We start from the raw sequence: 72089 nt of genomic DNA, 5'->3' as shown, positions 1-72089 counted from the left end.
TGAATCGATTTGAAAAAACAATTTAATCGAATTTATTAGTAGTTTTTATCATTTAAATTTTATTATAGAATATAAATAAAATATATGTATAAAACAAATTATAGGGAAAACAGAAGATGTGAGAAAAATATAAAGAAATAGATGATATTAATAACTAGCCTTTATCGACCACCACTTAAATTTACTATTTTAACTAATAGAAGAGATTTAGAAGAAAGGGGGAAAATTAAAACTACAACTTAACTTAGAATAAAGGCTTAATTAGAAAATAAATGCCTAGATTATACATTTTTCTTAAATATTTGTCTAAACTTTTTTCGATTCATCAAGGTGCCTAATATTACGAATGTTACTACTTTAGGTTCTCGAGTCGTAACAGCCATTAAATTATTTTGTTAAAGAACAATTGTCACCTTTATAAAATTTTCAAAATTTTATTTAAATTAAAAACTTAAAAATATTATTATATTTAACAAAAAAATATTTTTCTCTAAAATACAAACAAATATTAAATCCCTAACCCTAACCCTTATTTCTCCATACTACCGTCAGTCACCACCACTGCTGCCACCGTCGACCAATCACTCACCCATTATCCTCGTCCTTGTTGTCACCACGTTCGCCAAACAAAACCCTTTAAATCGCCAAACACCAAAACCTTTTTAAATTGCCAAATACCTTGTTGTCATTGTCGCTCTCCCTATAAATCGAGATTCAATGGTTGTTCGTCGCGTGGGTAGTTTTCCGGTGGAGGTAATGTCGAGGGTAGGTTCAATAGATGACGACTGAAAGGGAGGCGACGACGTGGATATAAAGATTAGATTTAGGATTTTCAAAGTTTGAGATTCTTTTTAAGATTTTTGAAAATTTTGGGACATTTATTAAAAAAATATAAATTTAAGGTTTTTTAAATAACATTTTCAAAATTACCTAAACATGACACGTGTCATTTAACAAGAAACTTAACCGTTACGGCTCAGGCACCTAAAATGGTATCGTTTGTAACGTTAGACACCTAGATGAATTGGCAAAAGGTTTGGGCACCTATTTGAGAAAAACATTAATTTGAGCACTTTATTTTATAATTGAGCCTAATATAAAATTGGCAGGGTTTCGAAGTCTTGCAAAATAAAATTGATTTTATTAAATTAACTTGTAGTAATAGTGAGATCGGATCGAATCTCAAGAGAGCTGAAATTATTATCTCAATGTTAAAGCAATAAAAGTAAAATGGAGAGTTTTGGTTTATGAAACTAAAATCAAGAAATAAAACTAAAAATAAAAATAACGAAAATCAATTCTTACCAAACTTCCAATTCAAAGATGTGTCATTCATCCAACTGTAATTTTGATTATAGGCATAAAAGATCGATTTTCAATATCAAGTAATCAATCACTTGGTTGGAACCGTAACAAGTATGGTTCCCCTTTTATAATTGATTAGCCTACTCATTTGTAACAAGGATTCAAATCAAATCTTATTATTAATGATAGCATTAAGGATCGTGAGAATGACTAAAATAAAATCAATTAATTTCGTACCTTTATTTTCCCATAGACTATCATGTGTGATGCGAAGTTCGGATAATAAACTGTAAGTCTATAACGAACATAAATCATGAGACTTACCCCTTGCTATTTATGAATAGCGTATATAGAAAACTCAATATCGAGTTAAGTCATCAATTCAATCAATATCAAGAATTCATAAAAATAAGAACAAGAAATAAAGATTACTTGGATTAAAGAAGAAATACTAGTTTAGCACAACCCTCACAAAATTACAGCGAATTGTTTCACCCTTGAAACGAAAATAAAAACTTAGTCACTCATGGTGGAATAGAAACACAAGAGAAAAGAAGAAGAAGTTGTGCTGTTGAGAGATATATCTAAAGGGGACTGGGCTTTTTATGTAGAGAGCCAAAACCCTAAAAAAAGTAAATTTCCTTTAAATGAGTCTAAATCAAACAACGAAAAAACTAAAATAAATATAACTCAAAATAAATAAAGTCTTAATAGAAAAGAGATTGATTCTTGATCAGATACTTTCAAAATAATGGAAATATCCATAAAAAATGAGTTTCATCCTGGAGTTGACTCCCAAAAGTCAGATTCTTCATATCAGATATCAATCGCGTGTAAATCAGAAGGCATGGTCACGTCTTATCGAAGATAGTCTTCTATTCAATTCTACATTCTTTCAAAAGACTTGATTCTCACATATAAGTCTAACAACATGTTTTTTGAGCAAAATTTCATCATTGCATCCATATTTCACCTCCTAAATCAAAACAAAAATAATTTTCACAATTAAACTCAAATTCTAATAAGGATACAGAGGAATTAAACATAAAAAATTGTATACAATTATAACTTATCAAAAATAAAATAATAATGATAATTTAATAATAAATTGATATTAATACAATTCAGTTATAACTTAATTTTGATAAAATAATTATTTTTTTGGGGGGATGTGAATATTTTAATAAAATAAAAGGAAACTTGGAAGTTTTAGTAACTAAATGCGTATATGATACTTGGAGCATTGACATTTTATCCCAACAAGTCGACATTTTGATTTGTTTAATGTAGTGTGAACTTTAGGTTTTCAAAACTTATTATCAACAACCAACTTAATTAATTGAAAACCGAATCTAAAATAATGTTAATTACCTTGTTATTTCAAACGGCCATATCTGCTTGGTTCAAATAATGTGAACATTAAGGTATTTGTATTATGCTCACGTCATCTTTTGTTTTAATTATTATTATTTTGTTATTTTCTTTTGGTGTCTTGTCCGCTGTCTCATATTTTTTATAGTTTGCTATTTTTTTTTTTTGGTTACAAGATTAAAAGAGCTAATTGCTATTTAGGTTCTAACTCCTGACTGCATCTTGCCTTGGATTAGCGAGGTAATGACCTCCGGTGGATTCCCCCATTCTGAGAGACCACCTTGCAACGTGTAGCCATAACAAGCTAGACTGTCCACCACCCTAGTAGCTTCCCGGGGAATGAGCTTAAGCTGAATATTCCAGTTTTTCCGCAGAAACTCTCGGATTCTCCAGATTAACGTCAGCTCATTTCATTGGCTTTGAGCGGTAACCAGTCTGATTGCTTCCGCATTATCCATTTCCACCGTGAGTCGATCCGCTCCTTGCTTCCAAGCCAAGTACAATCCATCCAGAAGGCCCCAAAGTTCCGCATGAAGGACCGAACAGATTCCAATGTGACAGCTATAGCTCATGATACAGTCTCCGGTCTGGTTACGGCTGATTCCTCCACTAGCTGCGCCCATTGTACTTTGGTTTATTGCGCCATCAGTGTTGAGTTTTAGAACGCCTGGTTCTGGGGGGGTTCCAGGTTTGATTCCTCCATGGCCGAGCGATACTTGAAACGCGATGCATCAATCTTGCAGCGATGGACACAGCCCAAGCTCAAGCGCTCTGTATGATCGCCTCCGTCAACCAGCTATCTCCATTGAATATAAAAGCACAACGTTGTTTCCATATCTTCCAGCCACCAGGTCATTATCCTGAACATGTGATTCCACTTGTAGGCTGAAGCATCGGAACAAGCATTATCTTTTAGGTTACAATTCAGCCAATCAAAGAGATTAAAAGTGAAGAAACTCCCTGCATTTTATCATGGAAGGATTTGCAACCAGATGTTCCTGGTGTTTGAACAATCCCGGAAGGCGTGGAGAATACTCATGCCTACCGCAAATCTGACAGGAGGGATCCAGTGATATATACCACGTCTGGTTCTCTCAACGTTAGTTAATAGTCTTTTCCTCAAAATGAGCCAAATGAAATTTCTGAAGCGTTGGGGGCCTTCAAACTGCCAAGCCAGGTTCCACGTGGTGTTTCTAGGCTCCCAGACATCTTGGTGGAGCGCTTGGTATGCGGTTTTGACCGAGCAAATCCCTGCCGGATTCCAAAGCCAAGTCAGGTGGTCTGCTTCCTCATTGTTGGTTAGAGGGGGAATAGCAGTAATATCTCGTATAATGTCCTCCTCCACTACTAACTTAAGCTTATCCAAATTCCACGTACCATTAGCAGTAATGAAATCGCTCACCATTACATCCAGGTTGTTTACCTGAGCACCAAGGCTCCTCTCCAAAATCGGGCGTCTACATGGAATCCTAGCATCTCTCCAAAAGTTAGTGTTATGACCACTTCCGATCGACCAGCAGGTATTGTTGCGCATGAAGCACCAAACTTTGGAGAGGGGCCGCCAAATGAAAGAGCAATTCGTGGAATTGATTTGAAGGGGAATTGATCTGAAGGCTTCATTTCTAAAAATTGAGAGGCCGATACCAAGACCCCCATCAGCAGTTGGTTGACAGCATGAATCCCAGTTGACAAAAGGGCCATCTTAGGATGATCATTCGATCCACCCTAAATAAATTGACCGGCAATCATTTCGATTTTTTCACACACTCCGTCACAGTCTGCATGAAGAAATTAGGGATAGCAAGCAAAGTAGATTTAAGTAATTCGACCAGCCAGAGAAAATTGCGTAGCCGTCCAGTTGTTCAACTTATCTTGAACTTTGTCCACGATGAATTGAAAAGTACTTTTAGTCACTTTGCTATGGAAAAGAGGTATGCCTAAATATGTGCCAAGATTGGAAGAGCGATGAAACCATAAATTAGCACAGACATCAAGTTGCTCCGGCACATTATCAGAAAAAATGATTTTGGTCTTATTGTTGTTGACCTTGTGCCCCGAGAATCTGCTAAACTGGTCGAGGATCGCCCGGATGAGAGAGGTTTGATTGCTATTCGCTTTACAGACTACAAGGAGGTCGTCAGTGAAAAAATGTGTGAAAGCTTAGGGCCTCCCCAAGAAAGAACCATGGAATACTAAAGATCAACATTTTTTTCTGAAGCAATCATCAATCTAAAAACAGAATGGGATAGATAGAAAGGACATGAGAACAGTTGTATTCTTAATTTTTTGATTTTTTATATAATTTAAATCCTTTTTTTTATATATACAATCTAATTTTATTTTTCCTAAATTCAATTAAAACATATCTGTATTCAATTCAATTACCCATTTTTAAATTGAATTAAACCGACCTCCGTCCATTGTTTGACTTGGAAATTTTTCGTTTTAATTAAAAAATGTAAATTAGAATCTATCAATCGAGCTAAATGATAAAATAGAATATTGTTCTTCCTAAAGATTCTAAGTTATAACTTCGTTTATAGAGTTTGAGTTGTCAATAAGACAGTAAAATTCTAAATAAATACTACTTTATAATCACATATATTATTAGAAAAATAATATATTTAAAAGATAATTTAATGTTTTATATTTTTGGCAAAAGAGTATATGAGGCCCCTGTACTCTTTGGGGGGACCAATGTGGCCCTCGAATATTTTTTGTATGACCCTCGAACTTAGAAAAAGAATTCAATGTGATCATTTGACAAACGACTTCCGTCGTTGACCGTTACAATATTGATGTGACACTTCATGGTGATAACATGGCAATCTACGATAGTTGGTGACGTAGTTGATGGTGTGACAAATGAATTAAATTGATTTATTTTCAAGTGAGCCAAATTGATTTTTTTAAGTTTAATGGTTTATTTTATTTTAAAAAATACAAATATTTTAATTTAAAATTTCACAAATATATGTTAAACCCTTTAGTCCTTTGATTTTATTTCAGCTCATCTTAAAATTTGATTCTTTCACTTAAGCATTTTGTTCTCATCATTGTTGGTATTAGTGTCATTATGTTAGAACACATAATAATGTTAGGAAACATGGTAAAGCGTAGATATTTTAAAGTTAGTTGCAAATTTTGATATATCTAAAGAAAATTTTAGTATTAGTATGTTATGATATTAAAAAGATATTTATGAATTAATAAATATATGATTAAAATAATATAAATTTGATTAAATAGAATTATTTGTAATGCAATATAAATAATTGTTGAGACTCATTTCATCCCTATTAGTATAGAAATTTTACTCTTATTATTTTTAAATGATGTGTTCTTTTCTTGTATACTTGATATTTTATTTTTTTTTCTTTTTATTCATGTTTAAATTTTCTTAAATTTATATTAAAATTTTATTGATTTTAATATTTTTATTTAATAAATAATATTAATAAATTAATGGTATTTTTATATTTAAATTTTTAATATTTTTATGTTTAAATTTAAAATATTTGTATTTATTTTTAAAAAAATTAAATAAGCCCTTAAACTTTTTTAAAAAATCAATTTGACCTTCGAACTTGAAAAAAAATCAATTTAGCTTATTTACCACATCACCAGCCACCATGGATGTCACGTTAGTATGTGGACCGTTACATCAGTATTGTGAAGTGCACGTCAGCGTCGTGATAGTCAATGATGGAAACTGTTGGTCAAATGGCCACATTGGATTCTTTTTCTATGTTCGAGATAAGTGCAAAAAAGATAAAGGGCCACATTGATTTTTTTTAAATACAAGAGCCTCAGGTACCTTTTTGCCTGTATTTTTTCTATTCAAAACCTTAGTGGGTCAATTAACAAATTTAGGCCCAAAGACCTTATATTCAAAGGTAGCCCTCAAGATTTTACAAAGTATATTTCGTTCCCCTGCTAATGCGTTTGATTCAACCATTAGTGTAAGAATTTTGTTCTAATTCAAAGAACATGTTAAATCCTCTTTTAACAAATAAGATAAGTGTTGAAAACATGATCTGATTCATTAAGATTGAGATTGCTTAAAATGATATTATGTATATTTTGAAAATTAGTTAGTGGGTCAAAATAAATGTGTGAAGAGAAGAATTATTTTACTTTATTTAGTTATTTAATCATGGAAGAAGAGCTAACTCTAATTTACATCAAAGTTCATCAGTCAATCAAATGATTAATTTGACAACTATATAAATTTTTGTAGATTCCAGCAACTATCCTCCTGCAGAAACTCCAGCAACAGATGGAGCAACAGATGGAGGGAAATGGGGTGTAGAGATCATGGATCAGAGGTGGCTGAAGCAGGGACTAGTTACACATGCTCTGACTTTACAGAAGATACCGGAGGGAACTCTACAATACCACCAAAAGATGAAATAAGGGGCTGCATTCAGAATGTCCCCGCTCCCGGGCCCATTGTTCCAGAAAGTTACGAGGAGCAGATGATGCTGGCAATGGCTGTACCTCTGGCCCAACCTAGAGCTATGACAAGCGGTCCCGGAGTTTCATGGCAATAGTTATATGGACAAGCTTCCACTGATCTTGCTTCTCCAACAAATGATACTGGCAATGGCTGTTAACTAGCCGGGTCCCGACTCTCGACCTCATGCAACTAGTTTATAGGTCAAGGTAGTGATGATCCTTTCTCTACCAAACACTATTATCATTCCACGTATATACATGTAGATAGATAGATAGATATTAGAAAGTAAAGATATGATTGTAGCAAATGAAAGGTAGTTTTACATCCTATGGATCCCCATTGCCTGATTGATTTCGTTCATTAACATCTTCATATTTGTTTCATATTTTAGTAGAAACCACTAGTCTTATTAAAATGTGAAAAATATCCACAATTACAATAAGGTTTACAATTAAATTCGTAAACTAAATACGTAATTTGGACATTTTATTATAACATTGAAACATAAACTAAACTTTAGGTTTCCTTGATTTCGTTACATTTCCTTGTGTTGCTGTTGCTACTGTGAAGTTAATCTGAAGCAGTCTGCTGTGAATCGGATTTTTGATCCAATCCCAGATGTCTTCCTGTTTTGATAATGCTGATTCAGTGGCCTTCTTTGCAGGTGAGCAGTTTCCATTGGTCTGCTCGATTTTTGAAGGAGTCTAGGGTTTCGCGTGTGCCTGTTAGTTTTTGGCTTTCGTTTACTGCTCATCGTTTACGTGATCTGGTCCTTGATGGTTTGAATATTGAGCCAATGATTTAAATAGTATTCGTGGTCATATTTTCGGTCGTATAACATTTATTGTGGTTGCGTACATAACGGATGTCATTGCGGTTATTGCGAGTGTCCCGGTCGTGAATTTTTTTAAAATTTTGCACAACTTATCCTAAAACATAATAATTATAATTATAAAGAGTCATTTTTAATGATTTTTAGAATGTTTTCTAAGTGAAAATGACATATATATAATATAATTTAATCAAATAGAAGACTTTAAAAATCTAGTGATATGATAAGATAATTAATTAATGATTACATTTAAATACATTGTTATTTAAAAGAAATAAGACTATCAACATACGGAAAACTAAAAGAAATTAAAATGCATAAAAATAAATTTTGTTATAACTATGAGACAAGAGATTCTTTACCGATTTAATTAAAGAGTTATCATTCACTGAAAAACTCAAGAATAATATATATATATGAACAATGTATATCTCAAATGTAAGTAAGAAAAACAACACATGCCTCATGCAATAATTAAAGAAAAAAACATACCAATCACAAAATTACCAAAAGAAAACAATCTTCGTTAAAGAAAAAACAAAAAGTATGACGTACAATAATTAAAATAGTGCATACCTCATGTAACCTAACTATGTTAAGATGTTCAACAATATTCATTATGAATGTCTCTCTTTTAATCTAAAATCAATCGAACAAAGTAAATTAAAATGTAAAAAAATGTTAACTAACAAATAGCATAGAGAAATAGTTTCTTTTGATAGGAATAACATACCTTATAAATGTCTAGTAGCAGTTTCACCATTAGTGGAATGATGGGGAAGATCAGATCCTTCACCTTCATTTTGAGAGTGCTCTTCACTTGGTCGTGGTCTTTGTCCAAAAATATATAAAAAAATGTAACATTTTCACATTGATTTGATTTTGAAATATGACCCCAACTATAAGATGATTTATTAAATATTTTACAAATGATTTATGATATAAAAAATTATTTTTTATTAAATATTTTTAGTATTTTTATTTAATTTTTTAAATAATTATGACGTCGTCGGTTCTTCGACCGGTTCGACCGGTTGAACCAGTGAACCGATAGCATGGCCGGTTCGCTAACCGGTCCGATTCTGAAAACCATGCCTGATATGGATTACTTTTTAATAAAAATGTATTTTTATATAAATTTGACAATGTTTTATACTTTAATACATCAAGTTCATTTCCTCTCAATATTTTTTTTATTTTTTTCTTAAGTTGAATCTTTTTATTTTTAAAGGCTTTTTGTTTGATCTTTTATTTGTATCTAGTCTCAATGCTCTTGTTTTCCTGTTGGGTTTTGATTGACTTAAAGCTTTAAGGTCAAAAAATTGAGTTTTGACCCAAAGTTTTAATGTCGTTGACGGTTTAATTAGCAAGAAAATTTGAGATTTCTAGAAAGAAGAAGAGAAAATCAAGATAAAAGTATAGGGTTACGTCGGAGTTGAATATGTCTTTAATTTTTTGTTTCAGGGTTTAACCGTTTATTTTATATAATAAATTAAAGTTATTTTAAAATTTGGAACATCAATTGATTTGCAATAAATTTTTGGACAGGAACTAGACATTAGTTAAGATATTTTTTTTATATATTGATTGTCTTTCATTTACTTTTCCAACACATTTTAAAACTTTTAAATATTTAATAAAATGATCCCAATTATAAGATGATTTATTAAGTCGTTCGATTATTAAAAGTTATAAAATAGTCATTTAATTATAGAAAATTATTTTATTGAGTCTCCTGACTGTTAAAAGTTATAAAATGGTCATCCGACTATTCATATGTTCCAAACTCATTCTTTTCCGTAGAAAAATTAACTGCAGTCTGAGCTGGACGTTAACATGTTGACTGAGATATGATAAAATCTGATCACAGAATCTCAAAAGACTATCATATCTTAGCCAGCAAGTTAACGTCCAGCTCAAACGAACATTAATTTTTAACAAAATAGATAACGAGTTTGATACATATGAAAAGTCAGATTATCATTTTATAGCTTTTAATAGTCGAGAGACTCAACAAAGCAACACACTATAATTGAGGATCATTTTATTTCTTTTAATACTCACATGACTCAATAAAAAAATATCCTATAATCAAGGGACCGTTTGTATATTTCACCTTATTTTTTATTAATAATCCTTTTTCACCTGGTATTTTATAGTTCTTATTCGTTCTGAAATTTTAAAAATTCATCTATTAGCATAAAATCTTAAGTCGGTCTGTGTCTCAAGTTTAATAAATTTTATTTCTTCCGACACTTTCAAGTTTTATCTTTTTAAACAGAAAAAAAAAAACTTTCAAGTTTCATCTTCTACAAAATTAGATCTAAGGATTTTTTTTACCTTCTCAAATGGAAGCCCGTTGGACATTAGTCATTATTACTCAAGTTCTTCACCGGCGACGAAGCTTTGACAGACACACGCAAGATTTCTCCCAAAACAGCTTTGATTTGCCGACTTCTCCTCTTCCCGATTTAATTTTTAGTGAGAGAGTCTTACTCTTGAATCCTTGATATGCTCTGTTTTTTATTTTAAAGTTCAAACTTTGAATTTTCGATTGGTCTCTCACTCTTTTTTTTGTACTGAAGTAATGGAATTGGGCAAATTTCTTTGACTTTTTAGCTTTTTTTAAACTAGTTTTTTCTAAATTTTTTTTTACATTTGTAGAATAATATATTCCTTTCTTTTCACGGGTCATAATTTTAGCTTTTCTGATTTTTTTTTTTGCGTCACAAAAGTTGTTGTAACGGTAATAGTATTCCGTTATCGGCGCTATTCATTGATACCCATTAATTTACGGGCGTGACATATCGTTATTGTTGTGAATCTAATACCCACTGTTAATTTTATTAATCTCGATTTCGGACGGCGACGCTATTGCGAAAGAGCGATCGTTATTGCATTTTTGTCCCGTTATTGGAATCCCTGTATTGAGCTGGTGTTTAGGCTATTTTTTTAATAAGTTTGTGTTGCCCATGGCTAGGGATGGATGCATACTTTTATGTTAGGGGGCGAAATTGAATTTATAAAATTTTAGGGAGAAAAAACAATTTTTCAATAAAAAATACATAAATAAAATCTAAAATATATGATAATTTTAAATTTTTAGGGGTCGACCTCCCCCTCCTATGCCCACCCTACCTATGGCTATGTTTTTATTGATTTGTTTGGAGTTTTGAAGTTGTTAGTCGTGTTTTTTTGGCTATCTGAGTGAGGGTTGTATTTTGGTGATTAGGTTGGTTGTATTTTGATATTTACATGGCGCACTCTTTTTTGTCCATTAGAATTAAGGAGGGTTTTAATGAAGTCCATGTTTTTGTTTGTTTTGTATGGTTTACTTCGATTATATCATACAAAACGACCCCTTTCAACAACAAAAAAGAAGAAGAAACTTGTCACTTTAGATCATATAAGGATCATCCATGTAAAAGATTAAAAACTCAACCAAAAGACTCGAACGATAAATAGATACGAACAAATCTGACTGCATCGGTAAATGAATCATAAAAGGAGATTAAACTATTGAAAGATCACTGAGAACTGCAAATCAGAACCGAGTGTCATGATAAACTATCCAAAAACGCGAAATTGTGTATCTTAATTTAATCTGAGGATCCATAGTAGGGAAAATCAACAAAATTACAAGTAAGCATCATTTTTATCACTCGTGGCGTCGTCAAAGCCAACCCTAAAAAATAAAATAAAAAGAATGATTAAATAATCGAGAAAAAAGACGAAAAATGTGTCACAAAAGTAAAATCATTTTTATTAAAAAAACTAAAATAAATGATACATACAAAAATTACACTGTTATTATTATTATTATAGCTTGGGACCAACTATTAATTTCATTTTATATGCATTCTTATTTTCATTAATTTTGAGCTTATAAATCGGTGAATGTTGATATAAAACAAGCTTAATTCCATTATTCATGTAATTTATTGGGGTTTAATGACAGATACATACACATGAATTGAACACATTGAAAAGATTAGGGTAGAAATTAGGAGACAAAAAAAAGTTGGATTTGAAAGATTAAAGGTGCCACATCTCTACACGCGGTTTTCAGTTGGGCCTATTGGAATACCTACCCTCCGTTTCCAGCTTGCTCCTTTTTCAAACTCGGTGGTCCCAATTTAATAATATATTAAAGTAAATGTACCAAAAAATAATAAAACAAAATAAAAGGGGCAACTTTCCTTTATTTATTTATTTATTCAATCAATCGATTCATTTCAAAATTATATTAAGCATAATAAATAAATATTCAGTCATTAATTCTTTAATTAAAATGGTCCAAGCTTCAAATTCGTTATGTATAATATTTTAAATTTTTAAACAATTATTTTAGAAAAAAGTTAGGCTCAATTCAATATTCAACTAAATCATTTTAATCAAATCCAACTTGTTAGTTTTTAACTTTGAACTCTGATACTTACTGCTAACGTACAATAAATTTATCATTCAAGCTATAACACGTGTTCCTAGTTTTAAGTAATTAGAATTAATAAATCACAAATGTTAAATTAAATCTAATTCTTAGTCATTGAGAAAAAAAATCTTGATCGTTACAATTTTTTTTTGAAAAATGATAATGGAGATGGGGACTTCAATTTAGGGGTGTTCAAATGGTTAATTCACTTATCTAATTGAGTCGAATTATCCAAATTTCATTAGTTGAATTTTTTTCCTATTAACCGTTAAACGAATCTAACTAAGTTCGGTTAATTGATTGATTAACTGAATTAATCGAAATTTATAAATAATATATATTAAATATGAAATATTTTTGGTTTATTCAATTAATTCAGTCGGTTCATTCACTTAAAACCGAAGTTTAAACACTCTTAAAGCTAAATAATATATTAAATAATTAATAATTTCGTTAATTCAGTTAATTAACCGATTTCAAACCAAACTAACTGAAACCAAAGTTTGAAAAAAACTATTAATCGTTAACCAATCGAACTCAAAATTAACCGACCGAAATTTCGGTTTAGTCGATTATTTCAGTTTTAACCGAATTATGAACACTCCTACTTAAACTATAGTCTTTGGTAATACCATGGTTATCAAAACCGGACCGACCGGTTCAAGCGGTTGAACCGGGAACCAGTTGCCTGTCCAGTCCGGTCAGCTTCCAAAACCAATTCTGCAATGAACCGGTTGGGAACCAGTAGAATCGGTGTGAACTAGCTGGGAACCGGCAAAATCGGTTTGAACCGTCGGCTCTGTTTTAACTATTATTTTACTCCTTCTAATGATTTTTTCACTTTTTTCCCCTATTTTTTTATTTTAATCAAAATGTGGGATCAACTGGTCTCTTTAGAACCTTGTTGGTCAGTAGTGCACTGGTGCTTGCGTCTAAAAGATCTGACATGGTTCGAGCTTCGAGGGCTGGTGAAGAAACCAAACTATGCAAAATTCGGGACAAGCGTGATATTAGGGTGTGAGTTCCAACAATTATTTTAGGTATTTTTTATATTTTAAAATAAAAAATTTGTGGGTTTTAATAAATAAAAAATTAAATCGGTCGGGTTTTTTAATTGTCTATCGGGTCAGGTGAAATTATAATTTCGTCAGGTCGGATTGGGTTACAGGTGGAGTACCCTTTCTTCTCGGGTCGGGTCGGGTGGTCCAAAAACCCGACTCAACCCGACCTATGTACATCCCTACTTGTGATATTTTATACCTTTTAATATTGTAAACTTAAAAAAATATATATATATATATATTAATATTGCTTTGAATATTATATAAAATTTTAAAAAATATTATTTTATATAAATTGGTTCAACCCGGTTGAATCACGTTTGAACCAGTGAACCAGTACCTTCACCGGTTTAAAGTCCGATCCGATTTTAAAAACATTGGGTAATACTAACATATAATAATGTTAAGTGAAATTATATGTCAAAACTCTCTATTATAGAGGTGTTTATGGATTAAATCAGATTAGGTTTGTACATAAGTATGTATAATAATTTTATTTGAAATAATAATAATTTTAATAATATGAAGTGATTATAATATAGTATTTGTTTAAAATTTTTAGCCGAATAACAATGTATACACATCTTACAGACGTAATTACTTAAAACCATATTATATAAAAAGAATAATGTTTCATTCTACCATTGAGACTATTAAACGAGTTTAAAATAAGAATAATTAATATATAAAAATTTGATTTTACATATTTTATATCTTATAAAATTAAATTAAATCAATCCATTTAATAGTAGATGGATTAATTTAAACCGGTTTTTATAATAAATAAAAAAGCAAATACGATCTCTTTAATAGAGGGATGTAACAGTACTTTCATTATTAGAATATGATTGGGTAGACACCAACTATTATTTTGATAATTTCTTTCTTTTCAACCCTTGAGTCAAATAACTATTGTTTTCTCTTGACTTGAGCTAGTAAGACCATTTTCATTTTGGGTACTCGAGGAATAATTTGCACGTAGTTTGAATAATTTAATCTCAATGTCTGATATAAAAAAATAATACATCGACATGTTTTTATGTCGTGTCATGTGATTATTTTATATAATTGACGGTGTATAAAAATACAGTTCCCTTTGTATTATTTTTAACCCAGTTGTAGTTGGAAGTAGGAGCAAGAATCTTCAATTATGGTTTTTGTTGGGAAACCCTAATAAAATATTGTATACCTTTACCACCCAGTTTTGGATGCTGCCTTGTAACTAATATTCCTCTTATGTGCTATGGTTTATTTCAATGTTTTTAAAATCGGACCGGATCTTAAATCGGTGAATGTATTAATTTACTGGTTCAACCGAGGTTCAATTAGGTTGAATTGGTTTATATAAAATAATATTTTTTTTAAATTTTACATAATATTCAAAGCAATATTAATAAATATATATATATAACACTTTTTTTAAGTTTACAATATTAAAAGGTATAAAATATCACAAGTAGGGATGAACATGGGTCGGGTCGGGTTGGATTTTTAGACCACCCAACCCGAGAAGAAAGGGTACTCCACCCGTAACCCGACCCGACTGAAGGAATTATAATTTCACCCGACCCGACCCGACCCTATAGATAATTAAAAAACCCGATTTAATTTTTTATTTATTAAAACCCACAAATTTTTTATTTTAAAATATAAAAAATACCTAAAATAATTGTTGGAACTCACACCCTAATATCACGCTTGTCCCGCATTTTGCATCGTTTGGTTTCTTCACCGACCCTCGAAGCTCGAACCATGTCAGATCTTTTAGACGCAAACACAAGTGCACCAATCACCAACCAGGTCCAAAAGAGACCAGTTGATCCCACATTTTGATTAAAATAAAAAAGGAAAAAAGCGTGAAAAAATCATTAAAAAGAGTTAAAAATAGTTAAAATAATAGTTAAAATAGAACCGTCGGTTCTCAATCGGTTCCCAGCCGGTTCATTGCAGAACTGATTTTGGAAGCTGACCGGGCAGACAATTGATTGCCGGTTCAATCGGTCGAACCAGTCGGTCTGGTCCGATTTTGATAACCATGATTTATTTATATATGTATGTATGTATTTTATTGTCCATACAAAGTGATTGTCATCATTTTAATTTTATTTTATAACTTAAGTTATACAATACATCACCTTATTGGTTTGCTTTATTTATTGAAAGTGGTTGATGATAATGATGGGAATGAAAATTCTACTGTATTAACAAGAAAGATAGTTACATTCACTAAAATAAGCCCCATTAAAGTAAAAAAAAAAAACTAAAAATTACACAGTTTCTCCTCCCCAGTGTAAGAAAATTTGATCCTAAAGAGCTTTCTACTTCTATTTTTTTCTTCCTTTATCTAAAAAAAAAAGTAAAAATAATGAAAGATTAAGAGGCAGCAATTTTCTCAAAGTGCATGAGCCTGTTATCGGCCAATCTAGAAGTGTAAGCAGATGTTTTGTACTCGAACCATGTAAATTCTTTGTACAAGCTTTGTTGATCTCCTCTCATCAAAGATGGCAATGGTGCAATTTTCTCACTCAATGGTGGTCCACAGAAATAAATCATCGATAACCTTGATTTCACACTGTTGGCCACCACCCTATGCTTCACACTTTTGAACCTTCCATTCGTCATTACCTGATGAAATCCATTTCCAATCATTTAAAAAAATGAATTTTCTTGGTTTAATCTGTTTGGATTGAAAGTTTTTTTCCCCTTTACCTGTAAGGAGTCACCAACATTGATGAAAAATGAGTGGTGGTCAGGTGGGACTGAAATCCAAGAGCCGTCTCTAAGGGAGATTTGAAGGCCGGAAGTGTTGTTTGATCTTAGGACCGAGATGATTTGTGGGTCAGTGTGTTCTCCAAATCCAATCACATTGGCCTTCAGAGACTGAACAACATCTGGGCATGGAGGGTAATGGTTCAGCCTGAAAACAGAGTCACTCCGCTCATCCGTCATCAGCTTACTCAGCACATTCCTCGGTTGAATCTTTAGCCCATCCGCCACCATCTCCAGTATCTCGCACGCCATTTTCTTCACAGCCGCCATATAATTATTCAAAGCAACCCTGGAAACAAACAACAAAACACAGTTTCAAAAGCCAGTAACAAAACATAACAGATACCCTGTCTCTGGTAAGAAAAAAGTACCTGAAACTTCTGGGTTTTGAGTTGCGATGTTGGGGTCCTGGTTGGTCATGAGGAGGAGATATTCGACCCAACCAACATCGCCATTGGGACCGATCATTTTGTTGCCATATCCATAAGGTTTGGGCTGCCCTGTTCTCTCTTTCTCGCATAGGGGTAAAGAGAAGAAGTCGGTGGCTTCAGATTCCAGCCTGGAAATGAATTCCATGGGAACCCCATGGTTGACCACCTTGAAGAATCCGAATTCTTCACAGGCTTTGACTATCTGGTGTTTGGAATCCGATTCCGAGAGGTCCACGATAGGTATAAGAGGAGGGAACAATGCGGCAGAGGGCTGCTTGTTTCTGATATAAGACAAGTGTTCAATCGCTGGTTTTGATAATATCAACATTGTGTACCGCTTGCTCTGTCAGTTATCTTTTCGATAGGAGGAGGAAAGAAGAGAGAAGATGAACAAGATTGGATCTTGTTGGTGATGAAGATGTATGGTTTTTGGGTTTGAAGCAGATTTGGATAGCGGGGGGCAAATGAACAAATGGCTTTGGGTTTTGCTTCGCTATTTATAGGAAGAGAAAGAGAGAGAGGAAGTTTTTTCTAATATACAATATTTTTTTAACTAAGAAATAAACTTCCTTCGTTTATTTATTTATTTTACATGAGAGAGAGAGAGAGAGAGATGATAAGTAATTTTTAATCCAGGCAGGTTGAGCCGGCCGTCAGAACCTTTTAGAAAAGTAACCAAGTCAACACTCAACACCAATCCCCCGTTATTAATAATAGAAGTAGTTAATTATTCTAATAATTTTATTTTAATTACTTAATTATTTTTAAATCATATTTTTATTTTATTTTGATCACTTTGTTAAAATAAATAAAATTATCAGTATGATTTTATTTTATTTTATCTAGTAATAATATGACATTACTATCAATATTATCATTAACTTTTAAGGTGGATGATTAAAAAAACAAAAATAAATAAATTTAGATATAATTTAAAAATTAATTAGATTATCAAAACAAAACCATAAAATTAATCAAATGAATGAATATGTAGTTTACATTGCATAGTCCTCATAATTTTAATAATATGATTTTTCTATAGCCGAAATTTTAAAATATTTCAAATTTCCATCATTCGTTCATTTGGAGAATGAGAGCCTCTTTCATTTCGATTTGTCTTCTTGGAATAAGATGTCTTTGATTTGCATGCACTTAGGGGTCTACAACAAACTAGTCATCATAAATTGATTCTTTTAATATATATTAATTGAACCCACATACAACATAGCATAATCTCTCTAAATATATTACATGATATAAATATATAATAAGATAATTCAACTCTAATGGGTTAAAGTTCAATCGAACATAAGTATTTTTCAAAACAATTACTATTAATATTTTTATTGATACTTTAAAAATTAAAATATAAATTCCAATGTTACCATTTTTAAAATCAGATTTATAAATTGAGCGAGTTAGAGAGTGAAAGCTGATAAAAGCATAATTGATGAAAGCATAATAAAGAAAGATGGTTGGGGAAGGCAAACCTTGATACTATAACTTCCACACCATCTTTAAAACGGTGTGGGCATTAAACATAGCTAATAATATTCAATAGCATGAACCAATTTATTTCGGTGGTTAAAAATATTGTTGTTTTTTCTTGAGATTATAGGCTCTAACACCAACAACTGTAACAGAATGATTGAACGTTCACTGTCAAATAATTAAAAATATTTAAAACGAGTAATATTTTATAATCACTCTAACTTAATAAAAAACTAATAATATTCAAAACCCATGGGTTTTGACTAACAACAGTGTTTCTATTTTAATTTTATTGAGAATCTAACTTGCTTTGTGTTTACTGTAAAGTCAAGAGCCCTCTCAACTTTTCAACTTTGGTGTTCTCAGGCAATACTTTTTCCAGTTTATGTCTTTGATGTATTATATTATATTATACGGTAAAATATATAAATGATCATTGACTATAAAATATTATTTTATTGAATTTATCGATTATAAAAAATTATAAAATGGTCATTTGATTATTCATTGTGTTTTAAACTCATTCTTTTTCATTAAAAGTAGCGATTTGAGCTCGACGTTAACCTGTTGATTATGATTTGATAATTACTTGAGATCTTGAGATCATATTATATCATATATCAATCTGCATGGTAACTTTTAACTCAAATTGTCATCATTCTTAAAAAAAAAGGACAAGTTTTAAATAAAATAAATAGTTGAGTGAATATTTTATAATTTTTTTATTAGTGAGAGGATTTAAAAAAGTAACAATAGTCGGAAAATCTTTTATAACTTTTATGTAATTTACTTTATATTATATTAGTTAATAAAACCATCAATTACACGCGACACTGTTTAATACATAAATAATTCCTTTTCCGTACTATACCTTTGATATAAATATAATAGTGGTTTAAACCATCAATTATATGAGCCATTTATAAAGATTAATATTATCTGGACAAAATACTTTCTAGATTAATAAAATATGAGTACAATTTTACTTTAATTAATAAGTTTGAAATCTTATTAATTAGATCATTATTTTTTTCATTTAATTTCAGTCAAATTATTTATTTATTAAATTTCTGTTTGTTACTAATATAATTGATGACATAATACATTCTTAATTGAGATAATAACATATTAAATCTTCGTTACTTATATTTTCATCAAATTAATCTTAATTTTAATTAAAAATAATTTATTCAATAAAAAAGTGACACATATCATCACTATATTAATAAAAGATTACGTACTAACATTAAAGTGATAAACTTAAGATTTTTCTGAAAATTAACGGTTAACCGATACATCAAGCTAAGTATTTGTTTCATGATTAACCAAAGTTATATTTGAACTAAACTCTAGGCGATGCAAGATATTATATGAAAATAAGAACTGTATTTGGAAAAGGGAATATACTTGAGACCCTAATTGTATTTTATTAAACCGAAGAGATTATAAGATAATATATGTTTTAAAGATTCTAAATCATTTGATAATGAATGTTCAAACACTTCTAACACTTCTATAAGTGTTGATGTTCGAACCTGAAACATTTAAAGATAGCAATCATCCCTTCAACCAATGAGGCAAACTTAAATTAACATTTAGCACCCTATCGAAATAAATAACTATTATATAGTTGGCATAAGTTATAGGGTAAACTATCAAATTGATACTTTTCTTTTATATTTGTTTATTTTTGCTCATCGATTGTTGTCACTTACGTCATCGATTGTTGTATTTTGTTCACTAAGTCATTAATGCATGTTAGTTTGATGACATGACACACTAGTCAAAAGAGATTATTTTTTAACTCGACCCTTTAACTTTAAATATAATATGATTTTAACCCTTGGTTTTAGATATAAAATCATTTTGACCATTAAACTTTTGATAAATTATCAATTTGACCGAAATCTTGTTGAAAAAACAGCATCAAGTGGCCAAATTGAAGGCAAACTTTCAGTGGAAAGTTAAAAAAATATTAAATTTGTCAACAATTGGGGGCATCGAAAGTTGGCCTGATTTTGTTGAAAATTTACTAATGAGAAAGTTGCACATTTAGTCCTTGTACTTTAGGGTATTTACAAGATTAGTCCTTAAGCTTCAACTATAAATACTCTAACCCATTTAGCTTCAAAATCATCCCAAATCATTCTAGCTTTCTCCCAATACTAGAGAAATTAGAGAGTTTTCTTGAGAGTTGTTTTCTCCTTTTTTATCAAGAGAGAATTGTTATTGTTTTCTCCTTGTTAGTTCGAGAGAAGTTGTAATTCCTATTTTCTCATAGTGAAATTCTTCTACTGCTGCCCGTTGTTTTTACCCTATATTATTTAGGGGGTTTTCACATAAAATTTGTGTCTTCTTTATCTTCATTTTTATTTTCTCAAATTATCAGTTGCGATTTTGCTCTATCCGATAGCCGTATTTCGCAACAATTGGTATTAATAGCCATATTTGAGTGTGTAATATCTACTTATTGTCTTTGTGGTTGCCACCAAAAGGTGGGTCCTCCAACATAAGAAAGTAAGAAGGTATTACACAAATCTTTGAAGGTTCCAGAGAACTATTCATGATAGTGAAATAGCGGGAGCTATCCTTAATAGAAGCTATGGCAACAAAATTTGATATTGAAAAGTTCAATGGAAGAAATTTCTAATTGTGGAAATTGAAGATAAAGATCATCCTGAGGAAAGACGTTTGTCTAGCAGCTATCAGTGAAAGGCCGATAGATTTCACAGATGATAATAAATGGATCAAAATGGACGGGAATACTATGGCAAACTTTCGTCTGCTAATTTTCATATAGCATTAGCAGATGAAGTATTGTCAAGCATCGAGAAGAAGAAGACAACTAAGGAGATATGAGATCATATCACCAAACTATACGAGGCCACATCGTTGCACAATAAATTTTTCCTTAAGAGGAAATTGTACACTCTCCGGATGTCAGAATCTACTTCAGTGACGGAGCACTTAAACACGCTGAACACTTTATTTTCTCAGCTTACATCCTTAAGATGTACAATAGGAGAACAAGAACGTCTTGAACTTCTACTTCAAAGTCTACCTGATTCGTATGATCAACTCATCATCAACTTGACAAACAGTAATGTCACCAGTATAGTCTTCGATGACATTGCAGCTGTTATTCTATAATAAGAAAATCGGCCCAAGAACAAGGAAGACAGACAAGTAAATCTGCAACAAGAAGAAGCGTTGACAACGATGAGAGGAAGATCAACAGAACGTGGCTAAAGCAGCAGTCACAAACATGGTAGATCAAAGTCGAGAAGTAAAAAGAATTTAAAATGCTACAACTTTGGAAAGAATGGTCACTTGAAGAAGGATTGTTGGAGTCTAAATAAAAACTCCAATCCACAAGGCAATACCACAAACACTTCAGATGATGGAGATGCTCTATGTTGTGAAGCGTCAACCACCGTGGAAGGTAGAAAAAGATTTGTAGATATATGGCTCATTGATTCGGGAGCAACATATCACATGACCTCAAGAAGAGAATGGTTACATCATTATGAACCTGTCTCAGGAGGATCTGTGTATAGTTGCAATGATCATGCCTTAGAGATCGTTGGCGTTGGAACCATCAAATTGAAGATGTATGATGGAACAATTAAAGTTGTTCGAGATGTGCGACACGTGAAAGGCCTGAAAAAAATTTATTATCCGACGGATTGTTGGATAATAATGCAAGCAATATTGAAGCACGGAAAGGAACCATGAAGGTGTTCCGTGGAGCGCTTGTGGTGATGAAAGGTGAAAAGATAGCATCAAACTTGTACATGCTGAAGGGAGAGACTTTGTTAGAAGCAGAAGCCTATGTTGCCTCATGTAGTTCAGATTCTACAATGCTATGTCATCAGAAACTTGGTCACATGTCAGAACAAGGAATGAAAGTCCTTGTGGGGCAAAAACTACTTCCAGGCTTAACAAAAGTATCACTTACTTTGTGTGAGCATTGTATAACAAGTAAACATCACTGGTTGAAATTCAAGACGTTAAATTCTAGAGGCAAAAGTGTTCTAGAATTGGTTCATTCTGACGTATAGCAAACACCGGTTACATCCCTAGGCGGAGCAAAACACTTTGTCTCATTTATTGATGACCACTCCAGGAGATGTTGGGTGTACCCTATTAAGAAGAAGCCAGAAGTATTTTCAACTTTCAAAAACTTCAAAGCGCGGGTAGAACTTGATATTGGAAATAAGATCAAGTGTTTCAGAACAAATAATGGAGGAGAATACACAAGTGAAGAATTTGATGACTTTTGCAGGAAATAAGGCATCAAAAGACAATTCACAGTGGCGAACACTCCTCAACAAAATGGAGTGACAGAGCGGATGAACAAAGCCTTACTAGAAAGAACAAGAGCAATGTTGAGGGCTGTAAGCCTAGAAAAATCATTTTGGGTAGAAGCAGTCAATACCGCATATTATTTGGTGAATCGAGGTCCATCAACTACAATAGAGCTGAAGACATCAATAGAGATGTGGACTGGTAAACCAGCCGATTGTTCAAACCTCCATGTATTTGGAAGTATAGTGTATGTGATGTACAACTCCCAAGAAATTTCAAAGTTGGATCCAAAATCCAGGAAATGCAAACTCTTGGGATATGCTGATAGTGTAAAGGGGTATCGCTTATGGGATCCCACTGCCCGCAAAGTGAACATCAACATAGATGTTATCTTTGTAGAAGATACACTACAAAGAAAAGGAGACGATGATATCGCTGAAAAGTCAGAGACTACATAGATACACGTGGAAAAAGAGTTTGAACAAGGAGATTCTTCTGAAGTAGAACCAGCACATGATGAACAAGAACCAGAGAGTTCTTAAGCTCCAACAGCTCATCAATCAGATCGTGTGATAAGACGTCCCAATCGGTACTTAGATTATGTTATAGAAGGAAATATTGCATACTGCCTTTCAACAGAGGATGGTGAGCCATCAACATTCCATGAGGCAATAAACAGCTCAGATGCTTCACTATGGATGATGACGATGCAAGAAGAAATTGAAGCCCTTCATAAAAATAATACATGGAACCTTGTATCACTATCATAAGCAAGGAATCCAATTGGTAACAAATGAGTCTTCAAAATCAAGCGAAATGGTGACGATCAAGTTGAGAGGTATCATATAAGACTGATGATAAAAAAGATATGCTAAAAAAGAAGGTATTGATTTCAATGAAATCTTTTCTCCTATGGTTCGACTAACAACAATTCGAGTAGTCTTGGCAATGTGTGCTACATTAAACTTACATCTAGAGCAGCTAGATGTTAAAACAACTTTTCTTCATGGAAATCTTGAAGAAGAGATTTACATGCTCCAGCCTGAAGGTTTTGAAGAAAAAGAAAAAAAGAACTTGGTTTGCAGGTTGAACAAATCTCTATATGGTCTAAAGCAGGTGCCGAGGTGTTGGTATAAGAGATTTGATTCCTTCATTATGTTCCTTGGATACAACAGACTTAATGCAGACCCTTGTGCTTATTTCAAGAGGTTTGGTGATAACGATTTTGTTATATTGTTGTTGTATGTGGATGACATGTTGATTGCAGGACCCAACAAAGATCATATTGAAGAATTGAAGGTATAATTGGCTAGGGAATTTGAAATGAAGGACTTGGGATCAACAAATAATGTTCTAGGGATGCAAATTCACCGAGACAGAAGTAATAGGAAGATTTGGCTTTCACAAAAGAATTACTTGAAGAAGATCTTGTCACGATTCAACATGCAAGATTGTAAGCCAATTTCTACCCCTCTTTCTATTAACTTCAAATTATCCTCCTGTATGAGTCCTAGTAGTGAAGAAGAGAAGACGGAGATATCTCGAGTGTCGTATGCATCGGCAGTGAGAAGTTTATTGTTCGCTATGATTTGTACAAGACCAGACATTGCACAAGCAGTGGGAGTGGTTAGTCAGTACATGGCGAATCCAGGCAAAGAGCATTGTAATACAGTAAAGATGATCCTTAGATATATCAAAGGGACCTCAAATATTGCATTATGTTACGGAGGATCAAACTTACTTATCAATGGGTATGTCGATTCTGACTATGCAGGGGATTTGGATAAAAGCAAATCTACTAAAAAATATATGTTCAAAGTTGCTGCTGAAGCTGTAAGCTTGGTTTCAACAGTTGTAGCTACGTCCACAAAAGAGGCAGAATATGTAGCAGCTACACAAGCCAGTAAATAAGCAATTTGGTTGAAGATGCTATTAGAGGAGCTTGGGCACAATCAAGAGTATGCCTCTCTGTTTTGTGACCGTCAAAGTGACTTGTATCTAGCAAAGAATCCATCATTTCATTGAAGGACAAAACACATATGAGTTCAAAACCATTTCATTCATGAAAATATGGAAGAAGGGACGGTAGATATGCAGAAAATACATACCAAAGACAACATACCAGATTTCATGACGAAGGCGATCAATGTTGATAAATTTACTTGGTGTCGACCATCTTGTATCATGACAGAAACGTAAGCAACATGAAGGTACAAGGTAGAAAGAATGGTGTGAAGATATAGTTGTTCCAATCAAATCTTCAAGTGGGAGATTGTTGAAAAAACAACATCAAGTGGCCAAATTGAAGGCAAACTTTCAATGGAAAGTTGAAAAAAATATTAAATTTGTCAACAATTGGGGGCACCGAAAGTTGGCTTGATTTTGTTGAGAATTTATTAATGGGAAATTTGCACATTTAGTCTTTGTACTTTAGGGTATTTATAAGATTAGTCCTTAAGCTTCAACTATAAATACCCTAACCCATTTAGCTTCAAAATCATCCCAAATCATTCTAGCTTTCTCCCAATACTAGACAAATTAGAGAGTTTTCTTGAGAGTTGTTTTCTCCTTTTTATCAAGAGAGAATTGTTATTGTTTTCTCCTTGTTAGATCGAGAGAAGTTGTAATTCCTATTTTCTTATAGTGAAATTCTTCTACCGTTGCCCGTTGTTTTTATCCTATATTATTTAGGGGTTTTTCACGTAAAATTTGTGTATTATTTATCTTCATTTTTATTTTCTCAAATTATCAGTTGCGATTTTGCTCTATCCGATAGTCGTATTCCGCAATAAATCTCCCATCACCGACTGTTACTCTCCAGCGATCGCAGTCGGCCGCGATCATTGTTGTCACCATTATTATTATTATTACTATTATTATATATATGTAACCCCACATTTCTATTTATTTTTAAGTTGTCATTTGTTTATTTATATGTAAAACGTAGCTAAGAAGAAGATCGAATAGTGTGTCTTGACAATGGAGAGTGATTTGTAAGATTATATCACATGGGTACAGTGGTTGTGTTAATGGCAAGTATTATCATGTTTTGTTTATAGGGAGAAATAAAGTAGCAGAGGTGACTCGGAATGTTTCAGATTCATCTCCCTGCACTCCCAGTCCCATTAATCAACTGCTTCTTTCCATGTTTAATCAACTTCTCTAACCCCCTATTTTCGTACGCTCTTACTTTTACATATCAATAACGTTCAAAACTTGACATCGACACATTAGTCAAGCAAGAACACGACTTTACTAACTCAACAGGGTTCTGTCCTATATAATTTGCTTACATATACATTATAATAAAAAACAAAATTTGATGTATTATCGTATAAAAATTATGCGAGGCATGTTGAAGTGAATTAGAGTAATGGGTTTAGGTGCCCATTGCCTAGCCACGTGTACTTACAACAAATATGTTGGGAACTGTTGAAGTGAATTAGAGAAATGGAAATGACATTTTATTATATTTATCTTAAATTAATTTTGTTTTGATTACTTTATCATGACACTAATAATTTTATTAGTATTATTCCATGATATAATATATTTTGTTAATATTTGATATTGTGTAAGATTTAAAATAAAAAAAATTAAAATATTTTTCATTAAAATGGAACTAAGCCAGTGGTATAGGGGTAGAACATTAATGTGCATATATATATATATATAGTAAAATGTGGTGTATCCTTTGTCATGTAAAAACAACAATAAAATGCTGAGGAGAAGAAGGTAAACAAAGAAAGGTAATCAATGACCATAGTTGACCATTGAGTCACACTCAAAAGATTTCTTTTAAATTCTTTTTTCATTTTCAATTATTTTAGTCATGTAATTTATTAAAATGAAAATCCTTGCTGGAAGATAAGTGAAGACCCACTTCACTTCAATTCTGTTCTAAGAGATGAAAGATTCCTTTTACAATCTTTGGCATTCCCAAAGAGAAAACCGACCCAGCCTTTTATTTATTTATTTATGTGATTTAATTTAGATTTTGGGCTCGAAATTTGGGACAAAATCACACGTGGTAAAAGGGCAGCCTCCACTTGAACAGAACAGCTCCAACGCGTGGATGCGTAGGAACGGCTCGTTCCTTATCAGATTACGTGGCCTTATCTCATTCGTAGCTATCACTTTCGCCCAAATTATATCTTCACATCATTTTCTTCTAAATTCCTTAGTTTAATAAATTGTTTCGCAGCATTATTATATTTTATATTGATTGAAGTGAGTATATGTAGTTTTTGTTTATTTTTTTTTCAATTTTTCAATAATATATAAATCTTGTTTGAATTTGATATTTTTAAGGGGGAAAAAACTCACAATAATTTGGGACACCCAAAACAGCTCATCGACAGGCATGCATGATTTGCCTTTGAAATTTGATGTGACAAATGAACCAAGGCAACCTATCTTTGCCCCTTTCATCCTATGTTTCCCCTTACAAATATCTAATTTTGAATATCATTATTTGTAACTTTTTTTTACGTCTTATATAGAAAATCTTTCTTCCACGTTCAACTCTTTTAACACATATATTATAGGAAGATATTGATTGTAGATGATCATATCCTACACTAGAACATTGCCAATTTACTAAGTTATTCAATAGGCAATGGGGACTTGAGTTTAATTATTATATCTATGACATTTCTTAATTATATCCATGTCCCATTGAAGGTGTTCATGGATTGATTTAAACCGAGTCATTGTCCCATAAAGTAATATTTTTTCAAACTCGAATGGTTTTTAAAATGTATCAATATTGGCTACATTTGTATAAACATGGATTATAATTCAATAAGCACAATTATCATTTGCTCAAGGAATTTCTAAAACATAGGAGTAACCATAAACAAGATCCTACCAAATTACACAAGCATTTAGGATGGGAAAAGGTTGTACAAAAAGACCCCCTCTTCTTTAATTAAGTTGTGATGTACAGTCAACTTCATCAAAAAGCTTTGATGGGTAGTGGATTTCATTAGATGGGTTATTTTCATACGTACTCAATAGGTTTTTGTATTTTTTTGAAGAAAAAATATGGAAAGGTCAATCCCACCCAGTCCCTACTGTTCAAAAGGTTGAATATGATTTTTCTACATATTTATTCGTGGAACTAACAAAATATCTCTGGGTTTTTTTTTTTTCAAAAATTCTTTTGAATAATATCGATATTCCTTTTATCCAAATATTCCGACACTTCCGTTTTAGAGGTGATGCCAGAACTTGATCACTCATATCTCATGTTTCACCTTCAAAACAATACCACTCTTATTTGAATAAAACAATTTTGGTTGTAAAAAGAAGGGGGGGGGGTTGAAATTGCATTAGAAATGGTAATAGAACAGAACGTGTTGATATTTTACATGTTTGAGTTTTACGCGTTTACATGTTTTTTTATATGTTTGTTCGGATAGGATTGAATCAATCAAATAAATATTTTTATTTTAAAATTTGGATAGAATGTGACGTCATTAAACTCATATTAGATCGAATTCAAATGAAAAGAGTATATTTCTTAGATCGGATTAAGTTAACCGAAAATCAGACCTGACCCAACCCAACATATTGTCCAGCCTACTTTCCTTTCAACATGGTCAACTCCAACCACATCTTACTTTAGACACCCAACAAAATTAAGCCTCAGTTGCCATAATCAATCTATTGAACTATGCATCGTCTTACTGTTCTACCTTTATTTTGTATTCAAAATCTTATTGTTTTCTCAATCAGTCAACTTTAAAAAAATGCGCGCTTGCAGTTCTAATAAAGGCTAGAACCAAGGAGAGCAACATCATCCACAATTACTGGATTTCATTACATGTTTTGAGTCTTTTAGAAACTCGATCACTTTATGCAATGTTTTAGTGTGAAAAGATAAGATCAACTGTTTATCCATCCATGGATCATATCCATTGTGGAAAGACATGCATGGTGAACCTAGTAACATCAACTGTTTTTTATTTGAATAAATACATGAAAAAGTTTCATTATTTGTGGCAGGAACAGAGGGGCTTCAGTGCAGACCAAGAAAAAACCTTGAATGCCATTGGATCAGTTATCAAATCAGACAGAATTTCAACCCAAACATTAAGGCAGACAGCATGCTGTAAAAATAAGCACGACTCGCATACCTTTATATCGTATGAATTCAGGATTGGTCATATGCCAAACATTCGGACAAAGACAGGCAGTGCAGCCACCACATATCTATCACACATTCATCACATCAGTGAATAAGAAGGAACCATACAGTAACAGTAACTTCTCCCCCTTATCCTCTTCGGTTCAGTTAGTGAACGTATAATGCAAAACAACAGCGACTGAACAAGACATTTTCGAGCCACACCGTGTGGTGCAAGCATGCCGAATTACCACCAGAACCATAATAATTTCTGATGAGAAAGAATAACAAGATAAGAGTAGTTTCTGTCCATGCCAACTATCAAGGAAGTAGCCTGCATTTGAGTCAAATCCCATCTATCAACAATGCATCATGGTTAGTGCTAAACCGAAATCATAACTGAATTGAAAGTTAGTCAGAGCTATAGACATGGTTGCAATTATGTTCTAAATGTGACACTATAATCTACAGCACCTTGGAAGATCCCTCGAGTCTGTACGACATGAAGGAACCAATGTCATTGTAATCACCAATGGTGCAGCTGTAAAGATCACGCGAGAGGTGAAGAAACAGTGCTAAAGATAGAACAGGAGGAGTTAACGATATCCACCAACACCTAGTCAACCTACTCAACAAAAGCACTATATCAACAACGGGGGGTTACCATTTATCATAAACTTTCTCAACTGATAACGAGGCACGTTCCTCTTGTTGAATTTACTTTTCTCCTGCGAAAAAAATGTTTTAAAAGTTTCTAGAAAGAATAATTATGATATTAGGCATTAGAATAACGAGTTCGATCCAATTTCCAAAGGCCGAAGAATAGGAAAGAGAAGGGTTGGGTATGGGAAACATGAAGCTTTGCAGTTTTTTTAAGTTCCTCCTCCCTACATATGTCAAGTTTTTGTTTCCGTTGTGGTAGTATAAATAAAGATAAAAAATAATAATGAGAAAATCACCTCGAGCTAGCTTTGTTTCAATTCCATTGATCATCTAAATGAATTTTTGCTCCGGGATTCATGTCGGTTACGCCCAACCATTATAACTTGCCATTCTCTCATGTAACCGATCTTCCAAGTGTATCTTCGAAAGATGATTCTTGAGTGGATTAATCACAACTATTGCCGTCAAAACAATCAGAATTAAGTACTTGAAAGGTCCAACTCAGATTATGTTGTCTCGACGAGAATCAAATATGATCTCGTTTTCCTTAGCGGACTGCCGCTAAGTGTGTTCACGGGAAGTCGAATTGCCACAAGCTGATCATTCCTCCCAACTATATATTTAAACAACATCCAGACCAACAAACTCTTTTTGATTTGAAAGTGTTTAAAATTTGTAAGTAAGGCCAATTGTCAAACTAATAAACCAGAAAAATGATAATGTATCCCAAAGGAAATTAAGTGTTGTTTAATTCTCACGCATGAAATTGATTCATTACTAGGTCTCAGCTATAAAAAAAATTAGTTAAGTAAAAGAAAGTGAAAGGAAAAAAGAAGAAAAAAAACTTTTATTAAAACGAAAACAAAGTAACAAAAATGAAACTCAAGATGAAGATGAAGATGTCTAAGCCATACCCAAGGAGGGTATTTATAGGGTTCTAAATCCTAAAGATAACATGGAAATTAAAAAAAAGAAAAGATAATCCTAAAATTTTGGAAGATAATTCCAAATGTTTAAATTCAAACTTAATTTCCTAAAAAATCTCCTCAGATCATGCTGACTGAGCTGTTTCCAGAATGCTCCGCATGCTGACTGGAGCTTCTAAAAACTACCAGATAATAAAAAATGCGAATAACGCCCCTTTTTCTACTGATTCCAGAAAGCAATCCTTTGCACGAAAATAATCAAAATAGAACCCAAATCAGCAGTAATAAATTCATAAAATGAGAAAATTAACAAGTAAAAAGTGACAATTTAAAACACTCATAAGTTCAAAAAATTTCTTTCTTTCCTCGTTGGCAAGCAAAAAAGTAACACTTACATGACTAAACAACAGTAAAACAACCGTCTTGATACAGACAGAATAGTTTAATGGTTGTTTGTCATATAGAACTTTTTGCACTTACGTGAAACCTTGATTGTAGGAAGAGCAGTTATTTCGCTGAAGTGCTCGGTAGTGCTTCCAGTGGTTCATCTCAGAGTCTGGTGGAGCTGGCAGATCAGAGACAGAAACCATGTTAGCATGAACACATTAGGCCCACATATATATGTGAATAGCTAAGGTTTAAGAAAGTTAACCACACAGGATTTCCTAAGAACATTATACTTCGACAAATCCTGTGAATCTCAATCAACGGCTGCTATAAAACAAAAAGAATTTCTCATTAAATGCTAAGGAATGCAATTAAACCAGGGATTCATGCTTCAGTTCTTTGTTTCCATGTACAAGGGAATGCATAGGACCATTTTCTTAACATCACAAGTGAGTTTCAAGAGTCGAAATCGGAGAAGTTGCTCTACAAAGAATGGATTTCACATTTAGTGAATGAATGGTTACCTTGTACCAAATTTAACAGCTTGAACTTGCGTAAGAAGAACAGAAACAACAATGAGAATTACCAAACTCCTTCACTGGAATCATGTATAAATATAATTATGGACTGATGCAGCTAATTAAAATTGTAGAGCTTCACCTAACATCAAACTCCCTGATGAAATAGAACGAATTATACGGCCAGCTTGGGGCTACATATTCTATTTTTCAAATCACAAAGGATTATGCCAGGAAGAAGATTGCATGTCATAAAGATCAATTTCATCAAAAAAGAATACCCAGCAGATTTGTGGCGAAGAATTAATATCAAAGATAAGCAAATGTGGCAATTCATGAATCCACCGATTGTTTTTTCCAGGACGGGACTATTTGTTGTATGTTTCATGATATGCAATTAGTAGTCTTTTTTCAACACAAGCTGGAGACGAAAATAGGGTTCTTTTTCAAGAACCAATTCTTGCATGAATTCCAAGACGAGAACTGAGTGATTAGCATAATGCAGAAGCAGTAAAACATATCAATCAATTTCCAGAGTATGATCAGTAAAAGAATCCCGATTGTGTAAACCACCAGAAAGATTCTCGGAAGTGTAAACATATCAATCAATATCAATCAAGCCTATTTTCCTGGCTTTTTTACCCCACTGACACCGTTTGTTTTTATTTTTACTTTTCTAACACCGTTCCACCAATATTTCCAAAACTAGCACCCTTTCTGCTGAGTTGGCAAAGGCGCGTCCCCGGGGGCGCGCTTTACCCGATTTTTTCGCTGAGTTGGATGCCACGTGTGAAAGGCGCGTCCCCGGGGACGCGCCTTTGCCAACTCAGCAGACACGTATTTTGTTTTATAATAAATAGTTATTTTTATTATTATAAATTAATAATATATTATGTAAATGTTTCGATTATAATGTAAGAATTATCAAGTTTCGAGTATTTTGATTTTGATTATCGATCTATTAATTTTATCAGTTAATTATTTAAATGTTATCAATCTAGTCATCTCATATCAATATTTAACGAAAATATTGATGCATAAGTTAATAAATTAGTATAATTACATATTAATCTTCAAGACTTACATATTTATAAAATTAGTCTTATTGAAAATTTAATTTAATAAATTTAATCCTCCAATCAGAACATGAAATGTGTCATCGTATACATAAATTTTTTAATAACTTTTAATTTGTTTAATTTAATATTTTTCTCTACTTAGAAGGTGGAATTATTATATTTTAAAAAAAATTATAACTAATAATATTAAATATTATATTAAATAAATATATTAAATATATTTATGTATTTAAAAGTTAAAAAAATTATTTAGGTGTACATACATTGACAAATTATATAAATGCAATAACATTAAATTATTAGAAATAAAACATTCATTTAAAAACTTTAATTACATAAGAGTTAACGGTTATATGATGATAACAGAGCTGGACATTTTTTTCTATTGTGCCCGATGTTTCTACAATGCCCACATCGTTTTTGTTCTGTTGACTTCTCCCGAATATCCATATCACAATGTATTCTAGTAGATTTTGGACGACCTGAGTCCCTCAATAGCAATGGATCTGGGACAATTGTAAGCCAAGTTTGAATCTCATTTGGGTCTCTTTCGTTTCCTATGGGCGGAAACTCAAATTCATATACCTTGAAAACTTGTGAAAGTTGGTATACGGATCACATAATTTTTGTAGTCCAAATGCGAATGTGAGCAAGCAGCAATGACATGAGAGCATGGATATTTGAGTGCTTGAAAGAAACCACAATCGCACCACCTCTCTTGCAGATTAACTCTGAAAGAGTTAGCTTCAATCCCTTGCAGCGGACGTGGCATTTCGGTTACACGAACAATTCACGGGTGCGAGAAAAATTTGTAACTAACATCCCATTTGATGTAGCCATTTTTTTCTGTAAATCGGCTACTAGTCTTGGGTGGTAAATATGTCCGTTTTGCATCCAAGTAAGAGCTTGTCCACCGAGTTTTGCAAAGAGTTGACCCAAACGAAAATAAGTCGTTTTGACCAACGCCGTGACTGGTAAATGACGCGCCCCCTTTAAGGTTGAATTTATTGCTTCAGCCAAGTTTGTTGTCATATGACCATAGCGATACCCCCCGTCATATGCATTTGTCCACATTTCTTTGCTGATGTCCATAATGTACTCGCACCCCTTCTTATTTTTGCCAAACAGCTCTTGTAGCATCGACTCAAACCTTTGAGGTAAGAGTTCGTAACCTAAGTCATTAGGAATATGTAATAGTTAATATGAAGTATAAATAAGTAATAAGAAATTGATAGAAAAATTGGGAAAAAGTAACATACCCATCCGCACGACTAACTGACGTTCATCGTTCTTCTTGTATTTTCCGTAATAGTTTGCAGCAATATGACGGACACAATAACGATGTTGAACATGTGGAGGTCTATACATTGTACCCAAAGAGTCCATTGCTGCTTTTATCCCGGCTCCTCGGTCTGAAATAATGCATACTCGTTCCCTGGTGACAACATGTAAACGTAAATTTTTAAGGAAAAAAGCCCAAGACTCAGTGTCTTCTCCTTGAACGAGGGCAAACGCAACAGGAAGAATATTGCGGTTTCCATCTTGGACCACAGCCAATAATAAAACTTGCTTGTATTTCCCATACAAGAAAGTACCATCAATTTGGACAATTGGTTTACAGTACTTGACTGCATTAATACACTGAGGGTAAGTCCAAAAGACTCGGTAAAATTGGCAGCGATCGCGAACCATTCGATCATTCACGTAATGATGTTGAGTTTCGAACTCAACAATTGTCCCGGGATTAAGTCTTTGCACAACATGAAACCAACTGGGCAGCTCGTTGTAAGAGGAATCCCATTCGCCATGAAGTTTGCAAATGGCATTCTATTTTGCCAACCACGCTTTTTTATATGAGACAGTGTACCCATATTGGGACTGTATAGCAGAAATCAACACTGCAACAGCTATATGAGAGCTTTGCTTCACAATGGGCATGATTGCTTGACAAATAATGTTGGAGTCCAAGTTGGGATGATCCTGGTTTATACCTGTTGCACAACATGTATGAGGACCGTTGTATCTGGTTAGTTCCCATAAGTTGTTCTTCCTCTTCCTCTTTGATACACGGACCATCCATTGACATCCGTTGTGACGTTGGACGCAGTAGCAGACATATTTCTCCGTGTTAGATCGATCAACTCGGGACTGAACTGAGTTACGAATATTGTAACTCTTTATTGCCATCATTGCTTCCTCCTTCGATGCGAACTCCATTCCAATATGTAAATTACCGTCATTGACTGATAATTGAAGTCCATAGTTTCCAACATCAGGAAGATCTGGAAATTCAGGCTCATACATTGCATCATAATCAGCCTCATACATATGTGCAGGAAGTTCGGCTGGTGTTGTATTTATCGGAACGTCATCCTCGTCATCATCAGAATGTACGTTAAACTGTGGTGAGTCAGGTTCAACGAATAATCCCGTTTCAGCACCATCTGCACCTGGCTCCCGAAGAGGTTCTTCTGGTGGAGATGAGGGTTCCTCCGATAATCCAATGTTGAGGTCAAATAAGTTCCCGCTTGCGTGTCCTCCCCTTGAACTTGAGGCCATTGTATCATGTGGGATGTGAATAGACTGTCGTCTCGTTGGCATTTCCATATGTAAGTCGAAAACATTGGCAGATGAATGTCTGCCCCTTGAAGTAGAAGAGATGTTGCCATATGAATTATTGGTGAAGCCATGTGGGTTGAGATCATAAGCAGTTGTAGATGAATGCCTTCCTATTGAACTTGATGGCATGGTATATGGCGTTGGATCCGCCATTAATGATGTGAAATCATTACATATAAGTTGTGTCGGGCTATCAACTTGATCAGTTTGATATGCAATGCCAAAGTGAGAGGAATATGAGAGACCACGAGTTACACGAACCTCAATAAAAGTGGCATACATTTCAATAAGAGATTGTGAACTCCCCATATGAGCATCAACCATCATAGAAACATCATCATCGTTTGAAAGCTGAAATGATGTATACGTGAGCGGAAAAAGTTCAGTAGGAAATCTGTATTGAAGTGAAGATAGTCTTCTCTGGCCTGCTGCACGAATCTTTAACGAAATTTTTGTGATTAACTCCTCAATTGTGATGTTTCTCTTCAAGGTTAAGGGGATATAATGATCTGACTCAAAAACAACCCCCTCTTCAGCTTCCTTAATTTCTCCATCATACAAAACAACAGCAGAAAGACGACTCATTTTCAGAGAATTTGAGAATTTAGAGTTTGGGAATTTGAGAATTTGAAAGATTGTGAACTGAAGTTTGTTTTGAAAGTTTATAATACGTTGCATATAATAGTTTCTATAATCGGTTCACTATTCACGTGAAGGCGCGTTCCCGGGGGCGCGCCTTCCATTATTTCGTCAGAGAATATTATCATTGCCCTATTATGTCATTCATGTCCCTCGGGGACACTAGATATATCAGTACCTATTATTTCACTATTCACGTGAAGGCGCGTTCCCGGGGGCGCGCCTTCCATTATTTCGTCAGAGAATATTATCATTGCCCTATTATGTCATTCATGTCCCTCGGGGACACTAGATATATCAGTACCTATTATTTCACTATTCACGTCTATCTATGTGTATATCGGTTCTCCCAAAGCGCAATCCAATCTCTGTGTCTCACCACCCAGTTAACATCTTTCTTTCCCCGTCTATCTATGTTATGCACGTCGTCTAAATTTCTAGGAGCTCCAGGAATATATTGCGTACAACCATACTGACGGAGCACGCGATCAACTGGATGCCACTCAATAATAGCATAACATATAAGAGGTATAACCGATATCCATACCTCTAATGACCCTCTAAGGTGGGGTGGGATGCAAGCTTTCACTTCATCGCTCGCATAAGGTATCCACTAAAACTGAAATATAAATATACAATTCAAATAAATAAAATATTCTAATTATATCTAACATTTTAAATTAAAATATTAATAATTAAACAAATTTAAAACATACCTCAGACCAGCTTTCGTATCAATAAGTAAACGAATTTCCTCTAAAACAGTAGGTATACTTTTATGGTCCTTTCTTTTCATCGACCACCTATGAAATATAATATAAACTAAATATCACCCTATTTAATTGAAAATATTTAAATAAAAATTTAGTTCGAAAATTACCTCAACAATAAGGGGAATACGTATGGTTCATTCACGATCGGGCATAAGAAAGGCATGCGGAACCACGCCCATGATTGTAGAAGCAGAAGACATCCACCGATAGCAGTTTTCTTATAATTCGTCGCCCGACACATTTCTCTAAAGAGAAATGCCAAAACTGCAGCACCCTAACTATATCTTCCAGCTTCATCAAAATCGATCAGATGCCGCAACCACATACAATGCACCTGGTTGCGAGATTTGTCGGGCATCAATATTCCTCCAATTATTCGTAGAATATATGCCCGAGCACATGCCTTTGCTTGATCCTCTGAAGCATTTTCATTTAAAACCTCAAAATTAGCTTTCAACCAAGATAAAGCTATTCTACCTCCATTAAACTCTGGCGGAGCAGCTCCAAGATAATCAATGCACATTGATTGCCAATCACCATCCGCCATACCACACATCATATTTCCGTCGACGGGAAGCCCCAGATGCATAGAGACATCCTCCAATGTAATTGTTGCCTCTCCACATGGAAGGTGAAAAGTGTGTGTCTCGGGCCTCCCCTCTCAATCAGTGCAGAAATTAGGACAGGTTCGAGTTTGCAACCGCCTATAATTGTTGCAATATACCCGAACCCAGCAGAAGCCAAATATGGCAAAATACGTTCCGGTGTCGGTATACGTGGATTTTAATAAAAGTTTCTAAAATACGATCAGCATCCTAAATAATATATATTTAAAAAGTAAAAATTAATATAAATTCATAATAACTTTAAAATAAAAATAAATTTAAATATTAACATTAATTATAAAAAATATTACCATATCGCTAAAATGTCTGGAGATATGATCAATATCCAATCGCAACAGCATTTCGTTTTCCATTATAACTGTAGACAAAACAATATAATTAGCAAAAAAATTAATAATTCTAAATAAATAATAATTATATAAATATTATTTTAATAAAAAATAATATTTACATAATATATTAATATAAAAAATAATAACTATTTAAAAAATACTAACATAAAAATAAATTTCTTACCACTAATAACAAATTTAAAACTCAAATAGTTGGAGAATTTGAGTTATATAAGAGAGGAGAAGATGATTTTGGTGTGAAGAATGAGTGAGGGTTGAGGGGGTTTATATAGGGGAGGAGGAGGGGTATTAGGAAAAACGGATGGGGGCATTTATGACATTTAATGGAAGGCGCGTCCCCGGGGATGCGCCTTCCACACGTGTCTGCTGATATGGCAAAGGCGCGTCCCCGGGGACGCGCCTTTCACACGTGGCATCCAACTCAGCGAAAACACGGTAAAGCGCGTCCCCGGGGACGCGCCTTTGCCAACTCAGCAGAAAGGGTGCTAGTTTTGGAAATATTGGTCGAACGGTGTTAGAAAAGTAAAAATAAAAATAAACGGTGTCAGTGGGGTAAAAAAGCCTATTTTCCTAGATAAAGCAGAATAGATGGCATTCCATTAATTCTCCTCTCTTTATGCATTATGGTTAGCAATGGAGCATAGCCATCACAGATACAAAGTATCAATTTTAATTCCTTATAATTAATAAAACACCATTCCAAGAGACATGATCATAATGGTGCATCAGAACCTGAAAAAGATCGGTACAGCTGCTGAGCACCCATGAAAACTGTTGGAATACTAATATGATGATCTTAATACTGTAGTAAAAAAGAACTAAACCTAGAACAATGCAATAGCTCATGTAAGATCAGGTATTCAACACATTAGGTCCAGAAAAATCAAATCCAATGCAAAATGAAAGGGACTAAAGGAAAACAGTCGGAGACCATAACAGAGGAAGTGATGAGGGAGACCATGTGTATTTGTGTGTGTGAGCTCTATCCTTATCCATTGTAACTAATCTAGACAGCATTGTGATGGAAGGGTAATGGATTCTCCAATATGCAGAGTTCAATAAACGAAAACAAGAAAGCACAAAAAAGGCACAGAAATAAATATATATTTCATTTGAAAGTGGTATATTCCACGAAAAATTTATATTACTTGAACAATATCCAAACATTATCAGTGACAACACTAGGAAAGTGTAAACGACTTAAATCAATATCCAAACATTAATGGTGACAACACTAAGAATGTATAAACAACAACAAAAAATATGCTGTACCGCCTAGTACTGCACGAATTGTTCTTCAGGTTATAGCTTCATTTACCCTCTTCAGTTTTAAGCACTTAATTCATTCCGGTGAGCCACATCATAAGTGGCATGAAGGCCAACAAACAGGTAGTACACTATCGTTACTGCACTGCAAATGATAAACCTCAAAAATGCCACAAGACCCAAAGATCCTATGAGAAACAAGTTCATCACAATTGACAAAGATGGCAACCAAGGAACAAGTGGAACTCCCCAGACCTTTGGAACACGCTGCTTGGAAAGAAATGCCATTCCCAAAGTCCCCGAGAACCAAACCAATCCAGCCACAGTGTATCCAATCCAGCCTCTCTCATCAGAATTCCAAAGTGCTGAAACTCCAATTGAGGAACCAATAACAATGAGCAAGCAGATGAGAAATTTTATCAAAACATTCTTTGGAGTAACATCCTTCACATAATATTGTCTCACAATCAATGCAACAACAATTAGCATAAAAATGAAGAGCGTACTGAAAGATAAAACGCTAGACAAAACATCTAAACTAGAGAAAAATGCAATGATAGCACTAATCGATGTCACCAGCAGGGTAGCATATACAGGAGTTCCAGTTTTGGGATGGACCAAAGCGAAAATAAGAGGAATCATGTGAGCTCTAGCGATCTGAGTCGTGTATCGAGTTTGGCCAAGAGATCCAACCAACAAGCTTGTGGTCATTCCCTTCAGTGCACATATGCTAACCAAATACTTGGCCCAACTCATCCCAATTTGTTCAAAAGCAACATAATATGCAGCATTTACATCAATCTTATTATACTTCACCATCATGGTCAATGCTAAAGCCATCAGGCAATAAATAACGGTAATTCCAGACATCGAACCAACCAAACCAATTGGAATATCCCTAGAGGGTTTCTTAGTCTCCTCAGCCGTATTTGCCACCATATCAAACCCTGTATACGACCAATAAACCACAGCCACTGCTTGAAAACGCCTTTTACCCCATATGGAAAAAAAGGTTCCAGATTAGAAGTTTTCGCATGAATAAACCCAAAAACTAAAACAAAAACAATCACCGCACCACTAACCAAAGAAGCAACCCAATTCAACCATGAAGTCCTCTTAGTTCCACTCATGGCTATCCCATTAGCAACCAAAATGTTAGGTATGGCTCATAAATATACCAGTAAAGAGGACAGGAGATGGAGCGGAGTGAGCGAAGCGAACACAGCGAACATCAACTGTCCTTACAAAGAAAGTCTCGTTGTGGGGTTACGAATTATGTGGGTTGGGGGTGCGAGGGCGCAGCCCCGCGGTATGGTACAGGGTTAATTTTGTAATTATGTACCAGGGTTTTCTATTATAAATAGAGATGTAACCTAGACCTAAAATATCATTGAATAAAAACTTCTAGCGCCGCCTAGGCACCGAGGACGTAAGCACATTGCCGAACCTCGTAAAATTCTCATGTTCTTTTGTTTTCTTTACCCGTTTTCGTCAACAATTGGTATCAGATGTCAGGAGCAAAATTCGAAGTCGCGAAATTCGATGGTCAGGGTAACTTCGGATTATGGCAAACGAGGGTGAAGGATCTATTGGCGCAGCAAGGGATCTTGAAGGCTTTGCGATCTACAAAGTCGGCGTCGATGGATGAGGAAGATTGGGAAGAATTGCAGCAGCGAGCGGCAGGAACCATACGATTATGCTTGGCGGACGAGGTCATGTATCACGTCATGCATCTATCGTCTCCAGACGAAATTTGGAGGAAGTTGGAAAGTCAGTTTATGTCCAAATCCTTAACGACAAAACTGTATCTGAAGCAGCGGCTGTATGGGCTGAAGATGCAGGATGATCACGATTTGGCGCAACACGTGAATGTCTTCAATCAAATCGTTTCTGATCTGGCTCGGCTTGATGTGAAAATTGAGGATGAAGACAGAGCGATGATTCTGTTGTGTTCGTTGCCTCCCTCTTACGAACACATGGTGACTACTCTTACATATGGGAAAGAGACTATCAATGTTGAGGAGATTACTGCAGCCTTGTTGGCTCACAACCAGCGGAAGCAGAATGCAGGGGAAAGCTCTCAAGCCGATAGCTTATATGTCAAGGGTAATCGAGATCGTGGACGGAAGCCAGAGAAGGCAGGGTCCGGGAAGCGGAATTCCAGATCCAAATCCAGGGATAAGAAGACGATTCACTGTTACAAGTGCAAGGAGGCGGGGCATATGAAGCGAGACTGTTCGAAGTTGAAAAAGCAGACTGATGAGAAGCGTGATGGCTCATCCAAGTCTGTGAACGTGGTCGAGGATGATAATTCTGATTGCAGTGAGGGTGATATGCTTTCTATTTCAACGACACAATTGACGGATGCTTGGATTCTTGATTCTGGATGTTCTTATCACATCACGCCAAATAGGGAATGGTTTTCGACATACAGGCCGGTTAATTCTGGTTCGATTTATTTGGGTGATGATCGATGTTGCAATATTGTTGGTATTGGTGATGTCAGAATTAAGATGCACGATGGCTCCGTTCGGACGTTGAGTGGTGTTCGACATATCCCAGACTTGAAGAAGAATTTGATTTCCTTGGGCACTTTGCACAAGAATGGTTTTATCCCTAAGGCTGACGAGGATAGGGAAACCATTCGGATTGTTAAAGGAGCATTGACTGTGATGAAAGGCAAGATGACTGCAGGGAATATCTACAGATTGTTAGGGAGTACCGTTGCAGGTGGAGTTCACTCTGTTGAGTCCTGTGATGATACGACAAAATTGTGGCATATGCGCCTTGCTCATCTTAGTGAACGTGGTATGGCAGAATTACACAAGAGAAACTTGTTGCATGGTGTCAAAAGCTGTAAGCTCGACTTTTGCAAGTATTGTGTTCTTGGTAAACAGACTAAAGTCCGTTTCAAGACTGCGAAGCACACAACTCAAGGGATTCTTGATTATGTGCATTCTGATGTATGGGGGCCTTCCACGACATCGTCTTTGGGTGGATCTAGGTACTATGTTACTTTTATTGATGATTTTTCACGGAAAGTTTGGGTGTATTTTTTGAAACAGAAATCTGAAGTTTTTGAGAAGTTCAAGCTGTGGAAAGCTGAGGTAAAAAACCAAACAGGACAAAAAATCAAGTGTTTGCGGTCTGACAATGGTACGGAGTACACAGATTCACAGTTCCTACAATTCTGTAAGGAGCATGGGATTCAGAGGCATTTTACAGTGCGCAAGACACCACAACAGAATGGTGTTGTGGAACGAATGAACAGGTCGTTGAATGAAAGAGCCAGATGTTTACGGTTGAATGCGGGGCTTCCCAAACACTTCTGGGCTGAGGCTGTTAACATGGCGTGTTACCTTATCAACAGATCGCCAAGGGCATCGCTGGCTGGGAAAGTTGCAGAAGAGGTATGGACTGGTCATGATGTTAGTTTTGATAACTTACGGATTTTTGGTTGTCCTGCTTATGTGCATGTACCTGCTGATGAGAGATCCAAACTTGATGCAAAATCGAAGGAGTGCATTTTTCTGGGTTACAAGAAAGGTGTCAAAGGATTCAAGTTCTGGGATCCAGTTGCGAAGAAAGTTGTGATTAGTAGAGATGTCGTTTTTGATGAACAATCCATGTTGCAGCAGAAGCAAGACACGACAGTGGTGGATTTCGAGCATTTTCCAGTTGAGAAACCAGAAACTTCTCAACCGACTTCTGGTGGTTCCACTACGGATGATTTTCAGGATTATAGTCTCGCCAGAGACAGGGTGAGACGGACGAATATAAAGCCTCCGAACAGATTGGGTTTTGAAGACTTGGTATCTTTTGCACTTATTGTTAGCAGTGATGATCCGGTTACTTTTCATGATGCCGTTACTAGTCAGGAAAACGACAAGTGGATGGCAGCCATGGTTGAGGAGATGGAGTCTTTGAATCACAATCGCACATGGGAGTTAGTTCCCCTTCCTGAGGGTAAGAAGCCGATTGGTTGCAAATGGGTGTATAAGAAGAAACCAGTAGTAACAGAAAAAGAGGGGGAGAAGTTCAAGGCTCGTTTGGTAGCGAAGGTTTTTTCACAGCAGAAAGGAGTTGATTATGATGAAATCTTTTCTCCTGTGGTCAGGCACACTTCAATCCGAGCAGTACTTGCATTGGTCGCTAGTTGGGATTTGCATTTAGAGCAGATGGATGTTAAAACTGCTTTTTTGCATGGTGATTTAGAGGAGCAGATCTACATGCGGCAACCTGAAGGTTTCACTCAACCTGGAAACGAGCATTTAGTTTGTAGATTGAAGAAATCTTTGTACGGGTTGAAACAGTCTCCGAGACAGTGGTATAAACGGTTTGACTCCTATATGATCAAGATTGGCTACAACCGATGTGAGTATGATTGTTGTGTCTATGTTAAGAGCCTTGATGATGGTTCTTTTATTTTTCTATTACTGTATGTTGATGATATGTTGATTGCTGCGAAGAACATGGATGATGTTATCGGTTTGAAAACTTTATTGAGTCAGGAATTTGATATGAAAGATTTAGGTGCTGCAAAGAAAATTCTTGGAATGGAAATTTGCAGGGACAGAGACTCAAGGAAACTGCGGCTATCTCAACGGGGTTATGTTGAGAAAATGCTAGAAAGGTTTGCGATGAGCAGCGCAAAACCAGTTAGCACTCCATTGGCGAATCACTTTAAGCTCTCATCAGAACAGTGCCCCAAGACAGATAAGGAAGCTGAAGATATGGCAAAGGTTCCGTATTCTAATGCTGTTGGCTGCTTGATGTATGCGATGGTATGTACTCGTCCTGATTTAGCTCATGCTGTTAGTCAAGTTTGTAAGTACATGTCTAAACCTGGTAAGCAACATTGGGAAGCAGTCAAGTGGATCTTTCGGTACTTAAAGGGTACTGTGGGACATGGAATTGTTTTTGGGAGTCAGCGGGATAATCCTTTGGTTGTAGGATATATGGATTCAGACTATGCAGGTGACTTGGATAATAGAAGATCTACGACAGGGTATGTCTTTACTCTTGGTGGAGGGCCTATTTGTTGGAAGTCTACTGTTCAATCTATTGTGGCTCTATCTACAACTGAAGCTGAGTACATGGCAGCGGCTGAAGCTGCAAAAGAAGCTTTATGGCTTACTGGTTTAGTGAAGGAGTTGGGTGTTCAACAAGGTGGAGTTCAGTTGCTTTGTGATAATCAAAGTGCTATTCACTTGGCTAAGAATCAGGTGTATCGTGCTAGAACTAAACATATTGATGTAAGGTTCCACAAGATCAGAGAGTTGGTTGCATCTGGAGAGGTTTTGTTTCAGAAGGTACATACTGATGAGAATGCCGCTGATATGTTCACTAAGCCAGTTACGACAGACAAGTTCAAGCATTGCTTGGACTTGTTGAATGTTTCGAGTTGTTAAAGAATCAAGGTAACCCAACCCACATTGAATTTTCCAAGAGGCAGGATATTCGCCAAGGTGGAGATTTGTTAGGTATGGCTCATAAATATACCAGTAAAGAGGACAGGAGATGGAGCGGAGTGAGCGAAGCGAACACAGCGAACATCAACTGTCCTTACAAAGAAAGTCTCGTTGTGGGGTTACGAATTATGTGGGTTGGGGGTGCGGGGGCGCAGCCCCGCGGTACGGTACAGGGTTAATTTTGTAATTATGTACCAGGGTTTTCTATTATAAATAGAGATGTAACCTAGACCTAAAATATCATTGAATAGAAACTTCTAGCGCCGCCTAGGCACCGAGGATGTAAGCACATTGCCGAACCTCGTAAAATTCTCGTGTTCTTTTGTTTTCTTTACCCGTTTTCGTCAACACAAAAGTACCACAACTGCAAGTGGATCTAAAAGATTAAATCCATCATGCAAAGAATCAACCTTAATTCTCAAAAAATCAGAATCACTCTTAATCATACTAGCAAAATAAGAAGACCATGACCTTCCTAAACTTGCAGCTCCCGCTAAAGCTTCTAGAAGAATATTAACAGCAGATATAAATGCAATTAAATCACCTAATTCAATACGAAGATATGAAAATGAACCACCAGCTACGGGAACCTCAGCTGCAAATTCAGTGTAACAGATAACCGACAGCAATGCTGAAAGCCCAGAGACAGCATAGGACAAGACAATAGCTGGACCTGCATGATTATGAGCTTCTTGACCTGTTATGACAAATATGCCAGAACCAACAACTGAGCCAAAGCTTAGGACAAGACAATAGCTGGACCTGCATGATCATGAGCTTCTTGACCTGTTTAATACAAATAAAATTGTATATGGGTTCAGTTTAGGCTTAATACAAATAAAATTGGGTAAATTATTCTTTAAATTTATTTTGGGTGTTTAAATAATTTTTTTATTAAAAATAAATATTTATCGTTTTCTTCCTTATTATTTTAGGTATTTGATTTATAAACGTTGTTAAAATACTTTATTAAATGACATATGTCACGTTTTAATAATTTAAAAAAAAGTTATTTAAAAAAAAAAAAAATTTAAAGTATTTTAACGGAGGAAACGGGCTATTGCTGTTGGTAATCAATTGAAGAAGCTGAGTGTGGTACAAGAAGGAAGAAAGTCAAGGTAAAGAACAGATTAAGTTATATGTTTCAGTGACCATTCCTAGAATTTATAGATTTAAAGAGATTGGAATGAGGGTAAGAGGAATGGTTGATAGTGAAAATTCGACAATGAATGGATGGTCTTTCGATGATGATGACTGATAACTGTTAATATGAGTTGAAATGAAAGATTTTAAGATTTTTTATAGTCTTAGGGGTCATTTTGATATTTTTGAAACATTTGATTTTTTTACATTTATTTTTATATTAAGCCTCATGTTTATATCATTTTCAGCTTGATAAATTTGCGAGACAATTCAAGGAGGTTGTTTTTCTTATATTAAAATATAATATAAAATTCAATACCTCAAACATGTCCGTATTTCATCGGAGAAGAGTGATAAAATAAGTTCCTTGACCTGATTCTGATCCTATTGTGAACGACAATCGTCCTTTATTTGATCAATCGGATTAATTAAAATAAAAATAGATAGTTTGTTAAAATAAAATCAATTTATCCGATACAAAATAAGAAAATGCATTATTTAATTGATAACTTAACATGTAAACTTGCTTTCCCCTAAATTTCTGGTTAATTTCATCCTTCCACGATCCTCTAGTAGAAAAGTAAGCTTTTGCTTCTGCCACCTAAAACATCCTCATCTGAGAATCTGAAATGCAGAACCATTTGGTTGTAGCTAGGGGTGTAAACGAGCCGAGTCGAGCTCAGCGATACTCGAGCTCGACTCGACTCGAAAACTCTTAAATGCAGCTCGATTTGACTCGAAAACTCGCGAGCTTAAAATTTTTAAGCTCGACTCAAACTCGAAATCTTGAATTGAAGCTCGTGAACAGCTCGAAAAGGCTCGAAATAAAAAAAATTCTTAAACTTAACTAGATTTAAGCCTCAAACTCGAACTCGAAAACTCGAACTCGAACCTAAAACTTAAATATATGAAAGTCTTACTGTATTTTTAAAAAAAAATCAACACATAAATGTTAATATTATTAATAATTTATTTTTTTTTTAAAATAAAATCTTAATATATTATATTTTCGAGCTGCTCCCGAGCTTTTTCGATTCGAGTCTATTCGATCCGAGTATTTATCGAGCCTTGACCGAGTCAATCTCGAGTAACTCGCGATCTGTCTCGTCTCATTTACAGCCCTAGATGTAGCAGGCTCAGAGTATCATCCACTCCATTCTTCCTCACCAGATTTACTTCTCATACTTCTGTAAACAACCTATAGTTTAGTGACCTAATTAAAAAAATTCATGATTCGTTTTAGAAAATAGAACCAAATTATAGTTTAATGACTATACAGATAGTTTACCCTAACAATAAATAATACATTGATTTTTGTCCACTGCAGAAGACAAGTTGGTAGCCAAGCTGGGCAGGCAGCTTCTTCAATCTAATTCCACCACTCAAAAAATCAAAATAATCATTTTTCTTTTCTTTTCTAGTTCATCCATAAGCATACCCCGAACCCAATCAAACTCTCCAAAAGAAGGAAAAAGGGAAATGAGCGGTGACGAGAAAAACACAGCTGTAGTTGTAGATCATCAGCATAACCAATATGGAACTTTCCAAGGAGTAGCCAACTACCCTCCTCCTCAACACCATGGCCCTGCTATTGGGTTTCCTCAGCCTGTTCCACCACCTGGCCTCCATGAGCCCTCTGCTCCACCTCCTCACTATTATTCCCAAGGTTATCAAACCGTTCCAGGTTGGCCTTGTCTACAAATAAGAAGAAAAAATAACTTTCTTCTTTCGTGATTTGTCAACCAAAGGAAGGATTTTGAGATTTGGGTTTCTGTTTATTGAATGATTAACTTGTTTTTTGAGATGAAAATTCCATTTTTTTAAAGAAGATAGGTGTATTTATGTATTAGGAGTTTTATAATTACAGCAGGCATTGTTCTGTTTTTGATGCAATAGAAAGACTTTCTGATTCTCGAGTATGAGAGAATTTTGATGGATAAAAGGAAAGAGAGTAGGAATCCAAATTTTGCCATTATAGTTGACATATTTTGCTATAAAATTAAGAACATGTATATAACCTTTCAGGAAATTGTGAAAAACTCTAGATTTGACCTAGCTGATCTTGTTGCAAGAACAACATCTGTGATTGAAAATCCTAGGTTTGCTAAATCTCATGCGCATACTGTGATTCATAGATATGTACAAGATTAGTGAAATATTGGTATTTTTGCAATTCGAGTTGGTGTGTTTGAGTTTCTTTTGTCTTATATGATTGAGTTGATATCAATTTCATGAAAGAAGAATAGTGAATGTACCTTTGATGTCTAGGTTATGCTGTTGCTGAAGGAAGACCTGTAAGAGCGCCGGCTACCGTGCTGCGGCTGTGGCCTTGGATGGTTCTTGTAAGCCATACATTGTTTTAAGAGTTTTTTTAGGTATAATGCAAACAAATAATAGCTTAAAGAAGATGTTTTCCTCCACCTCCAATCGCTGTACTCGACCGAAATCAGCTGCACAATCCACATGACATGTATTTTTATACAAATCCACATAATATTTATTATTGTAGCGCTTATTGTTTCCTGAATCCATAGCTACCCCTTAAATAGTCTTATGATTCTTGATCTATAAGAGGAGTATCCCTTTTTTGAAGGTTTATCATTGGCTTTTTCCTTGGGGCAATCCCCTGGTACATTGGATTATTTATGCTACTTTGTGCGAGGGAGAGGATGGACCACAGAGAGAAACCGGGATATATCGCTTGCACAATTGCTGTGAGTATCATTTCTGTTTCGGTCTTTCTCAATTTTATGAAAGTCATGTTGCATTGAAATGACTATCAACTTTCAGTACACACATATTGGTAATATATATTACCGGTAATGAAGTTTATAACTGATTAACGGGACTGTTGCTGCATGTGCAGGCTGTTCTTGCTACAATTGCTATTGTCCTTGGTGTAACAAAGGGAATAGATGATTGATAAGTTCTTCTGGGTTGTGTATATGTGTGAAAATAAGGTATACGCGTTTTTCTTGTAAGCTATCACTATGACAATTTGGTAGAAGAATCCTTGTTAAGCACGATGCATGTTATTGAACATTAGTTGATATTTGTTTATCATCATTGCTCTAAAAGCAATGCAGATTGTTAAATTTAAAACTTCTACATATATTTATATTAAGCCAATGGAAAAAAAAGTTCACATTGTAATTTGTGTTAAGTTGTGTTGACATGTCAAATATTGATGCCTGTGTTCAAAGATCAAGCATAACCTTTATGTATGTAGGCATCCGTAAACGCTGGCGAACTAAGTTGCACAATCATGTACATGGAATGAAAGTTTATTGAACATTGATGACCTCAAAAGCTTTATTGTTCATCAATTTAATTTGACAGAGAAATATTCTTTGTTTCAGACAAATGTATAATTTAAAGAAACTGATACTCGGAGCTCAAGTAAGCTCAAAGCCTTGTATTTAATATACAACCAATGAGAGTCCTAAGAAAAGCTGTTCTATATGGGCGCAGGCTTCAACTTCATGCCTTATTTTTTTTTTGTCATGTCCGAGGTTTTTGTTTTAGATTATCTGAACTAATCAATCCTTTCGAGGTTAAACATGACCATATCTTGAAGAGCTAACCGAAAATTGCTTTGAGGGAGACATTGGAGATTCTTGATTGCGATATGGGCTTTCTCTTTTGCCAACTCTTGTGCCCTTTCAATTCCCCCACATTGCTTTACTAGTTCGATTGCTTCGTCAAGGGAGCCAGTGTCGCAGAACTCGGACTCGATGATTTCTCTAAGTTTTGGCTCTTTTTCGAGCGCAAAAATTACAGGTGCTGTGAGGTTGCCTTTTGCTAGATCACTACCAGCTGGTTTCCCCAGCTGCTCTGCTGATTGTGTAAAATCCAGTATGTCATCGACAACTTGGAATGATAGGCCAAAATTCTTTCCAAATTCATACATTTGCTCGGTTACAATATAATCCGCCCCGCTGAAATAGTGGCTCCTTTCGTACTAGCAGCGATCAGTGAAGCTGTTTTGTAGAAACTCTTGAGCAAATAATCCTCAAGCTCGACATCACAGTCAAACAAACCCGATGCCTGCTTAATCTCACCATTGGCAAAATCCTTAATAACCTGCAATATCATGCAAGGATATGATTCAGACTAATTTAACCGAAACTAACTCCATAGCCAGAGCACATTTCCAATCTCTACCGGAGGAAACATTGAGTCAAATACCATGTTACTCGGGTTTACATCCGAACAAGATCATACCTGGCTGATAAGCTTGATGACTTCAAGGTTTTCAAGATTTGCAAGGTACCATGAAGACTGAGCAAACATGAAGTCCCCAGCCAGTACGGCTACTCTTGTGCCATACAGTTGGTGAACGGTCTTTTTTCCTGCAAGTTAACATACATTCTGAAATCAGCAGTCCCTCGAGTGATGAAAGACTAGGAGAAAAAATATATCCAAGAAAATCAAGGTCTTCCCATGAGTTTTTTCTATTAATACTACTACATTTACCACTGAAAGTTAAAATCGAACAGTCCCAAGTCCAAACCGTCCTATTGAATGGTAGATGCAGTAGCTCCTCTCCCTAACATGAACAGACAAGAAAAGTGGCCAGAGTTTGACCTCTCAGCCACCACCCCCACAACTACCAAAATTTGTTATATACGTGATTCTTGTATAAACAGAAATAGGAACTTTTTCTCTGCCCGTAGACAAGGGTATTGAAGACTCGAACCATAGCCTCAGATATTGCGAAGAACATGAAGTTTTACCTGATTTTTTAATAACTAAGAAATAATAAAGATGAAAGAATCTCCAATTCAACACATGAAATAAAGATATTTCAATTTACGGGCTAACCTCTTCGCATATCACTTTCATCTAATACATCATCATGTATCAAGCTTGCAGTATGAATCATCTCAATTATCTCAGCCAAACGTCGATGCTTTGTAGTAAGGTCCCTGGAAAGAAAGCATTGCAAAATGGAGATTAGTCTAGTGATCGAATTAAAACGTTTTGAATATGTCAGAGAGTCCCGGAATATTACTTCAATCCGACTAACTCTGCTGTAGCTCTCGAAACCAAGAACACCAGGGCCGGTCTCATTCTCTTACCGCCAGCACCAAAGATCTGCTCAGCTGCAGACATTAGAAGAGGGTTCTCTGCACCAACAATCTAGCAGACCATCATCATCAGATACATAACTAACATCAATAACTTCAAATGACTAAATCAATAAGAATCAGATCAAAAGTCGATCCTAAGACAACAAATTAAGGGGGTAAACATAATTTAACAAGCAAACATTAGATTCCAATGACAAGGAAGCATCATATATACTACAAGTCAATTCATATGGCCTCACATGGTGAACCAGTACGTGCAAAACTTAAGGAACAACCATAGAAGTCGAACAAAATCCTTTCGAACATGCAAATTTTTTTACATATGATAACAGAACTATAAAGGAAACATAAGAATTAAAGCCTCGATGAGCTCGTACCGACTGGAGATTTTGATTTAAAGTCTGGAGGTCATCAGCAACCACTTCAAACAAGTTAGCCAGTGAAGCGGGACTTTTAGCCTCTTTCTTCAAATCCAACACTGGGGCGGTGCGTTCACCGACTCCTACATTGATGTCAAAATGGAATAAAATCAATTCCAAGTACTGAACTCAAATATAAAAACCAAAGCATAATATGAAAATTGAACTATTATTTCCAATTAAACATGGAACCAACAGGCAAAATCTCAGGAATAGAAAAAGAAGTAGAAGTAATCAAGTAAACAAAATGAACGACTCCAAGTATACGAACTCCAATGCTAACAATAAAACTATAAAAACCAATTGATTAGATAGAACCAGATTAAGGATACTAAAACAACTCATTTTTCAATGACTTAAAGCCAGAAACAATATTGAAATTTGAATGATTCTCACCATCAAGTAGAGCCTCAGAAGTATTTGTGGAGAAGGCACGAGTTCTACAAATGTTCTGCCTGCAACAAACCATTCTTCTAGCTCCATAGACTTTACTGGTAAATGTCTTGCCGTGATTCTTCACCGAGTGCCTTTCAATCGAAGCATTAGAGGACGAGCCAACAGCGATCAAATCAAGCACTCTTGCTCCAAAATCAAGACTATGGCATGTCATTGACATCATTCTTAATACCAACACCCCAACCACAATAAAAAGAGCAAAAAATGCCAAGTTTTTCACTCTTTATAACAAAAACCCAGAAATAAAGATTCAATCTTTTTTTGTCAATTCCCCATGAAACAATCACCAAAATGAAGAACACAAGCTGAAACGAAAACTGAGTATTCAACAAGAGCTCAAGAGGGTGTGTTCAATTTATTTTTAAAAGGCTTCCATTTCTCTTACAGGAAATTTAAGGACAATGGTGCTCCTAAGTTAAAGAAGTGTTTAAAAAATTTGAGTGGATGAAAATATCCCACATAGGACTTTCTGTTAGCTTTGTCCTGAGCTGCTTATCAGGTTCAATTGAAGGAGTTTTGAGAGGCTCTTGATGTTTTTTGGACTAAAAAGGCAAAAAATACAAACACGTGGAAAAGGGTAAATAATTTATAAAATAGAAAAATGAAATTTATGAAAACTAAGGTAAGAAATCAAGAGGTCTTATTGCAAAGCGGCAGTTGTTGATCGAAACAAAGAGCCATGTACAGATGTACTACCTTTCTTTATCTCTCTTACAATTGAGTGATCGATATAAATTGTCACGTGTTTGATTCTTCTTGGTATTTGAATTCAGACAATTATTTGATGATTTGGTTCATAAAAAGATAGAAAATCGGCAATTTGTAATAAATTTGTATAATTAAAATCAGAATAAAATCTTAAATGGATCTCCTTGAAGAATCGCATTTATAAGGAGACAAATACATGTGATAAAAGAATTAAAATACTTTATTGTTTTATAAAGAAAAAAAAAAGGTCAAAATAGGTCTCAAACAAATATTTTATTGTAAGAGACAAAAAAATGTTGTACATAAAATGCATATGATGAATGATAGTAGTACAGTATAATACTACATATAAGGGAAAAGAATGGTACAAATAGACCTCAAACTAAAATTAAAGAAGCATATTAATTCATTGAAAATACACATTCAAAAAAATTATGACCAATTGTGTTTATAAGATCGTCTGTATTGTTAATAAAATTAACTGACTCTATTCCCATATATAATGGGATAAGGGGAGGTAAGATAGTAGGTTGCCCCCTACGTCAGGTTGAGAGCAGCTTCCGTGGGAGACTTCCGGAAGTCAGAATTATTTTATCCAATTAACTTAGACTATTTTAATATATATATATATATACACACACACAAAGAGTTAAAATCCAATTACATAGTATAAAACTTTTTTATCCTTTTAGGATAGTTGGATGAGAGAAAATCGAAGGTTGTGATTAACAGTAGGAAATGATAATATATCCACTAGAACAAAAACAATGAGTTAATCTCAGCCTTTGGTTTTCACTCATCCAATTATCTTAAAATGGTGTAAAACTAAAAGTTGTACACTAAGGGGTCGTTTGGTTCATGAAATGTAAGATTACCTTTGAGAATGAAGTTACCAAAATGATACATTACTTAACCTATTACTATGAATGTTGTATTACCTTGTTTGATTTGTTTGGCAGGTATGTAAGATCACAGTATTTGGTTAAAGAAATATAAGATATGGAAAATCAAGGATGGAGCCAAGATTAAACTATGAGGGGGCAAATAGGATTTTAAATATCGGTTCGCTATCAGAATAGAAACTGTTAAGTAGAGGTAAAAATTTCTTTGAAATCTTTATCTCAAATCGCGGTACCCGCAATAGCAACTGCTATTGCCATAATCGAGATAAACACAACGTAACCGAAAACACAATCGTAACTATAATTTGAACCTCTAGGGCAAGTTGTTTAATTTTAAAATAAATATGACCTTGAAAATAATTAAATCATAAAAAAATAAAAGATTGATGGTATAATTCTACTAATTTTAAAATTTAAAAGTCTTAAAAAATAATTAAATCATATAAATTTTAGGTCAAGACTTAATTCTATTAATTTTAAAACTAACAGTATCTCAAAAGTAATTATACCAAGAAATTTGGGGTGGGGGCAAGGGCTTAATTGTAATAGTTTCAAGATATCCAATGACCTAAAATGTAATTAGTCTGTCAATATTAGGGGGCAGCTGCACCTCCCATTGATAACACGTTTTTTCAGTGTCAAATAAAACATGCCTTAATCTCAACAAAAATAAATAGAAAAGAATAGTATAAAGAGAGTAAGGATCGATCCGCAGGGAATATTGAATTTGCCAATGAATTGGTTTTGCTTCTAAGCTAAGCGTGAATTGCAAAAGGAAGTAAAAATGAGGGGTTTGTCGAGAAGCAAAAAAGAAAGTAAAAAATTAAATAAGAAAAATTTAAAATTCAATAGTAAAAAATCAACCCCAGTCTTTCGCTTTGCCTCAAATTCCGTAAATCATCTAAATAAATTTTAGCTTCGGATTCATGTTAGTTACAGTCTATATAGCCCAACCCTTTTAACTTGTTCTCAATTGAACTGACAGTCCAAACAAATCTTTGATTATCAGTCCTTATGTGGACTAATCGCGATAATCGTTATTATCACCAAATCAATTAAAAGCTTTGAAAAAACTTAACTCGGATTATAGTGTCTCGCTGAGAATCGAATCCAATATCAGTTTCCCTTAGCGGACCGCTGCTAAGTGTGTTCACAGGAAGTCATATGTGCTACAAGCCGATCCTTCCTCCCAACTATTAATCAAAATAACTAACAAGCCAACGAGCTCTTTTCGATTTGAAAGCATTTTGATTATAAAAGGATGGTCGATTACCGATCCTTGATTCTAGAAAACCGAAAATGTAACCCGAAGGGTATTGAGTGCTTTTCAATTCTCACGATTGAAATTGAGTCATCGCTTCAACCTTTGGCTATGAAAAAACTTAGCTAAGTATGATAGAAATCATACTTAGCATTTTAAAGAAAAATAATAAAAACTTGAAAAAGAAAAAACGAAAAAGAAAAGTAAAAACTTTTATAGAAAAATAAAAACAAGAGTAAACAAGTTTAGGCAATCTGAGACATGTTTGAAGCTTACTCAAGGGCTATTTATAGTTTCCTAAAAACCATAAAAATGTTTAAAGATAATTTCTAATAAATACAAAAGATAATTCTCAAAAATTGTTTGAATAAAATTCCAAAAATTGGTGACATGGTTGACTGAAGGCACTGTTGGTGTCGACGTGGTTGTGATCTTTGTCGTTGATGAAGGTAACAATAGATCCATTTTGTTTTAGGGCTGTAGCATGAACCAGATGACTTTAATGGTAAAGAAATTGTTGTTGTTCCTTGATATCCTTGGTTTGAGCACAATGAATGCTTGGGTATAAACGTCCAATGTTAAATGGTTGAGAGTTATCATTGAACAAATATTACCTTATACTTACACTAGATTAATAAAAAAATCAGGGTTCTATTTTTCTTTGGGTTTTTAACTATTGGGCCGGTTGAGTTTGGATTTTAGGTGTAATGAGTCAAGTAGGCTTTAGGTATTTGGGCAACTGGATTTAGGTAATGTTGAGATTGAGATGTAATTTGGTTTTAGGTTGCTGGGCTCCATAATTGGGTCTGAACCAATATATAAATGGCAGTTTTCAGTTCTCATTGATCACTTAATTAATTAATTTAAGGATTTCAATGATCAAAATTAGAAAACATAAATTAAACCCTAATCAGATCACAGCTCGTACTTCCCGAATTTATCTTTGATTGCTCCAAATTTAAATTAATTTATTCGAAAAAAATTAAACCCTTGTAAACAATTTGATAATTATAATGTAAATTTTAAAAATTTGATAACCAAAACGAAAACATCTTAAAAATTAAATGCAGTGACTTATTTTTCTGGGTAAACTACATGTTAGTGCCTAAACTATCACTTTTGTTCCATTTTAGAACCTAAACTTTCAATTTTTTCAAAACCATACTTAAAGTTTACTTTTTATTTCATTTTAGTACCCCACCGTCAAAAAATTAGGAACTGAAATGAAATAAAAAGTTAACAATGGGGTACTAAAATAAAATAAAAAGTAAACATTAGGTATAATTTTGAAAAAATTAAAAGTTTAGGTACTAAAACGGAATAAAAGTGATAAGTCAGATACTAAACATGTAGTTTACCCTATTTTTATTTGCTTTCTACGTGGAGTTTGGTTTGTTGTCGTTTGTAGTAATAGGTCAACCTTACTGCTGTAACTTTTTGATAATCTCCTTTCAATCTACTATTTTTAGTAATACCGTTTTAACTAATTAATCAATAATTATTTTAGATAACTGATCGGATCGAGCTTGAATCGAAGACAAATAACTGTTCCCTTCAACAGTCCCCCTTCTGTTTTTACTCCTGAGACTGCAGATTTCAGCTTGTAAATTAACACAAGAAGCTCAGAAAATGGTTGGGTTAGGATCCGTTTCGACACCAATGTGCATCACTTCACCGTTACCTTGTAAACCCAGAAGCAATTTCCCAGGAAAACTTTCACACCCACTTCTTGCAATTCACAAATTTCATTCTCTGCCTCTGTCATCTCATTTCTCCCCTCAGAAGAACAAAGTAATTGAAACCCATTTCACTTTGAAAGCTTCTTCTTCATCTTCTACAGGTATTTTGATTATTATAGCTGCATGTTGTTCCTTGTTGGTTTTGTGTTTACTGGGTGAAAAAGTTTTGAATCTGCTGATTGAACCTAAATGAAGCTGGATTATTTGTTCCTTTTATGTGTATTCAAACATGCAGATGGCTAGAATGAAGGTGGATTTGATTTCTCTATGCTTTCAAGAATCCATGACATAGCTGGAAGCATGTGAAAACAATTTAGCATCATATTTTCTTGAAATTAAGGCCTAAATATTGTTTCTCTTTTTATCAATGTGCAGTGGGAACTGCAGATTACACTGAGGAACCCACAACCAAAGTGAAATTTCAGACATCTTTAAGTTTGCCTGGTTGCTCAAGTTCCTTGTCTTTGCTCGGTACAGGTCAGTTGCTACAATATGTATGAACAAGTACTAGTCGTACAAACCTAGTATACTACAATAGCTATGGAGTTATTTATAAAGCTGCCTAATGATTTCAGGGTACAGGGAGAAAGTTTTTGCCATCATTGGTGTTAAGGTTTATGCTGCTGGATTATATGTCGATCAATCCATCTTAAGTAAATTGGATGCCTGGAAGGGACGGTCTGCTACTCAACTTCAAGATGACATGTTCTTGTTCAAGTCGATTTTCGAGGGTGAGTATCGGATGCATGCAAATATGTCATATATATGCGTCTAAATGTCCAGGCAACATGAGGAAAGAGATGATAGAAGGTTGCTAATTAACTTGTTTTAACTGCAGCTCCAATGGAGAAATCGTTGCAGATTGTGCTGGTCAGAGATGTCGATGGCAAAACATTCTGGGATGCTTTGGATGAAGCTGTCTCCCCAAGGATCAAGGCGCCAACACCGGTCGATGAATCTGCACTATCCACATTACGTAGTATTTTCCAAGGACGACCTCTTAATAAAGGAACTTCCATCTTTTTGACTTGGCCCGACACATCCAAAATGCTTGTGAGTGTAACTTAAATATGGACATTAGAACACTCTAAGTTCACATGGTTAATCCCTGTTATCGTTTTGTTTCAGATTGCTGTCTCATTGGATGGAATACCAACTTGTATGGATGCTACAATTGAGTCGGCAAAAGTAGGTTCTGCACTTTTTGATGTATTTTTCGGAGATTCTTCGGTTTCTCCTTCATTGAAGACATCAGTTGCCGGTGGGCTGGCCGCCTTTCTCAAGTAAATACAATGAGGTAGTTTCCTCGAGTTTTCAACTTTAATGAATAAAGCTCGGATCTTGTGTAACTTAACATTTTCATGGTTATTGAATCAAACATGATGAAAATGTTCTGTACAAGTGTTTTTGATGATTAGACTAAGCATTACATTAAGCATCCGTTAGAGCTTTCTCTGACTTTTATCTGCTCCAGCATCCTTACAACTTCGGCCATTGTAGGCCTCTTTGACGGATCTGTTTCGAGGCACAGCAATGCTACGTTGAGTGTTTTGTTGATCTCATCCATAGGACAAGAACAACCTAAGCTACTGTCAACTACATATTCTTCTGTCCTTTCTTCGACAACTACCTTTACCTGTTCATCTAATAGCAGAATGATTAGTGCTATGGTAATGGATTTGATATTTTTTTGTTTGAATATTTCGGATTTATATATGCATTTCAACGTTGATGAAAGCTTTACCCATGTAACAAGCTTTGTTCCCTCTTCAAGAAATGCCTCATCCGTCGGTTTCTTTCCTGTTAAAATCTCCAGCAAAACGACTCCAAAGCTGTAAACATCTCCCTTTATTGTTGCTCTTCCCGTTTCAAAATATTCTACAGACAAACACCGAATTCAATTATCAATCTTTGAAACATAAGAAGAGAATGACTGACAGCAATTTTGTTCATGATACCTGGGGCTAAATATCCAAAAGTTCCAGCAACAAATGTTGAAACATGAGTCTTGTCTGGCTCCATCAACGTAGCGAGTCCGAAATCTGAGACTCGTGCCTCCATGTTGTGGTCGAGTAATATATTGCTCGACTTGATATCTCTATGGATGATATGAGGGATACAATCATGGTGAAGGTATGCTATTCCTCTTGCAGCACCTAATGCTATTTTACATCTTGTTGGCCAATCCAAAACCTTGCTTTCCATTGATTTTTCTGCATTTCCGTTTAATCTTATTTTCGTAATGATACTGAATCGTATTCGTTTGGACGAAATTTGAAATGAATGCTTGCAAACTTGAAGATGGAGCCTTTGCCGTGAAGAAACAGTGTGGTACTTACCATGGAGAAAAGAATCCAAGCTTCCATTAGGCATTAGTTCATATATAAGAAGATTGTAGTGAGGAGTGGTGCAATATCCATGAAGTGTTACGATGTTGCGGTGCTTGATATCCCCCATTGCTTCCAGTTCTCTCTCGAAACCTCTCTCTCTATCCGCAGTTCCTCTCTTTAGTCTTTTCACGGCGAACGCTGTGGTCTTGTTTACCGTTAACCTGTAAACGGTACCATACCCTCCGGTACCAACTATGTCTTTATTGCTTAGCTTTAATGTTTTCTTCAAGAACACATCTGATGTTAGAGATTGCAATAATGGAGACCTGAACACCATTTTCCCACCTACATTTTCCAGAGGATGCTATTGCTCCATGAGAAATCAAATCATAGGAAGACTGGTGATTTAATGCGAAAATTAAAACCTGAGAAACCTCCCTCGTAAATCATTTTCTTTCTTTTCCACCGCTTATAAAGGAGAAACATGAGAATTATCTTCGAAATGATAAAGGCGATGCAGCATATGGTGATGTAAAATGGTAATCCAAGATCATTTGCCATTTTAGGTCTTCAAAAGCAGCTGCTTGGAACAGAACACAGCTCTTTCTAAGAAAATAGAGAATCAATGGGATTACTAGGAGTTGAAGACCAAAAATTTCAGTTCAAATCTCCAATTTGATTCTTGGAAGCAACATCTCCCAATTATTAGGACTTAGCTCAAGCTGGCAACCAACTTGGAACTTTCCACCTAAGCTCTTACACAGTAGCTCTCAATTATTGTTCCCGAAACTCTCTCTCTTTCTCTCAACATATCATTTCAAGAAAGAAAAAATTGCAAAAAGACAGGAAACCCCAACATTTGACATTAAAGTACCGAGAAACCAAGATCACAGGCCCTATTAAGAAGCGTTAAAAGTGAAATGGATAGTACCAGATATGAGAAAGTGAAGCACAAAATAGCTTGAAACACTGTCACGGAATATCAGTGAGAAAGCTAAACTGCAGTTTAAGGAGAAGTGAATGGGAAACCGACCAGCTCGGCATTCTACAGTTTGGAGCATGTCGGCTCCCTGAAATGTTTTGTTCCGCTTATGAATAAATAAAATAGTTGTGCATATCACTTGTGAAAAATCTAATATAATGAAAGATATATGATTTCTAATTACTTCAAATTCAAAATTTGTAACTAATGTAAATATTTATATTATTATAACCCGATGCACAATTATCAGCCTTGTCACCCAAGTGAATTCCAATCCTACTTCCTCTAAGAACAAAAACACTTATATGTGCTGAATTTGGCCTCATTTTATAAACAAATAAAAATTTAGAAGACCTAATGTCTCTACATTATAAGTACCCACATATATGTGCTGAAAGCACGTATCTTTGTCAGCCACCATATATATTTTTTTTCTGCAACCAATTTGAGGTTAGTTCCTCCGCCATGATTTCTGAGTTTTTCTATCAAGAAAATTCTAAATCAGATTTTTGACGGTGGTAGTGATAAAACATTTATAATAGTTTTGTTAAGATTATGTCAAGTTTTTAAGTTAGTTTGGTGGTTGAGTATTTAGTTTTGGATTCTAAAGGTCTACGGTTTGAATCCCATGAAAAACATTTTTCATCAACAAAACGACTTCGTTTTGAGCTTTTAGAGCATCAAAACGGTAGTGCCAAAACGACGTCGTTTTGATGAGGGAGTAATGTCATCGCCGTCACGGAACAAATATGACATGTCATCGTCCCGTTAACGGATTAACGGCGGAGTGGCAAAATTGCAGTGAAACATAAATGTCCGTGCTAAAATTGACAAAATTGAAACGTCAGTGACATTTTCTGTAACACCCCAACCCGTACCCGACTCGAATACAAGTCCGAGGTGTCACATTGACTTTTCAAACTTTGACTCTTTTGAAAAAGAGAGAAATTTAAAACTTTGTTTAAAGCAAAATACGTTAATTTACATAAAATTGACCACAAAATACAAACTCTATCAGAGTACTCGTAATTAACGACTTATTACCTGCCAACACTTTATACACGCCAAAATACATACTTTGTCGATTACTTCTGATCTGATCTTCTAGTAATAATACTGTCCTTGCTACTTCTATTCTTGCTCTTCACGTTTCTTGGTACCTACGTGTAAATCACTTACACGCTAAGTCATAGACTTAGTGAGGCAATAAATAAACATGTAACAGTAGATTTCATGAATATGCATTCTTACCATTTAATCATAACATTTCAATATGCATGTATATATTTCAATATGCATTCTTACCATTTAATCATAACATTTCAATATGCATGTATATATTTCAATATGACATATATATACATCATGTCATGCACATGTGAAACTTACCTTCTTGTATCACTTTCACTTTAATTTATCCTTCAATTGTATTGCCCATGTATATTATTGGGAATAGAGGTATGCGAGTACACTGATGTTGTGCACACATATGCTGTCACCACAGCTCGTATAAATGTCCCAAAGGACCTATCATCCCGAAAGATGTCATCTGTGTCCCGAAGGACCTGTCATCCCGAAGGATGTAATCTGTGTCCCGTAGGACCTATCATATGTCTTATAGGACATATGTAACCCTCGACTCTTGGCATGCCAACTATACATATAATTCTCGTATCATATACTATGGGCATTTATTATGAATACATTTCTCATCACTTGTTCTTTCTCTTCTGTCACATACCACATGTATGTGTAACCATGTATTTCATATCATATCACATGTATCACGTATTACATATTCATATGTCATTTCATATCATATCACATGTATCACGTATTGCATATTCATATATCATTTCATATAATCACATAGCTTATCTCATTTCACATTGGTCATGTCTCATAGCATATATCACATATGTTTCATACTCTTATATTTATGCATATCATGTATTCATGTACATGTAAAAGCACATATCAAATAACATTTTAGGAGTCACTTCTTACCATAGTAACTCCATCATTGGCTCATCGCAAGCCAATGTTCATTCAATAATATAAGTACAATTAAAATTGCACTCACCTTAGCCTTGTTTGATTTGAATCAATTCTAATCCTTTGATTATTCCAGAACTTGTTTATGCTCAATATCTACATAAATATAACATTTCAAAACAACTATCAGAAGCCTAAACCTTAACCTTGATGTTAACAACTTAAACCGGTTTAATGAATCAAATTCCATTTTTTAATTTAGGGGGGAATCGATACCCCCCAGGGGGAATCTGTTCCCAGGGAATCGATACCCCCCCAGGGGGGAATCTGTTCCCCCTGCACATACTGGAATTTTTGTCCAAGAGGGGGAATCGATTCCCTTCATAGGGTATCGGTTCCCTCTACCCAGAAATTGTATTCTAACCCCGAAAATCATCAATTCTTCACTTAATTCTTCTATTTTAAACCCCTATCATGTCATTAAACTCAACTACCATTACTTAAACCAACTTATATCCATGAAAATCATCTATAACTTCAAAATTCTATCCTTCATATGTAATTCAATAATCATACTCAAATTTCAATATGTTCTAAATACAATTCTAACACTTCATATTCCTTAATTAACATGATGACAAGTCAAATTTAACTTCAAATTCAACTTATCAACTCTTTTCCATGATTTCATATAAAAACTCATTTTCTTAAATATCTTATAACTTCTTCATCTTTTGATTATAAGACAACTTAAGCTTTCCTTAAGCTTAGTTATCATCTAATGATCAAAACCTAATCTTCAATTTAACAAATAACCAACAAATAGAAAACTCACCTTATGCTCTGCACGTTGGAGAAGAAGAAGGTAAGAAGAAGAAGAGTTTTCTAAATACTCTCCCCCAACGTTTATCTCTTCATAAAGAGATAAAAAATATCTTTCATAATAAATGACCATTTGCCCCTTAATTCCTTTGATAATTACTAATAACTTTCAGGAAATATTTATGAACAAATCATTAAACTATTCAAATATCCTACTTCAATCACCAAACTCTAAAGTTTTATACGTTAATCACTAACCTGTATTTTGGGATGTTACAAATATCTCCCCCTTAAGAAAATTCATCCTCGAATTTTCACTGTACAAATAGATGGGAACTGTCTACTTATATCATATTTGTACTTCCATATTATACTACAGATCCACCTCTTTTAAAGATCCATAAGGTCCAATGAATGTAGGACTGAGCTATACTATACAGAGAATCTTATTCGGAACAAGACATTAATAAATACTTTATCACTTATATAGAAATTCCATTTTTTTAACTATATATATAGAACTTCTGTTAACTATCCACTATCTTAATTTTTTTTCCCACTTTTCTTCAACTTCTTTGATCCAATCCGTCCATACAAAATCTCAATATTTCTATTCAACTAACTTAATAGTTTCCAGCATTTCTTTTACACAATGTCACAAAAAAACTATTTTGATATCTTTCTTTACTTGCAAACCTACTACTCATTAAACAAGCTCAATAATAACTCTTCCTATGACAACATTATCTGACTTTAAATCTTTAACTTTCCCTTCGTGGTTGTAATTACTAAACTTATTTTCAATCAACAAGGAATTACATTCATTTCTATCTTTTTACTCATTCGATTCTACACCTTTTAATCTTTATAAATTTGTATAAATATAATGTCGCTCATCATGGAAATAATAAGGTTCCATCCATACGGTAATCTCAATCCTTATCACTCAACATCATGAGTCCGTTGATTTCTTTCATCAATCTCTAATGACTTACAACATAAACCAAACATTTATTCTTATACCATCTTCATCCAAATTATTATACACATTTCTTTCTAAATTTTACTCATATCAATCTTGAAATTGATGTCAATACTCTTTTTATCATCTCAAAAGTAACATGCTTATCTTTAACAACTTGATTAGAGAGAATACTATCATTCAAATATATCTCAAGTTTCCTTCATACATATAAATAAATCCTTATCTCTTTTACTATATTTACATGGTTAAGAAACACAACCTTAAACCAATACATGTTACACTTGGTTAACTTAGTCTGACATTCTTTTTTCGATCTTTTAAACTCTATTATACTCTCCCCTTTGCATGATTTTTTTTCTAATATGATACTTTAAGAAAAATTTATCGTCTTCATGAAATTCAATTTATTTCTGTCTCAAGTCTGCCTAATACTTCTGTCGATTAGATGTCATCTTGAAATTATCTTAAATTATCTTTACTTTATCCTCAACCACTTTCAATAAATCCTGGAAAATAAAATTATGATCCTTTAACTTGAACCAAATCAATGATGTCCGATATTTTCTCCCAAATAAAACTTCATACAGAGTCATCTTAATGCTCAATTAATAATAATTATTATAGACAAATTCTACTAAAGGTAAATAATTTTCCCATGATTCTTTGAACTCAATCATACATACCCTTTTTAAAGTATGAATCATATGTTAAACTCACTATTTGTCTATGCATAGATATCAATGCTACAATTAATTTAAATTCCTAAGACCTTTTCAAAGATTTCCACAACTTTGAGATAATCTTAAATCTTCATCAGATATAATTAAGACATACAATTTACAAAATCCAACAATCTTTTCATATTACCTTACATACTTATCCAATAAATATTTACCTCAGTATGATAAAGGATACTAACTTAATCAGTTTCTTCATAAACCTCCAAATTTAGTCTCTACTAAAATTCTGATACAAAATTCATAACTCTTTATCCTTTCCACTTAGAATTGAAAAATTCTTACTTTTATACCAAACTTATACTTTACACCTCATTATAACCCTTTTCATTCTTAAACCTTTAAACTCTATCATTTAATTTCCTTATCTCTTTATTCCTTCACAGATCAAAATCTCCTTGCAATCTAAATCATTTCATTCATTTTTTACTCCATTACGTTTTTCATATGTATATGAAAAACATCATAATAACACTTATACTTATATTTGATTACTAATATTTATCACATTTTCATAACCTTAATATTTAACATTATTTTCACATAACTTTATTCTTTTTCCTTTCTTATACTTGCATTATTTTTATTTCTCAAAGCGCCTTTTAAAACCTGTAAATACTCTTCTCATTGCCTTAATCATATATATATATATATATATAGGATCCACATACCTAACCATATTCAAATCCATATCATACTTGATTAATTCACTTTATATTTTCTTCCAATCTTTTAACTCTATCACCTTTACTCTTACAAATAGTCAATAACAACTATTTAATCTAGTGCACAATTTCCAATTAATTAATCATATACCCTTTTTTTCCCAATCAGAATTATCTCAACAATAGTTTACTTAACTTATCAAATCCACATTCATTCTCATGTATCATGAAATTTTATTTGTTCACTCTCAACATTTCAACATCTTCCATCTTATAAAATAATTATTGACATACCTATTTCTTAAACGTTTTCCGAAACAATATTCACATCAATAAATCTTCCATTATTCACATTACAACATTTATTTACCATATTTTAGCTTAACTGCATAGCAACTAAATTCTCCACTTTATAATAGTGAATATCCTTTAACATTATTTAATAGCACCTCAATTTTTAAACGAAATCTTTAATTTTTAATCTAGGGTACAACCCTTATCCACTCAATCATATACCATATTTTCAATCAAATTATTATTATTATATATATATATATATATATATATATATATATATTCCAATGATATCTTACTCAACTTTTCTATTACTCTATATCTTCTCTTGAACATTCAAATCATTATCTCACATACACATACTTAAACTCATTTATATCCCTTTAAAATAATTTTCCTGCTTCAATTTTCATAACTTCTAACAGAGCTTTTAACCCAATTCACAAAGGTTGTCTTTAACCCTGGCTTATCATCAATTAACTCCTTATTTAATCTTTAAATATCATACCCTACTGCTTTATTCTGTCTGACTCTCATCTGATTTGATTCTGTGGCGGAGAATACAACTAATTCATATCTGGTTTGAAGTTGAAAGCCAGAATCTCTATCTTTCTTTAATGGTGCTTAACTCTATTAAACACTAATTCTCTTAATCGTCTGAAATTTTTGCTCTTCAATTCTTTTATTCTTAGCTCTCTATAGAATTTTAACGCGACTAATCATTTCTTGAATTGAGAACAATTTCAAAACCAGTAACACTCTTTTAATTTAAGGCTCAAGCCCTAAACAACCAATCACATGTTCTTCCTTATCCTTCCTAATCAAAATCAACACAACAATAAATCTGTTTAACTTATTAAACTTATACTCATACACATGCATGTGTAACTTCTTTGTTAATCTCATATATGTGATCATCATTTGTTTTATGAACTGATCATTCATGTACTTATTCATAAATTCTTCTACAATTGATAACCACGTCACTTGATATTTTAACATTCTTATGGTGACATTTATTCACCATACTTCTAGCTTACCTACGTAATAATAAAACTACTCAATTTAACTTCTCCACTTTGGAGAAATGAAAATTTTCTAATATTATCTTCCTACCATTTAATCAAATTTCCATAACAATTGAACATTTCTCAAATTCACCCTTAAACTCGGGTGTTCTCAACTCTTTTCAATACATTAATTCTATGAATTATAGAAGTATAAAATTAAAATACATCATAATATCATTCAACATCATGAATCACTCTCTAATCTTATACATGCATTCCCTGAGGTTTTCGCTCTTCTCCCTGCCTGGCCAGGGTAGGTGAATGTTATTACCTTCAGGTCTATCACCTTGTATTTCACTTTAGAAACTCTTATGATCATATATCTAATATAACATAGTATTTTAATTCTATTAGCAAGACAGTACACTTACTATTCCATCAGATCAGAAGTTTTCACTATTTTGTTAGCATTTATACCTTATAAAACACTCTAGACTCCGGTTTATGCCGAGAATCGACTAAACCTTAGCTCTGATGCCATTAACTGTAACATCCCAACCCGTACCCGACTCGAATAGAAGTCTGAGGTGTCACATTGACTTTTCAAACTTTGACTCTTTTGAAAAATAGAGGAATTTAAAACTTTGTTTAAAGCAAAATACGTTAATTTACATAAAATTGACCACAAAATACAAACTCCATCAGAGTACTCATAATTAACGACTTATTACATGCCAACACTCTATACACACCAAAATACATACTTTGTCGATTACTTCTGATCTGACCTTCTAGTAATAATACTGTTCTTGCTACTTCTATTCTTGCTCTTCACGTTTCTTGGTACCTACGTGTAAATCACTTACACGCTAAGTCATAGACTTAGTGAGGCAATAAATAAACATGTAACAGTAGATTTCATGAATATGCATTCTTACCATTTAATCATAACATTTCAATATGCATGTATATATTTCAATATGTATTCTTACCATTTAATCATAACATTTCAATATGCATGTATATATTTCAATATGACATATATATACATCATGTCATGCACATGTGAAACTTACCTTCTTGTATCACTTTCACTTTAATTTATCTTTCAATTGTATTGCCCATGTATATTATTGAGAATAGAGGTATGTGAGTACACTGAGGTTGTGCACACATATGCTATCACCACAGCTCGTATAAATGTCCCAAAGGACCTATCATCCCGAAAGATGTCATCTGTGTCCCGAAGGACCTGTCATCCCGAAGGATGTAATCTGTGTCCCGTAGGACCTATCATATGTCTTATAGGACATATGTAACCCTCGACTCTTGGCATGCCAACTATACCTATAACTCTCGTATCATATACTATGGGCATTTATTATGAATACATTTCTCATCACTTGTTCTTTCTCTTCTGTCACATACCACATGTATGTGTAACCATGTATTTCATATCATATCACATGTATCACGTATTACATATTCATATGTCATTTCATATCATATCACATGTATCACGTATTGCATATTCATATATCATTTCATATAATCACATAGCTTATCTCATTTCACATTGGTCATGTCTCATAGCATATATCACATATGTTTCATACTCTTATATTTATGCATATCATGTATTCATGTACATGTAAAAATCACATATCAAATAACATTTTAGGAGTCACTTCTTACCATAGTAACTCCATCATTGGCTCATCGCAAGCCAATGTTCATTCAATAATATAAGTACAATTTAAATTGCACTCACCTTAGCCTTGTTTGATTTGAATCAATTCTAATCCTTTGATTATTCCAGAACTTGTTTAGGCTCAATATCTACATAAATATAACATTTCAAAACAACTATCAGAAGCCTAAACCTTAACCTTGATGTTAACAACTTAAACCGGTTTAATGAATCAAATTCCATTTTTTCATTTAGGGGGGAATCGATACCCCCCAGGGGAATCTGTTCCTGGGGAATCGATACCCCCCCAGGGGGGAATCTGTTCCCCCTGCACATACTGGAATTTTCGTCCAAGAGGGGGAATCGATTCCCTTCATAGGGTATCGGTTCCATCTACCCAGAAATTGTATTCTAACCCCGAAAATCATCAATTCTTCACTTAATTCTTCTATTTTAAACCCCTATCATGTCATTAAACTCAACTACCATTACTTAAACCAACTTATATCCATGAAAATCATCTATAACTTCAAAATTCTATCCTTCATATGTAATTCAAGAATCATACTCAAATTTCAATATGTTCTAAATACAATTCTAACACTTCATATTCCTTAATTAACATGATGACAAGTCAAATTTAACTTCAAATTCAACTTATCAACTCTTTTCCATGATTTCATATAAAAACTCGTTTTCTTAAATTTCTTATAACTTCTTCATCTTTTGATTATAAGACAACTTAAGCTTTCCTTAAGCTTAGTTATCATCTAATGATCAAAACCTAATCTTCAATTTAACAAATAACCAACAAATAGAAAACTCACCTTATGCTCTGCACGTTGGAGAAGAAGAAGGTAAGAAGAAGAAGAGTTTTCTAAATACTCTCCCCAACGTTTATCTCTTCATAAAGAGATAAAAAATATCTTTCATGATAAATAACCATTTTACCCCTTAATTCCTTTGATAATTACTAATAACTTTCAGGAAATATTTCTGAACAAATCATTAAACTATTCAAATATCCTACTTCAATCACCAAACTCTGAAGTTTTATACGTTAATCACTAACCCGTATATTGGGATGTTACAAATCTCTCCCCCTTAAGAAAATTCGTCCTCGAATTTTCACTGTACAAATAGATGGGAACTGTCTAATTATTTTTATCACTTTTGAAATAAGTAATTGTGACTTATTTTTATTTTGTCACTCTTTCGATAATAGTTGTGACAACTTTAAAGTTCATCACAAGTAATTCGTCACTCATAGTGTTTTATTGTGACTAAAGCAAGTTGCCATTATCAATTGGTCAATAATAGAATGGCCGAATTGGCGCCAAGTTATTTTTTGCTGGAAAAATTGTAATAGTGACAATATATTACTTAGTTACTATTATTATTCATAATTGTGATGAAAATATTTTGTCACTAGTCTTAGTTGATTATTTGTGATGATAATTGTTTTTGTCATTAATCTTAGTTGATGATTTGTGACGATAATTGTTTTTGTCACTAGTCTTGGTGATTTATGACGATAATAATTTTTATCACTATTGAAGTGAATAGGACTACTTGTATTTAGTCACTAATAAAATGCTTGGATTGACATCACCTTTTTTAAACAAGAAACGATGTAATAGTTATAACATATTAAGTGATTACTATTATTATTCATAATTATGACAATAATATCTTTTCACTAGTAAGTTTATCATTTTATAATGTTATACTTGTGACAAACTTAAATTACGTCACAAGTATCACTACAAGATTATAGGTTTTTATTGGCAAATTGATAAAATGACTATTAGTAATTTTGTCACAAATATTAATTTTTTGGTGACAAAAGTTTTGTACGACATTATTAATAAAAATAAGTGTGATGTATTTTTGTTTCGTCACTGTTATAGTAATAACTATGAAGATTATATTTTTCTCACAATTAAATTCTCACTATTAGTATATCATTGTGATACAAATTTCAACGTCACAAAAATTTTGACACTATTAGAATACATAAATTGACACAATTATTTCTTTGGCGAGAAATGATATGATAGTAACGATATATATAATGATCACTATTATTTGATAGTTATTGTGACAATAAAGTTGCTTCACACTTAAAATTTTATTTTTTGTGGTGATAAATATTGATATCAATAACAATTAAAATTGGTGTTAAGTTAAACTAGTTTGTCAAACGACAAAAATTTTGTTATTAGTCTTGTGCTCTAATTTGATCAATTTTAGTTTGTATACATTTTAAAATTTTAAAATTCAATAACTATCCAAATTGTACAATAACTATATAACTAATAAATATTAACGAAATAAATGACTGGCGATATTATAAGGTTTGATAGTGTCATTTAATCTTCAATTATGATTAGTTTTTTCTTCAAAATAATTAATTAATTTTTATATGTAATTTATGATATGTATGGAGATATATGTCAATTTTGCAACTACAAATTAAATATTATTACTTTCTTTTTTAATTTAGGACTTTCCGTACAAGGGGTTAAAACATTGTTAAATATTGTTATTTTATTTTCTAAATATAATTTAAATCTTAATATTTATATGATTATATTTTAAAATAAACCTATTTATTTTTTATATTTATCTTCCATGAACATATTTAATATGAGAAATCATAGAGCATTTAATTAAATTATTATAATAATAATTAATAATATATATATATATATATTAAAATATATAAAATTAATTCCAACAATAGTTTACATAAATATTTTTTTCCAACAACATATATTTCTTTCTCAGCACAGTGACTATGCGTTGCACTCTTTCCCTAAAGGTCTCAGGTTCGATCATCTTAAAAGCCACATATTATATTAATTTATTAAAAAATAACATGTTAAAGCAACAACCAGATGGTCTAGCGAGATACACAATAGACCCTTTAAGCAAATTGGGTTGGGAGGATCGTCTATACTTATGTAATACCCGATCTAAAATCAGATACTGGTGGTTATACAAAAAATAAATATGTGAAAATGTCACATCATCTATCGTTAATGAAAAATAAATAATCGATGGCAATTGCAATGCAAGTACCTAAAAAAGATGGATATAACTAAAAATGTAAAATTTACTATAATTGATTGCATAATAATTTTTTTTAAATTAATTTAGTTAATGTAGTTGTTATAAAATATTTGTCACTAATAAGGATGATATTAGTGTCTAACTTTTTGTCACTGTTATTAATATTTTTGTGTCAAAAAATGTAGTCACAAAAAATACAAGTAATTGTGACACTTCATTAAAGTCATCACTAATATAATAGTAACAGAGTTATTGTTAATAGTGTCGAGCATTTGGTCACTAAAAAAACACTTAATGTGATAACATTGCTAGTCACAAAATATACTTTCAGTGTCAAATAAATTTATCACAATTTCTATTGATAATAGTATTAAACATTTGGTCACTAAAAATACTTAGTGTAATAATATTGATGGTCACAAAATATATTTTTAGTGTAAAAAAATCATCACAATTTATACTAATAATTGTGTCGAATAGATGATCACAAAAAACAATAACAATTGTGACAATTTTTAGAATAATTGTCACTAATATAATAGTGACAGGGTTATTAATGACAACAAATGACGACTTGAAAATTTTTAGAAGAGTTTTTAATGAGGCTCGTCTTTCCTTAAAAAAAATAACTCAAGGTGCCAACATCTCTCAATCTAAATTGGGTGCAATATTCTCTCTAAACTCCATATTTATAGTCAAAAGTGGTAGATGTAATAAACAACTCTAATCATAATGGATATTAGAGATCTAATAATAATGTATATCAAAATCTTGTCTTTTTCTTTTACAAAAAGCCATTAGTTTTATTAAAATTAGAAAATATTCAGAATTACAATAAAGATTTGCAAGTATAAGTAAACGTAAACAAAATTATAATTAGAATATTTTCCTATAACCATTGACACAAAAACTAGCCATCTAGATCACACAAGGACCAAATAAGGAAAATGTTAAAAAACCTAACCAAAAAGCTCGAACAAAATAAAGATGCGAATAAATCTGACTGTATCGGCAAATAAACCACAAAAGGAGATGAAGCTACTGAAGGCCATCGACAAATCGCAATCAGAGTCAAGCGACGTGAAAAAATTATCCACGAATGCAAAACGTGTATCCAAATTAATCCGAGGGTCAAAAGCAGGGAAGATCATCATGATAACAAATAAGCGCCATTTATTAGTCGTGCCGATGTCAAAACTAACCCTAAGAAAAAATATAAACAAAAACAACGACAAAAGACCGTAAACTACCAAAATACAAAGAAAAACATGTCACAAAGGCAGAGATAAACGTGCCATTAAGGCAGAGAAACATGTCACAAAGACATAATTAATCTTATTAAAAAACTAAAAAAAGAAAAAAGATGACCAGTTAGCGGCAACCAGCATCAAAACCGGTGTCACCGCTGGTTAAACAAAATTAAAGAAGAAAAAAATGGATTGATCAATAAAATTGACAAAAGTTGTAAAAGAAGAAGAAGAGAAAATATGAGGAAGAAAGCGGTTAGGGTTTTAATAAATATTCATAACATGTTTTAATTTATGTGGATTATATTTTCATTTTGTACTCGTTTATCTTAATTATAAGTTTGTTGTATCTCCGAATATTATAAATTAAAATTAATCTCAAGTATTGTTTTGTTCCTTTTATGAATCCAACTCTAACTCTAAAATTGTCTTCCTTGTCTTCCTTGTCTTCCTTGTCAATTCTAATTCAACCTTAAGGTACGGATAAAAAACACTTAAAAACTCATTCTCGATTGAATTTGGACTCATCTTATAAACAAATAAAAATTTAAAAACCTAATGCTTTTACATTGTAAATCCCCATATATGTGTGCTGAAAGCACATATCTTCCTCATCCACCATATATA

At 33.7% G+C, this 72089-nt stretch overlaps 2 protein-coding genes and 4 pseudogenes across 6 annotated transcripts; 2 read left to right on the top strand and 4 right to left on the bottom strand.

The window, feature by feature from the left end:
- Nucleotides 1–15641: 15641 nt before the first annotated feature.
- Nucleotides 15642–17003, bottom strand: LOC120121421 (annotated as a pseudogene).
- A 21298-nt stretch (nucleotides 17004–38301) lies between these two features.
- On the bottom strand, nucleotides 38302–44679 carry LOC120121365 (annotated as a pseudogene).
- Nucleotides 44680–46409: 1730 nt separating this feature from the next.
- On the top strand, nucleotides 46410–48215 carry LOC120121422 (annotated as a pseudogene).
- Nucleotides 48216–48539: 324 nt separating this feature from the next.
- LOC120121419 lies at nucleotides 48540–51373 on the bottom strand (annotated as a pseudogene).
- A 4045-nt stretch (nucleotides 51374–55418) lies between these two features.
- LOC120121417 (fatty-acid-binding protein 3, chloroplastic) lies at nucleotides 55419–56942 on the top strand. Of its 2 annotated transcripts, none has more exons than XM_039140776.1 (5): nucleotides 55419–55719; nucleotides 56003–56107; nucleotides 56206–56361; nucleotides 56469–56683; nucleotides 56759–56942. In XM_039140776.1, the coding sequence occupies exons 1-5, from the start codon at nucleotides 55521–55523 to the stop codon at nucleotides 56915–56917; spliced, it is 834 nt and encodes a 277-aa protein (XP_038996707.1). In that variant the 5' UTR covers nucleotides 55419–55520; the 3' UTR covers nucleotides 56918–56942. The 2 variants fall into 2 exon arrangements, with proteins under 2 accessions (XP_038996707.1, XP_038996706.1); XM_039140775.1 differs by having other exon boundaries at nucleotides 55419–55731; nucleotides 56006–56107.
- Nucleotides 56841–66192, bottom strand: LOC120121416 (receptor-like serine/threonine-protein kinase At1g78530). Of its 4 annotated transcripts, none has more exons than XM_039140771.1 (8): nucleotides 66190–66192; nucleotides 65587–65602; nucleotides 60445–60446; nucleotides 58386–58528; nucleotides 57970–58305; nucleotides 57589–57843; nucleotides 57375–57508; nucleotides 56841–57266 (listed from the first exon to the last, which is right to left on the bottom strand). In XM_039140771.1, the coding sequence occupies exons 4-8, from the start codon at nucleotides 58519–58521 to the stop codon at nucleotides 57057–57059; spliced, it is 1071 nt and encodes a 356-aa protein (XP_038996702.1). In that variant the 5' UTR covers nucleotides 58522–58528; nucleotides 60445–60446; nucleotides 65587–65602; nucleotides 66190–66192; the 3' UTR covers nucleotides 56841–57056. The 4 variants fall into 4 exon arrangements, with proteins under 4 accessions (XP_038996702.1, XP_038996704.1, XP_038996703.1 ...); XM_039140773.1 differs by having other exon boundaries at nucleotides 58395–58528; XM_039140774.1 differs by lacking the exon at nucleotides 66190–66192 and having other exon boundaries at nucleotides 57184–57274.
- Nucleotides 66193–72089: the final 5897 nt, after the last annotated feature.

The sequence above is a fragment of the Hibiscus syriacus genome, unplaced genomic scaffold (genome assembly GCF_006381635.1).
Source record: "Hibiscus syriacus cultivar Baekdansim isolate YM2019G1 unplaced genomic scaffold, ASM638163v2 tig00110372_pilon, whole genome shotgun sequence".
NCBI classification, from domain to species: Eukaryota; Viridiplantae; Streptophyta; class Magnoliopsida; order Malvales; family Malvaceae; genus Hibiscus; species Hibiscus syriacus.
This window is presented reverse-complemented; position numbering and strand designations above follow the sequence as displayed.

What these genes read in the sequence shown, in the direction of transcription:
- LOC120121417 (XM_039140775.1), top strand. Translation starts at nt 55,521, where the DNA reads ATGGTTGGGTTAGGATCCGTTTCGACACCAATGTGCATCACTTCACCG. An exon ending in CTTGTCTTTGCTCGGTACAG is followed by an intron (nt 56,108 to 56,205) that starts GTCAGTTGCTAC and finishes TAATGATTTCAG; the next exon opens with GGTACAGGGAGAAAGTTTTT. An exon ending in GTTCAAGTCGATTTTCGAGG is followed by an intron (nt 56,362 to 56,468) that starts GTGAGTATCGGA and finishes TTTTAACTGCAG; the next exon opens with CTCCAATGGAGAAATCGTTG.
- LOC120121416 (XM_039140771.1), bottom strand. Translation starts at nt 58,521, where the DNA reads ATGGCAAATGATCTTGGATTACCATTTTACATCACCATATGCTGCATC. An exon ending in CTTGGATTCTTTTCTCCATG is followed by an intron (nt 57,844 to 57,969) that starts GTAAGTACCACA and finishes ACGGAAATGCAG; the next exon opens with AAAAATCAATGGAAAGCAAG. An exon ending in TTTTGGATATTTAGCCCCAG is followed by an intron (nt 57,509 to 57,588) that starts GTATCATGAACA and finishes GTTTGTCTGTAG; the next exon opens with AATATTTTGAAACGGGAAGA.